The following is a 72,089-nucleotide window of genomic DNA, read 5'->3' as shown; positions in this document are numbered from 1 at the left end:
GTTTAAGAAGGATCAATTAGTCTTGTCTTGGTTAATCTCATCAATTACTGAGCCTATACTTCCAATGCTCGTTAGGCTCGACATCTCTCGTTAGGTTTAGGAAGCTCTTGATTATTCTTTTGCATCCCACTCTCAAGCACGGGCTCTTCAACTTCATCTACAATTACAGTCTGTGCAACGAGGAGATGCCTCTATCAGTGACTGTATGCAATTAGTTAAGACCATTGCCAACAACCTAGCTACAATTGGACATTCGATCTCTGATATAGAACTATTAATGCATGTTCTTGCAGTTTTGGGTCCTCAATATGATAGCTTTGTTCCTAGTGTGACAACTCACATGGATCAAGTATCACTCGAAACTCTTCATGGTATACTATCCTCTCATGAAAGGCTTCTACAAATATAATCTCAAAGGATGTCAGATTCTCTATCTTTATCAGCACATATGATTAGCAAAGCGCCACAACTTGATCAACATAATCAGTCTCCTCCTCAACATGGTCATCAAAATCAGATTAAAGGTTTCAGAGGCCAAGGTAGAGGCCGAGGTCGAGGTCAAGGTCGAGGTTGAGGTCAAGAACGCTATCAGATTTACTTCAACTATGGTCATTATGTTCAAAATTGTTATAAAAGATATGATTCAAATTTTTGAGGACCTATATCATCAAATCGACCTCCTCCCTCATCTTGACAATTTAGTACTCAAACATCTCATTCAGGAGTATTCTCACTCTCCATCCCTCCTAATGCAACGTCATTCATTTATGAAACCCGAGGATGGTATCCAGATTCTAGAGCAACTCATCATGTTACACTGGAGTACGATATCCTTACAAAAGCTTCACTTTATCATGGACCTGACGTGGTACAAATAGGCAATGGCTCAGGTTTGCAAATTGCTCACATTAGAAACACATCCTTTCATTCATGTGGTCGTACTTTTCACATGTGCAATACTCTTTATGTTCCTTCTATCACTAAAAGTTTACTTTCCATATGTCAATTTACTCTTGATAATAATGTATTTTTTGAATTTCATCCTCATCATTATCTTATGAAGGATCCCATTGTTGGTGCGGGAAGCATCCGACGATCGAACCCAAATTTTGATAATGGTAAATGATTCAAAGGTAAGGTTATTTGTTATCTAACATGTGTGAACAAGTTTGTAGGTAACCTTAGGTCCTAGGGGGTGGTAACCCTAGGTGGAAGAAAAATATTAAGGGGCGGCAACCTTAGGTCCTAGGGGGTGGTAACCCTAGGTGGTGGAAATCCCAAGGAGCGGTAACCTTAGGTCCTAGGGGGTGGTAACCCTAGGTGGAAGAAAACCCTAAGGGTCAGCAACCTTAGGTCCTAAGGGGTGGTAACCATAGGTGGTGGAAATCCTAAGGGGGGGATAACCTTAGGTCCTAGGGGGAGGTAACCCTAGGTGGCGGAAAACCCTAGGGGTGGTAACCCTAGGTCCTAGGGGTGGTAACCCTAGGTAGAAAGTCTAGTCGGTCTGGAGGACCGGACTGGCAACATGTATGCTCTTCTGAGAGGAGTAGGTGGGGACGCGTTCCCCGCGGAGGGAACAGTAGGCGTCGATTCGACCTAGGGCTTTCGGTCGAAAATCTGAAGTCAGAACCGGATAGCCCAAAAGCTGTCAACTTATTTGTTTTATTTGCTATTTGTCTAACTCTATTTTGCAAGAAACTAACATTTCTGCAGGGTCAGACTTAGCCATGATCGGTCGACCAAACGACCTGATTGATCGACCGAATCGCAGCACAAAAGGACCATATTTCCATATTATAGATTGGATTCAATCGAGGGATCGGTCGATCGAAACTGGAGATCAGTCGATCGAACCAAGGATGGGAGTTGACCAGATCGAAGCCGGGGGGATCGGATTGGATGAGGAGGTCATCTGATTGATCGACCGAACCAAGGATAGGGCTTGACCAGATCGAAGCGGAGCGAGCGAATCGGATAAGGAGGAGATCATCTGATCAGTCGATCGAACGTGGGTATCAGTCAACCGATCCACTTTGGGTTTAACCTGATTCCGAGCTTTGAGAATCTGGATCAGTCCTGCAGAGGCTATAAAAGGAGCCTCGGGGAGCAACTTCGAGATCAACGAAAACTAAACAACTTGTGCTCTTGTACGCTGCTCTGAACGCTCCAACTACGCTCCACGACTCTGACAACTGATGACGACTTTCTTCATCGATTTGTACTATTGGTATAATTCTTTATTCAGTACTTGTACTTTAAAATTGTAAAAGATTTACGGATTGATAGTGATTGCCCATCGAAAGTGATCAACGATCATGGGCTTTGGAGTATCAGTCGCCCAAGGCTCCGAACCAAGTAAAAATACTTGGGGCATTCTTGTGTGTGTTTTATTTTCCGATGCTTTACTCGAACATTTTCGAAAACTATAAGTGAAAGCCACGAGCGCTATTCACCCCCCCCCCCCCTCTAGCGCGTCTCGATCCAACAATTGGTATCAGACCGGGGTTGCTTTGATTTGGTGCAACCACCAGTCAAGCACATCTTCATGGTGCGTTTCAGTTTTTCGAAGTCGATCGGAACCAGTATTCTTGCCGTCTTCCGATCTAATTTTTTTTGTAATCGAATTTGTCTCAAAGTTGGTGCAACACCACTCGAGATCGCGTAGTATTTTCTTTTTAAACCGCACTACTAATCCAGGATCTAGTCCTGGGACACGCTTCTTTCTTGTTTTTCATGCTAGATAACTCTCAAAGAAGGTTTTAGCATCACTCGCCCACAGCTCTTCACCGGAGATGACTTCAATTACTAGAAGGGTCGGATGGAGGCATACCTTTAGACTCACTTTAAAGTCTGGGTAATCGTCAAAGTCGGTCTGGAACTACCAACTTATGACACCGACAAACCAATACCATACGAGAACTGGGATGCAAACCTTATAAAGAAGGTTGAGGTCAATGCCAAAGCGACATATACTCTTCAATGTGGCCTAACCAAGGCGGAGCTGAACCGAGCCATCCCATTTACAAGCGTGAAAGAGTTATGGGAGAAGCTAATTGAGCTACACGAAAGTACTTCTGATACGAAAGTAAGTACGCGTGATTTAATAGACGAAATATTTGAGTTAAATGAGTAGACTAATACTACTACGACCGAGAAGGGTACAACCTTGATTGTAGGTACAAGCAGAGCGCGCGAACAAAAAGCAAGACACAGAACCGAACCAGAGTCAGAAGAAGAACTGGACTCCGACGAAGAAGAACAAGCAAGTTTCCTCGCTCTACTGGTATAAGAAAATATTGTTGAAACTGAGTCCGAGTTCGAGTCTATAATTGAGAGCGAATCAGAAACTGAGTCCAAGTGAAGTTACGGATCTGTATCTGAAGGACCTAACCCCACTGTAAGCTCTCTTATTTTTGGTACTAATTTAGAAATTTTAGTTTCTTATTTGTTAAAGAAATTAGCTAAATCCAACGTCAGGGTCAAGTCACTCTAAAAGAAGGTAATAGCCCTTAAGGAAGCGACTAACTCAAGTCCTTTGACTGAGTCTGTTCAAATTGGAAGTTCAACTCAAGTCCAACAACTTGAGGAAGAAAATTCCAATATAAAAACTCAAGTTAAAAAATTTAAGGACACGTTGGAACGGTTCATGTTGGGTTCCAAGAATCTTAATCTGATTCTTGGAAAACAAAGAGTCGTTTACAATAGATCTGGACTTGGATTTAAGCGTAAACATAAATTTAAATCATATCTGTCAATTGTAAATAGATCAAATAGAAATACAGTCCAAGCATGGATACCTAAGTTTAACTTGGTAATCAGGTTGGACTAGTTTATTATTGGGTCCCCAAGGATCAGATACATTACCTTGATAGACCATATCGAGGCTATGATCCAGGGGGAGCCAATAGAAAAACTATCTTTATAAATAAATAAAATTATTTGATGATTGTTTTTTCTTATTTTTATATAAATTCTTAGATTAGGCTAGATTAAGGACTTAGACATAATTTACACTTGACTGGTTAATTCTAGGAGTTTTCAGAAGGAAAATTAAATATATAATTTCTTTGAAAGACTCTATCTAGAAGTGGTGGATGATCTCATACCCAAGAAGGCATAGTTCCTCGCCACAGCCTGGGAGCCTTTGAAATGAGTATTTAATTGACCAAGTGAAAAATCTAAGTCTAACTCAAATGTAAATTAATCCTTAGACATAATCTAAATTAAAGTTAACCATCTCACAACAACATACAAGGTTTCCTGATTGATAACTTAGAAAAAGGATGAGATGGACCTAGGGTTAAAATAGTTATTTAATTCTATAATTAATTTAAAATCATAATTAATTTTAAAAATTCTATTTAATTCTATAATTAATTTCATAATTATTTTATAAATTATAATTAATTTCATAATTAATTTTTAAAATCCCGATTAATTTTAAATTATAATTAAATTATTCTTAAATTATGATTAATTTCAAAATCATTATTGTCAAAATCTTAAGTTCCAAATCATAATTAATTTTGAAATCTTACTTAATTTTTATAATTAATTTTCAAAATCTTAATCCTAAGTTTCAATTCATAATTAAAATTTTAAATTATTAATTATTAAATTTTCATTTTCAAGATCTTAATATTAAGTTTCAAATAATAATTAATTTTCAAATCATATTCAATTTTCAAAATCTAAATCCTAATTAATTTCAAAATCATATTGGAATTCAAAAATCCTAATCATTTAATTATTAGATTTTCAAAATTTTAATTATTTCTAAATCATGATTTATTCTCAAATCATAATCAAATCTCAAATTATTAATTCTTAGATATTCAAAATCTTAATTATATCAAATTAATTTAATATGGAAGATTATTAATTTTTAATATATCTTTGAAGCTTCAAAATATGAAATGTTTACTTATATTTTAAAATTTGAAATTCAAACTCATATCTTAATTTCAATATTGACAACTCCATCTCACACTCACTCATAAGCTGAACATACTTGATAATCTAGAATGGGCGAGATGGAAAATTAGGAAAATATAAAATAACTATTTTTTTCTCATGCTTGGGCTATAGGACTTTTTGGAAAGAGAACTAACTTTTCTTACTCTTTATGGTTCTAAGTGAAAATGACCTTAGTTAAAATTTTACAAGTTGATATTATTTTCAAGTTAAGTATTTTTCAAATTTAACTAAATTTTGAATCTCTAAAAATTTCTTTTTCGCTCTTTAAACTAAAGTTTTTTAACTCAAAATTAGTAAGTGATCTTTTCAAAGATAAATCATTTTCTTAGCTAAATTTTCTCTCCAAACCTTTTTGAGCAATTTGTTAAGGAAAAGTTTCTTTTCAAAATCTGATTATTTTAATTACTTATCTCAAAAGCTAAGTATTTTTTTCTATTATACTCCCTTCTTTTAAAATTAAGAATTTAACAGAGTATTCTTTTTGAAAAGTTTCTTTAACTCAAAGTTAGCTAAGTCACTTTTCAAGTTAAAAAGTTGAAATTTATTTTTCTTTAAAAAGCTCCATACTTGACTTTTTGATAAAAGTTTTACTTAGCTAAAAAGTCTTCAAGAAAATTCATTTCCAAAAGCTAAGTGTTTTAGTTGGTTTTAGCTAAGAGGATGTTGTGAAAAGCTAAAGTTTCCTAAGGCTAAATCTTTAAAACTATGTTTTTTTGAAAGCTAAGTTTTTTCAAAACCTTCTAAAAAGCTAATATCTTTTTCGAATTTAATATTAGCTAAATTTTTAGCTAAAGCCCTATGATTACTTTCTCAATTTTTCGTTACCATCTTTTTGTTGTTGATGATTTTGATATATGCAATTATGCAAAGGGGGAGAGTATAAGAAAATTCAAAGAAATTCAAAGAAGTTTTAAATTTTAAATTTTTGTGGAAGCTTTTATTAAGGAAGAGTCTTTATACTTAAGTTTTTACTAAGGGGGAGCTCTGCACTTAATCTTATGTTTGTACTATCATGCTTATGCTTATACTATCATGCTTATGCAAAATCTTTTTATAGCATTATTTTTCTTAACTTTGAATTTTTTTTTTGCCATAATAAAAAAGGAGGAGATTGTTGGTGCGGGAAGCATCCAACGATCGAACCCAAGTTTTGATAATGACAAAGGATTCAAAGTTAAGGTTATTTATTATCTAACATGTATGAACGAGTTTGCAAGAAAGTCCTAATTGCGGTTAAGTAGGTGGAAAACCCTAAGGGGTGGTAACCTTAGGTCCTAGGGGGTGGTAATCTTAGGTGGAAGAAAAACCCTAAGGGGCGGCAACCTTAGGTCCTAGGGGATGGTAACCCTAGGTGGTGGAAATCCCAAGGGGCGGTAACCTTAGGTCATAGGGGGTGATAACCCTAGATGGAGGAAAAATCCTAAGGGGTGGCAACCTTAGGTCCTAGGGGGTGGTAACCCTAGGTGGTGGAAATCCTAAGGAGGGATAACCTTAGGTCCTAGAGGGAGGTAACCCTAGGTGGCAGAAAACCCTAGGGGTGGTAACCCTAGGTCCTAGGGGGTAGTAACCCTAGGCAGAAAGTCTAGTCGATATGGAGGACCAGACTGGCAACAGGTATGCTCTCCTAAGTGGAGTAGGTGAGGACGCGTTCCCCCCGGAGGGAATAGTAGGCGTCAGTTCAACCTAGGATTTCTGATCAAAAATTCGAAGTTAGAACTAGACATCCCAAAAGTTGTTAACTTATTTATTTTATTTTCTATTTATCTAACTCTGTTTTACAGGAAACTAACATTTCTACAGGGTCAGACTTAGCCATGATCGGTCGACCGAACGACCCGATTGGTCGATCGAACCGCATCACAAAAGGACCAGATTTACAGATTGCATACCAGGTTTAGTCGAGGGATCGATCGACCGAACTTGGGGATCAGTCGACCGAACCATGGATGGGAGTTGACCAGATCGAAGCCGGGGGGATCGGATCGAATGAGGAGGTCATCTGATCGGTCGATCGAACCTTGGGATCGGTCGATCGAACCTTGGGATCGGTCGACCAAACCAAGGATAGGACTTGACCAAATCGAAGTGGAGCGAGTGGATCGAATGAGGAGGAGATCATCTGATCGGTCGACCGAACGTGGGTATCGATCGACCGATCCGCTTCGGGTCAAACCTGATCCCGAGCTTTGAGGATCTAGATCAGTCCTGTAGAGGCTATTAAAGGATCCTCGGGGAGCAGCTTCGAGATCAACAAAAACTGAACAACCTGTGCTCTTGTACGCCGCTCTGAACGCTCCAACTATGCTCCATGACTCCGAAACTGACGACGACTTTCTTCATCTGTTTGTACTGTCAGTATAATTCTTTATTCAATACTTGTACTTTAAAATTGTAAAAGATTTACGGATTGATAGTGATTGCCCATCGAAAGCGATCAACGATCGTGGGCTTTGGAGTAGGAATCGCCCAAGGCTCCGAACCAAGTAAAAATACTTGGGCATTCTTGTGTGTGTTTTATTTTCCGCTGCTTTACTCGAACGTTTTCGAAAACAATAAGTGAAAGCCACAAGCATTATTCACCCCCCCCTCTAGCGCGTCTCAATCCAACACCCACAACAGGAACTATTCTACTCCAAGGGAACACTGAAAATGGTCTTTATCATCTTCAATCCACCTCTCTCAAAACCTTTGTTGGAGAATGCACGGATATATTCTCTTGGTATACACATCTTGGTCATCCATCTCTACGCCTTGTTTCGGACATTATTAATCGTTTTGGTTTACCAACTTCTTTAGCATCATCATCTCATTTATGTGAAACTTGTATGAAAGTAAAATCTCATAAACTACCTTTTGTATCCTCTACTCGCAACTCTAGCTTTCCTTTGGAAATTATTCACTGTGATGTATGGGGTCCTGCTCCTATTCTTTCTAATCTGGGTTTTCTTTACTATGTTATTTTTATTGATAACTTTAGCAAGTTCACTTGGATTTTTCCTATAGAAATCTGATCTCTTCAATATTTTTTGTCATTTTCAAAAGCATGTTAAGCATTATTTTGATCGTAAAATGCTCTCCCTTCATTCTGATTGGGTGGAGAGTATCAAACACTTCACTGTCATCTTACTTCCTCTGACATCCTCCATCAGGTCTTTTGTCCCCATACTCTTGAACAAAATGGATCCGCCAAGAGAAAACATCGTCATGTGGTTGAAACTGTCTTAACTTTTCTTAATCATGCCTCAATTCCACTTGAATTTTGGGATGATGTTGTCCATACCGCAGTTTACCTTATCAATCGTTTACCCACTCCACTACTTCAAAATACGTGTCCATTGAAAGACTTTATAATTATCTTCTAGATTACTCTTTCTTTCATATCTTTGGTTGTGCATGTTATCCTTGGCTACGACCTTACTCTAAACACAAGTTAAACTCTCGCTCTCTACAATGTGTTTTCCTTGGTTATAATAATTTGCATCATGGGTACCGTTGCCTCCATATTTTGACCGGACGGATATATATTTCTCGACATGTTACTTTTGATGAATATCTTTTTCCATTGGCAGTTGCTACCTCGGATCCTCCTTCAGATAATCAAGGCACTTATCTAATATCACTTAGTAATATACTAGAATCTCCACATATTGATTCATCAGGACATATTGAAATTACAAGGGGGGATGGCATGTTGGGTCCAGCTCCATCTCCACATATTCCTGTAGACTCAGCGGCTAGTGGTGATCCACCTTCTAGTTCTGATTCTTATCCATTTGAACACTCATCTCTGAGTAGCTCTGATGATGATACTCCTCGGTGAATGCTTCCTCTAAGCGATATTTATGCACGATATTAACCAGTTTCCACTTGTTATCTTCTTTCATGTGCTCTTATTGTTTCTTCAAATTTTGTTGAACCTTCTAGTTTTAAACAAGCAGTCAAAGATCCAAATTGGTGTGCTGTGATGACTACAGAATTTGATGTTCTTCTTCGCAATGCAACATGGAGCTTAGTTCCTCGTACTCCATCTATGAATATTGTGGACTCTAAATGGGTTTACCAAATTATGTATCGTGTAGATGGATCTATTTAACGTTACAAAGCTCACCTTGTTGCTAAAGGCTTTAATCAACAACTAGATATTGACTTCAATAATACTTTTAGTCCAGTCGTCAAAATTACAACTATCAGATTGCTACTATCTATAGTTGTTAGCTCTAATTGGTCGATATGATAATTAGATGTTTCTAATGTTTTCCTTCATGGACACCTTGAAGAAACTGTTTATATGGAGCAACCGCCTAGATTCATCCACCCACAACTTCCAACACATGTGTCAACTTCAGAAATCTATATATGGTTTTCGGCAAACACCTCGTGCATGGTCTCATCGTCTATCTACCTGGCTTCATACTCAGGGATTTTCTAACTCAAAAACTGAATTTTCCTTATTCTACAAATGTAATGAGGAATTTTTAATATTTGTTCTGATTTATGCAGATGATATACTAATAACTGGTAGTGATCAAAATGGCATTACTACTTTACTCCATCTTCTTCATCAAGAGTTTCCTATTCGAGATCTTGATAATGCTCATTTTTCCCCTGGAATAGAGTATCTTTCACACTCAAAAGGTTGTCTTCTCTCTCAAAGTAAATATATTACTGGACTTCTACAACTAGCTAAAATGGATGGTGCGCATCCTATCTCCACAACAATCATTGAAGGTGGTTTCACTGCACCTTCATCCTCCTCTTCAATGTTTGACACTCAGATCGATCGAAACATTGTTGGTGTCCTACAATATGTCACCATTACACGACCTAATATTGCTTTCGTTGTGAATCATGCCTGTCAATTTATTCATGCTCCTACTGAACACCATTGGGAAAGTGTTAAGAGAATTCTTTGATATCTCAAAGGCACTATTCTACATGGTCTTCTTTTATATCGTCAGTCCTCATGAAAGTTGATTGCCTACAGTGATACAGATTAGGCTAGATCTCCCAAAGATAGACATTCTACTAGTGGATATGTCATATTTCTTGGGTGAAATCTTATTTCCTGACTTTCAAAGAAGCAACCTATAGTCTCTCACTCAAGTACTCAAGCTGAATATAAAGTCATAGCTAACACGCCATTAGAAATTATTTGGCTACAATATCTTCTTTCTGAATTACACTTTTCCCCAACTGCTATGATTAAAATCTGGTGTGATAATATTGGAGTAACTTATCTTGCGGCAAATCCTATTTTTCATGCTTATACCAGATATATAGAGATTGATTTTCACTTTGTTCGTGAGTGTGTGGTGACTCGACAACTTTCAGTTTCTTATATCTCTACTAAATATCAAACTGTGAATATATTTATCAAGCTATTATCCAGACAACGTTTCAGCAAGTTAACACTCAAACTCAATGTTCAGACACTCCCGTTGAGTTTATCGGGGGTAATGATGATAATGGAAAATAATCTCGAATTGATTTTAATCAATTGAGATTTATTATATTTGGTATCACAATCAAGATCGACATGAATCAAATATCAAAAATAATACTTCCAAATCTATTATATGTATTGCTATGCTTATAAATTGTATGACATATTTAATCTTTCCATTATTATTTGGATAACTTGTATAAATAAGTCTATTGGATTTAGTAAACATCAAATCAAAAAATTATTCTCTATTCTATTTTCTTTCTTCATCTATTCGTTTTAATAGAAGAAGCCCAAGCAGAGAGAAGGAGGGAGGTGCCTGCTGAACCCACTGTAGTGCCTGAGCGGTGGCCACCGAGTAGCCAGCAACCACACAAGGGGCCCTGATCGGGAGGAGCAAAACAACACCAAGAGCCCAGAACACATGCCATGCAACATGTGGTAGTCAGTCGCCCGAGGGCTACGAAAGGTAAGTTATGGACGCTACTAGTTTGCTCATTCCATCAGTCGGCAATGCACAACATGTGCCACTGCTACGATCTGACGCCAGTTACAAGCCAACCGACTCCTCGAGGGTATCGCTGCCGGTCACTATCACCTGATTAGCATCAGAGGCGTCGATCAGCCGGGCAAAGAGAAGAAGATGGGTAGGTGAATGAGCAGCGCCATTGCCAATCTAAAAAGAGAAATAACACAAGTACCGCCCGAGTTTCTGCTGAGCGGAACAAACCCTTGGCTCAGGAGAAGGAGAATCGAAACAATGCCACTTAGGGAGAGATTGGAATGATCGTCGATGGGCCGACTGGTGGTGATTCCAACCGAGCGAGGAGGTCGCATGCCCTGTGACTAGAAATACATGCTGTTGGATGCAACAAGGAGAAGGTCGAGGGGCCTGAGATCAACTTCGGCCCTCAAGACCTGGAGGGAGTAGAAATCTCACACGATGATGTCTTGATCATTCGAGCAGTGATAGCTAATTATACTATTCATCGAACTTTTGTTAATACAGGTAGCTCGGTGAATATTATATGCAAGGAGGCATTCGACCAGTTGCAAGTTGACCGAAGCGAGTTGCAGCCAATAACGTCCCCGCTCTACGGGTTCACTGGTAATGAAGTGTTGCAGATCTTCCAAACTCGGTTAGCCATATCGCTCCGAGAAGAGCTGCTCAAAAGGACAAAGTCTACAAACTTCATTGTGGTGGACGCGTCGTCTGCCTATAATGTCATATTGGGTTGAACGTCCCTTAATGAATTCTGAGCGGTGGTGTCCACCTTCTGCCAGAAGATCAAGTTTCCAGTGGACAATGATATGGGCGAGGTTAAAGGCGACCAACTGACCGCACGGTGGTGCTACGTCGAGATGGTCAAATTAGAAGAGCTGGCTGCTTGGAAGATCCCGCGCTTGGAGGTGAACACCATCATGAAAGAACCTCCCACGTTGGTCTATGAGGAAAAGGAAGAAGTCCAGATCCATCCCAGTAAGTCGGAGGCCACCACCTTTATCGTTGTTGACCTAACAGAAGAGATGAAGGTAGAGCTGGTCACCTGCCTCAGGCGAAATCATGATGTGTTCGCTTCGTCGACCCACGAGCTCCCGAGCATCTCGCCAAGTGTAGCTCAGCACGAGCTTCACGTCAGACCAGACGCTTGGACGGTGAAGCAACGAAAGAGGGACTTCAGCTCGGAGCTGAATTAAATCATTCGAGCGGAGATAAAAAAAAATTGCTGGAAGCCGGTCACATCTACGAGGTTCAGTTTCTAGGCTGGCTCACTAACATCGTGCTTATCTCCAAACCAGACAACAAGTGACGAATCTGCATCGACTTCTGTGACATGAACAAGGCCTGCCCAAAGGACTTCTATCCACTACTCCGGATAGACCAAATGGTGGACTTCACACTGGGCTGCAAGCTAATCTGCATGCTTGATGCATACCAAGGTTACCATCAAGTGCCACTCGTTAGAGAAGATCAAGAGAATGTCAGCTTCATTACGGTCAATGGGTCTTACTGCTACAACGTGATGTCGTTTGAACTAAAGAATGCTAGCGTTACTTATCAGAGACTGATGAACAAAGTGTTCTGACTACAGATCGGCTGTAACATGGAGGTATATGTCGATGATATATTAGTAAAATCTCTCCGAGTCATTGATCTTTGTGCAAATATCAAAAAACTTGCTGAACGCTGAGGGTATATGGAATAAAGCTAAACCCAGACAAGTGTCTGTTTGGAACAAAGAGTGGTTGCTTCCTTGGATACATCGTCACCGAACGGAGGATTGAGGTGAATCCGAGCAAGGTGAAGGCGTTGTAGGATATGCCCCCACCAAACAACTTGAAGGAGGCCCAAAGGCTGACCGGACATATCACTACATTATCAAGGTTTATCTCCAAATCGTCCGATCGGAGTCACCCGTTCTTCAGGATTCTGCGCCATGCAGCGAAATTCCAATGGGACACAGAGTGCGATAAGGCATTGGAGGAGCTCAAAGAGTACATTACCTCCTTACCTATATTGGCCAAGCTAAGCGCTGGCGAGCCAGTCTAGATCTACTTGTCGTCCACTGACTACGTGGTTGACTTAGCGTTGGTGTGCCGAAATGGCTCGGAGCAACAACCGTGTACTTTCTAAGTCATATATAAAAGATGCAGAATCTCGGTACACCGGTCTCAAAAATTGACGTACGCCCTCGTACTTGCCGCTCGTAGGCTTCGGTCGTACTTCCTCTTATATCCAATTATGGTAATGACCAACAGTGTGCTAGGAAGAGTGCTCCTTAACCCAGAAGCATCCGAACGGCTGATCAAATGGGCCACCGAGCTTAGCAAATTCGACATATAGTATCAAGTGCAAATGACAATCAAGGCTTAGGCCATAGCTGATTTCATGACTGAGGTCTAGAACACCGAGCTGGATGCTACTTGGAAGATCAACGTAGATGGTTCATCCACGCGACAAGGAAGCGAGATCGACATCCTCTTGATTTCTCCTCGAGAGGACAGGATGCGGTTGTCCGTACGGCTAGATTATCGGGCTACAAACAACTAAGCTGAGTATGGGGCCATGATAGCTAGCTTACATGTAGCTCGGCATGTAGGAGCCACAAGAGTTCTCATCCACTCAGATTCTCAGTTGGCGGCTCAACAGCTATTAGGGGTGTTCGAGATAAGGAGCTCCCAGCTCAAGATGTATGTAGAAGCTTTCGAGAAGTTGAAGGAAAACTTATAAGAAGTGGTTTTACAGAAGATCCCCCGTCGGACAACCATGTCACGGATGAGCTGGCTAAGTTAGCTAGTTTATTATCGTCGATCGTGATAGATCAGTCGATTGAACATGTCTCACTAGTGGCACACATTAATAGGATGGATGGTATAACCTTCCTGAGTGACTGGAGGTTAGCACTGATAGAATTCCTCTGATTAGGCATCACACCAGTCAATCAGGATGAAGCTCGCCTGTTGAAAAGGAGGGTCGGGAGGTTCACCCTGATCGAGGACCAGCTATACAAAAGAGATTTCTCAAGGCCACTACTCAAGTGCATTGGATTGGATGACATCGAATATATCTTAAAGGAGGTTCATCAAGGTTTTTGCGGAAGTTAACTTGGTGACAAATCGCTGGCTTGGAAGATCCTGCTAGTGGGATACTTTTGGCCCACCTTACAGGATGACGCCACTTGGACAATAGCTACCTGCTTATCATGTCAAAGGTATCACAACATCCTGCACCAACCCACCGAGGAGATGAAAGCATCCACGGTATCTTGTCTGTTCGACCAATGGGGCATGGACATCGTTGAGCCATTTCCAATGGCAACCAGTCAGCGAAGATTCCTACTTGTCACAGTAGATTATTTCTCAAAGTGAGTGGAGGCTGAGCCACTAGCCAAGATAACTAAGCATATGGTCATCGAATTCATATGACAAAATATTTTATGTCAGTTTGGGATCCCTCGCCGTCTAGCCTCGGACAACGGACGATAGTTCGCAGGACGGAGGCTCAAGGGTGGTGCGAAGGTTATGGCATTTTGCAAGCTTTCACCTCGGTGGCCTACCCCCAGAGCAATGGCAAAGAGGAAGTCACCAACCGGGAAATCCTCAGAGGGTTACGAGCTCGGCTCAACCACGCTAGAGGCAGTTGGGTCGATGAGCTCCCTAGCTTATTATGGGCCCATCGCACTACACCAAGAGAGGCGACTGACATCACACTATTCTATTTAGTGTACGAAGATGAAGCAATGGTTTTAGTGGAAGTTGGAGTGGAGTCCAATCGGGTGCAACTCTATGACGAGGGAAATGCCAAGCAGAGACTCATTGAGCTCAACTTGGTGGACGAAGCACGGGATAGGGCCACCATCCCGCTAATGGCGTACAGACAACGCATGAAGCATAACTACAACCGAAGGGTGATCCCAAGGTTATTTCAGGTCGAGGACTTGGTGTGGAAAAGGGTGAAGCCAGTCTGCGACGTCACCAAACTGGAAACCCCGTGGGGAGGACCCTATAAAGTTATTCAGAAGCTCCGTTCGGGAGCCTACTACCTATAGGACGAAGAAGGGAGAAAACTCGAATGACCTTGAAACACGAACCATCTCCAGCCCTATAGGGCTGGGTGAGAGGTGCGTGGTTAAATCTATATAAAATTGTATCAATGTATATCCTGTAAATGCAGGTTAGCCTTGAATAAAATTAACAAGTATCTCAGACTCTTGCGCTGATCGGCCAAGTTAAAAGTCAAGCGGTGACTATAAACCCTAGTCTTCATCAACAGTCGAGCGATGACTATAAATCATAGTCTTCTTCAATAGTCAAGCGATGACTATAAACCCAGTCTTTGTCAACAGTCGAGCGACGACTATAAACCTAGTCTTTGTCAATAGTCGAGTGACGACTATAAACCCTAGTCTTCGTCAATAGTCGAGCGGTGACTATAAACCCTAGTCTTCGTCAACAGTCGAGCGGTGACTATAAACCCTCATCTATGCCTTTGATAGTTGAGCGATAACTATAAACCCTCGTCTACGCCTTCAACAGTCGAGCGGTGACTATAAACTCTCATCTACGCCTTCAGCAGCCGAGTGGCAGCTATAAACCTGAGTCTATGAATAATGCTAAGCAGCTTCCATAGAACCTGAAAGTAGAGACACTTCACTGAAATAAAGTTGTACGGCTCATGTCGGAATGGACACTCTAACATCTCAGCGGCTGGTCACATAGACGATCGGGAAAGCGAGGAATCATACTTAGGAAATTTTTGCAAAACGCTAAAGTGGTATACAACCCTAGGGGATCGAAATAAAAGGAAGAAAAGCCAAATGGGCATGAATTCATTGACATTTAGAAAATTTCCTACAATACTTTAGGAAGAAGTACAAAAGGTGGCCTGTAAAACAAAGAAGGCCAAAACTACTTGAGATAATCCTGCACGTCATCGAGCAGTGACTCAATCAACTTCTCCTGATTGATAATCTTGTTGGTCAGTGTGTTAGGTAGATAGTCGCCATCCTTTAATTGGTCAAGGGTCCCATCAATGTCTAGGTTGAAGAGGTGGAGCGCTCAGTCCGTGAGCGGATCATTGAAGGAGTCCGAGCGAAGATAATCATGCTTGAAAACCTAGAACTGGTCGGCCTCCCCCTCTTGGTAAATCTTGAAGGCCGATCGAGATTGTGTCTCCAGCATGACGGATCACCAGAGTTAGCTTGTTGCGATGGAGAGTCCAGGTGGACACAACCATGGTACTGGAACATTCATTAGTGACAGTGATGCATGATTTTTGGTTGTGTGCTTGTGCTTGTGCTTGTACCCGAGATCATGGTTGATTGTGATGACAGTTGGTGTCTATGCACAACAACGTATTGTTACGATACCAATGCCTTGTTGGTTAGTCCTAGGAAAATCGTACCGGTTCCACTGTACAAAAATTTTGTACAAGTGTCAAACCTTTCCTTAAATAACCTATTGTGTTCTTTAGAAGTTAAATTAGGAATCGCAGATGGAACTTAACATCATTGATTCCAAATTTAACTTATCTGTTCTTAGTGGTTTAGATTTGGATCGCAAGCGGAACTTAACACTATTGATCCAAATCCACCTATGTTATTAATTCCATTAAATATTAATTTCTAAAATTGGCTTCCAGGACTGCATGGCGAGGCACATGGCCTTCTTGGATATGGGAGCAACCACCACTGCCTAGACAAAGCATTTTAAGGAAAGCTAATATTTAATTTCCTTAAATAACTATAGGTTTAACCAAAAAGAACAATCGAATCATAAATTCGAAAAATAAAACAAAAGAAACACAAATTCGAAACAAATCCGAAAACTCTAGAATCATATGCCTCTTGTTTTTGGTATTTCCAAAAATAACTATACAAAGAAAACTAGTATGATGCGGAAAACAATTACTAGTTATACCTTTCTTTGTAAGCAAATAACCTCTTGATCTTCTACCGTATTCCTCTTCTTATCCTGGACGTTGTGTGGGCAACGATCTACCGAGATGAGAACCACCCAAGCCTTCACCTTTCTTCCAAGTTTCGGCCACCTTCTTTTCTTCAAAGGATGAAGAACTTAGACCACCAACCAATCTCCAAGGGATGCTAGGAAACAAAGCCTCCTTCTTCTTCTTCTTCCTCAAGTAAAATCCGGCCACCAACCAAGCTCCTAGAGAAGTTGCCGCTGGCCACAAGAAGAAGAGAAGAGGGAGAAGCTAGGGCCGGCCACCAAGGAGGAAAAGAGAGGAAGAATAGAATAGAGTCGTTAGCCATGAAGGCACCTCTACCCTCTCTTTTATAATCCTTGGTCTTGGCAAATAAGGAAATTTAAATAAAAACTTCCTTAATTCTTTTTCCATGAAAAAGAAAATTTAATTGATTTAAAATCAATTTCCCTTTTCTTAAACAACATGGCCGGCCACTTTTATTCTCCATCTAGGAAGTTTTTTTTTATTCACAAGAATAAAAACTTCGTAATTTGTTTCCGAAAATTTATAAAAAATTTCTCCAATAATTTTTCCCTTCATGGTGGTTTGTAAAAAAGAAACTTTATAAATTAAAATCTTTCTTTTAAACATGTGGATTATTTCCAAAAAGGAAAGTTATCTCTAAAAATTAAAATCTCCTTTCAATCTACAAATAAGGAAAGATATCAAATCTTTTCTTAATCTTTTGTAGAAACTTATAAAATAAATATTTAATTTTTTAAACTCTCTTTTAAATCATGAACATGGTTAAAAAAGAAAATTTTTCTTAAAATTAAAATCCACCTTTCAATCTACAAATAAGGAAAGATTTTAAATCTTTTCTTAATCTTTTGTAGAAATCTATAAAAGGAATGATTTAAATTTCAAACTCTCTTTTAAAACCATGATATCCACATAAGAAATAATTTTAATAAAAATTCTTTTTAATTATCTAGTGGCCGACCACCTAAGCTTGGGACCTATAATTGGCTCCACTATTAGCTTTGGTCGGCCCTAGCTTGGGCTCCAAGCTAGCTTGAACGGCCACCTTAAGGTGGGTAGAAAAGTGGGTATAGGTGGGTATAATTTTCTATATACAAGAGGCTACGATAGGGACCGAGAGGAGGAATTGGTTTTGGTCTCCCGATGAAATTAAGCTTCCCGTGTTCGCCCCGAACACACAACTTAACTTCATCAATAATAATTCATACCACTAAAGAATTATTATTGAACTACCGCACCAATCTCAAATTATATTTTGGGCTCCTACTTATTATGAGTGTGTTAGTCTCCCTGTGTTTAAGATGTCGGATGTCCACTAATTAATTGAGTTACTGACAACTCATTTTAATTAATATCTCAGTCCAAGAGTAGTACCACTCAACCTTATCGTCATATCGGACTAAGTCCACCTGCAGGGTTTAACATGACAAACCTTATAAGCTCCTCTTGGGGGCATTATCAACCTAAATTACTATGACACAGTTTCCTTCTATAATCAATAACACACACTATAAGTAATATCATTTCCCAACTTATCGGGCTTATTAATTTATCAAGCTAAATCTCACCCTTTGATAAGTTAAAGAAATAAGTATTAAATATATGTGCTTGTTATTATATTAGGATTAAGAGCACACACTTCCATAATAACTAAGGACTTGTTCTTTTATTAAGTCAGTATAAAAAGAACTTTCCTTAAATGGTCCTGCTCAATACACTTAGAGTGTACTAGTATAATTTATTAGTTAAGATAAACTAATACCTAATTACACTATGACTATTCCAATGGTTTGTTCCTTTCCATCTTAGTCGTGAGCTACTGTCTATAATTTATAAAGAACTGATAACACGATCTCCTGTGTGTGACACCACACACCGTGTTATCTACAATATAAATTAATAGAACGTCTACACTTAGTATATATAAATATAGATACTTGACCAATATGATTCTTATTTCTAAATAAATGTTTATACAAAAAGCTAGGCTTTTAGTATATACTCTAACATGCCTAACCTTGTGCGACATTGTATCATTAGGCGGCCTTATGGATTTCTCGTTCTGATCTGGCATTGGTCCGGATATGACGACCGGGGACCTATGAACCATAGGTTGTTGTATGTTCCTTTCGCTTCATATACATAATTTACCTTATCAAAAAAAATGAAGGTTGATTGGGATGCCTCCAACTCTATCCTTAACGTGCCCAACTCGACATCCTTGGTGGCGAGCTGAGCCTTCTCTGAGGCTTGTTCAGTTGATCAGCTCTCCCGCTCGATGATCAGAGCGGCCTCAGTCTCCTTCAAGTTATGGGTCAAGATCCGAACCTCCTTATTCTTGATCTCCAAGTCTTTGATGGCTCAGAGCTTTCTAGTGTTGGCGGAGTGGATCTTGGATTTGAAGCTGCTTGCCTACTTGTTGAACCATGACAACTGTGAGGCCTGCTCGGTACTCTTGCTACTCTCTGACTGCAGCAGCTCAGAGCTCTCTATAGATCGGCCTTTAGCTGAGCTGCCTCGATGGTCAGCTAGTTAAATTAAGCACGGGAGGCCTCAGAGACATCGCTCGGGGCTTAAAGCTGCTGAACTTCGTTCTCCAAAAATGCTAGCCTTTGGCATATGGTCAAGCTCTTGACCCAGTACTACAACGGCAGTAAGATTGTAAGTGTCGAGCGGGGTATAAACAAGTAAATCTAGAGGCAATATCCATACTCCAGTGGCCTTCCGGGTGTGGCTATCCGCGAGCTCCCTCGAGGAGATGATAGCCGCACGGGCCCTAGCATCAACCCACACACGTGCTAGCGGCCCTTGTATCCAAATTCGGTGCTCAAGGGAAAGGGACTCACTAATATCCAATTGACGCCACTCAGCAGTGGGCAAGTGGATGATGGTCGTTATGTGCCTCTGGATGCTCAAACCAGAGGGCTCAGAAGTTGCTTTGCCCGTGAACTTGGGCATCGGGGATGGCCGAATGATGGATACTTGTGCCACCGGCAAGGAGTGAGGTGGCATGTAGGGGATCGGTGGCGCACAGATAGTCCTCAGGGATAGCCCAGATAGCGAAGGCGTTTGGTTGGATGATAGCGAAGTATGGGGTGAAGCGACTCCTTGCTTGGGAAGGGTAGGCGATGATGTCTCATCCCGCTCGGATGAAGGGCGTGGATTGGTACGGACAGGGGTGTGCAAGGCGAAGGTGGCCGAGCGAGAGGAAGCTTCCCCGCGGTGACTCTTGCATTCTCTCAGATGTTCGCCGGAGGTAGCTGACTCTAAGGGCACCTCGATCGGCAACATGGATGACTGTTCGGGAGGCAGGTCAGTTGTAGCAGCCGCAGCTCCGCTAGCCACTGTCTAACTCACGCTACCCTCGCTGGGCGACGCGTGTGCCCCTTCAGCCTCACCGAGCGGATCGTCGAAGTGGGTGATCGGCTGTAGGCCATGACTCTCCAACTCGACAACGACCACGACATTGATTTTCGCATCCACAAGCTTGCTCTTGTGGTTAGACGTGCCCTCAGCATGATTTGGGCTGCAAAAAAAAAAGAAAAATCAATTATATTCAAAGATGAGAGGAAGCAAGATCATACCTATGCTGGACGACAGCTGCGTACGGATCGGGCTCAATCCGAACATGTTTAAGACGCTCTCCAATAATAGCTTATGGATATGATACTTTTGACTAGCCAAACTAGCAACGGCTTGGAGATAGTCTGATCGGCTTCGATATCTGTTCAGCGACAGAGGCTTCATCACTTCTATTTGCCAGATGGTCGGGAAGTTAGGCTGATCAGGAAAGTGAACAAAAAAATAGTACTCTCTCCAATGTTTGTTGGAGGTCGGCATCTTATCAAAAAAGATGGAGCCAACTCGGTCTTGGAACAAAAAGGTCCCCAGCTTGGACAATTTAGGATAATAAAAATAATGGAGGATCCGAGGCGTTAACAGGATGTCATCCAGACGGAACAACACGACCACCTCGTACAACAACCTTAAGGAGTTCGGGACCAGTTGATGTAGGGAAATATGAAAGTATTTACAAACAATTGAGAAAAAAAGATGAATGGAGGATCGAAGGCCGACACAAAATTGGTGCTTAAAGAAAGGAAGGTAGCCAGCGGGAGGTTTATAGGGCCAGTCATAAGTAGAGGGAATGCCAATTTGATAGTCAGAGAGGAAATGATAGGTGGACCTCATTTGGTCTATCTCATCTCCGTTGAACCTCGACTCAGTAGAAGCATCCTAGAGCCCGGCGATGGACGGAGGAGGTTGATGAGAGACAACCATAAGAAATCAAGAAGGAGAGAAAGTGTGAATTCGACGAAGAGAAGAACGGAGAAGCTTACTGAGAGATCGTCGGCGAAGGTCAGGAGGAGAAGAAGCTTCACAGAAGGTGCTCGAGACAGTAAACCTGAGGAGAGACGAAGGTGACTGCGAATAAAGCACGACTTATAAAGCCCAACGGGCGATTGCCCCGAGCCGTCCGATCAAGGGTTACAAAAATGAGGATGAGATATGGCTGTGGAATTTAAAAAGTCACCTATTACATCGACAGCAGATATCCGCCTGTCACGTCAAATGTGTGGTGGCAGATTGTGGGACACGTAATGGCCGGCTACTAGAGGACATTAATATGGCTTAATTAAAAGGCATGAGTGGTATGCTTGGCTATAATGATCAAACATTTGATGTTAATTGCTAACAAAGGGCGCTCAGCTGAGAAAGCGCAGAAGAAATGGAAAAATTCACCAAGTGTTGTCATCAACCATCTCGATCGGCACAGATATCAGACTGTGATACAAGCGAGCGGGGGATCACCCCTAGGCTTATGAAGTAGGATCCGACCGGCAGCTAGACACTCAGGTCAACACAATGATGCAGAACGACGAAGATATCCGATCAAGGCTCAAGAATAAAGAAGGTCCGAATGGATGTAGGGGTCACCAAAGACGCTATTCGTCCAGTCAGTTGGACTTGCAGCCTTTTTTGACTAGACTTGAGGGGAAGGTTTGTGATGCAGTGGTAAATGGGGGCCCACCAAGTGCGAGTCAGAGGACTGAGATAGCAGCCAGCGTCGAGGTCAAAGTCAAGGATGTACACATCAGAGAACCAAAGGGCTCACCATAGGGTGGCCGAGCGGAGCTCCACTGCAGTGGCCGATCGAGCGTGACTCAACCGACCGACAAATGGCTTGTCTGAGCAGAACGCTCGACTGGTAGGAGCACTATAGCAAGATCGTCAGGCGCTCAATGCGAATCGACGGAATGTTAAACCATATGGCTTGTCCGGTCAGGAGGAGACAAGCCACTGTACCAAATTACTGCAAGGAAGAGTAGCCAAGGCCGACCAAGCGGAGGAGTCCCCAACTGAGCGGCTATCCTGCTCGGCTAAGCAGCGGGATCATCAGTGTATCCTTCAAATATCCTTTTGGGAGATAGTACCGCCGACATACCGCCGACACAAAGCATTGTCAATAGGCGGATCGTACGGCGGAAGATTCCACTGTCTCATCAGATATTTGCATGCCTTATTAAGGTATAATGTCAGAGACACTTTTCTGACATGTCCTTTCATAGGATGGTTGGGGAAGCGTGCTTATGCCTTGGGAAACATGCACGTCGCCTACCAGGGCGCTATATAAAGGGGAATCCAAGCACCGACGAAGGTACGTGTTATTCACTATTCACACCTGTGTTTGTTGTTGCTCCGTTTCTTTCCAACTTTCCGATGATTGACTTGAGCGTCGGAGGGCCAACGCCGGGGATCCCTTCCATAGCTCAGCACTGATATTTCTTGTGTTGTAGAGTGGAGCGGAGTCTATATTCAGCCAACATAAAGGTCTCATCCCCAGCTAGCCGTCTCCATGATTTTCAGACAGGATCATATTGGCGTCGTCTGTGGGAATGTAACCTATATCCGAGACGTGAAGATGAAGGATGTTGAATGACTCACCACGGTGACTTTAACAAAGGAAGAGCTGGATATGCTAATACATGCCCAAGCAGCAAAAATGGTTGAGCAACAACAGCAATAAGCGCTGGCCGATCACTAGGCACAAGAGCTCGTGACCTCAGCAGTGGGTCATCGGGCTGATGCAGAGATCGAGTGGATCACATATTCGTTCATGCATAGAACAAGAAGTCGATTGGCACATACGGGGAGGTGCCTAATGCGTCGATCCCCATTCATCGCGCATTGTTCCAAACTCCATCAGAGGAACAGTGCCGAGCAGACAAGGAACGAGGATTCTCCTCGGACGACGTGCCCGTTCTAGACGCATGGAAAGGGAAGGTACCAAGGAATGATGATTTGCCCGAGCAAATCAACCAATAGTTCTCTCGGGAAATCTTGGGCGACCCTCTGCCAAGACACTATACCCCACTAGCGATTGGGGAGTACAATAGAACGACCGATCCGAACAACCACTTAGCCAAGTTTGATAAAGCTGTCATGCTCCACCAGTACATCGATTGAGTGAAATACTGGATCTTCCTCGCCATCCTTTCTGGATCAGCGTAGCGCTGATTTAGACGATTGCTGATCGACTTAATTCATACCTTCAAAAACTTTTGAGCGATATTCTTATACCACTATGCTAATAATCACTGCTATTAAAAGACAAGCGTTAATATATGTACACAGCTGCACTACGCCTGAGGTACTTGATTGGCATTAAAATTATTGACAGTAAACTAAAAGTTATTTTTCACCCACAAAAATTTTTATTTGAGTTATAATCGACTATACGATAAGTTGATTCAATTATAATATTAATTTAACATAATTATTTGAAGGACTGACTAAGAAAGATTGACTAGTTGCTATAAAATATAAATCATTTAACCATATAAATAAAATTTAATTAATAAATCAGTTTCGTTCTAGACTAAAGAATGATTGATTATATATATATATAAAAGATCACGGATTCGAACAATGATATGATAGGAGTTTCGTGCGTTGGACTTTTTTTTTATATATACTTTATATATAGAAGATTTTGGAGTAAAAACAGTTGATGTTTTAATGGTATTATATATGAACATTAAATTTAACAAATTTATATACATATTTTAATTATATATAACAAATTAAATAATACACATTATCAAAACTTTTATTTTCATCATTAGAGTAAATAAAAAGTTGATTTTAAAATGATATGCTTAATAAGGATGTAGACCCAGTCGCTAAGAAGGATGTAGACCCAATTTATATCGAAGGAATTTGGCAACATTGTGAATACTATTTTTAAAATATCGAATTTAAGGAATTTGGCAACATTGTGAATACTATTTTTAAAATTTTTAATTAATGAAAAAAAATTATCAAAAAAATGCCCCGTCATCCAAAAAATATCAAAATAATACTCCAAATTTAATACATATTTTTTTGTTCCATCTTTAAACAATAACTTTCACTAAAGTTGTATTATCTTCAATAAGTTTACGCAAAAGTTAAAGGGCAGACTTTTCATCATTAGAGTGAATAAAAAGTTGATGTTAAAATGATTATATATTCTTAATTTAATTTGAATATAAATTACCCTCTAATATTTTGTTAGAAGGAGATAGACAATTTCTTATTTTCCATACTTTTTAATTTACTAATCAATACAACTTTTATGGGATCAAATTAATTCATCTAAGATTAAAAGATATATTTCCTTTAATAAGGCGTTAATCTAATAAATAGGTCATCCTGTGTATCTTATCATATACCTAATGATCACTTAAAATAAATAAATAAAAATCTTCGTGGATGACACTAGAGTGGTCCACACTAGCCGTCCAAAATATATATATCCATGTCTGGACCATGTCACCAACGAGCATTTGAATCAATTCTAGACATCCATATATATATATATATATATATATATATATATATATATATATATATATATGAAAATAGAAGGAAATTAAATTAAGAATGATTACTTTTAATGAGTTTATATTTGATAAGTAAGCATTATCCACACAAAAAAATCATATCTTACATTGGTACTTGAAAAATGAAAACGACCATGAAATATGAACTCCCAATAATATATTTTACTATTAGATGAATATAAATAAGTTTCGTCAAATTGAATACGAAGTTTTTTTTGTCAATTAATGCAATCATTAAAGAGTTTAAAAGATAGAGCAGATGTGTCGGCGCCCAAGAGTTATTCGAACGCCCATTGACTTTCCCTACGAACTTTTTCCTCTTCTTCAGGGGTGAAGTCGTTTTTGATGCTGAACGTCTTACGAATCTCTTTAGGAGTCTTTCCCGTAATCATATCAGCTACACTTTGGCATAACAAATCCAGCAACCCCTTAATGTCCATGTAATTTGCAGCCTGAATACACCAGAATATGCTATCAATACAAAATAAATCTTTAGAAATCATAAGAAACAAAATTACAATAAGAGCGTTGGATGAACTAATAATAAAAATAATTTCATGCATCTGTTGATAACAACTTTAATTCACGCTCGTAAAACAACACCGATAATTATTTTTTAAATTAATGAGCCTTCAATGGCCCCTTCTCCTCTGTCTCCCCCTTTCTCAAATCCGTCATATATAATTTCACAATAATCCAAAAATTCCACTACTTCCAACACTAAATTGAACAAGCTTAACTTTCCAACTCCAAAGAGTTAAATTGTTTTCCAGAATTATCAAACAAAAACAATGAGAAAAAAGTTAGCCAACAACAAAATTCTTAACCGAATAAAAAGATAATTAGGGAACGAACAAATTTGAAGGGGAAAAAGGATACGAAAAATATCGAATCTCACCAACATAAGTTCGAATAGGGTGGCTTGGTCGACTTTAACGAAATTGTCATCCCAAGACTTGAGTTCTGCCTTGTCGTCGGAAGACTTGGCAGGATCATCGAGAACGTGCTTCTGGCAGTACTCAATGACCTTGACAAGGATCCTGGAGGTGACGTTGGGGAGGGGGATCGTGTCCTCTACACAGTCGAACTCGACCATGTGCTCGATGGTCTTGGACACCATGGCCACCGCAGCGTCCACCTCAAACGCCTCGCCATCGGAGCTCAACAGGGTGATCTTCTTCTTGTCCATGGCAATCGGCGAACGAAGGAAGCGATCGTTCGAGGAGACGGAAACTCTAAACGAGGGAGAGAGAGGATTCGAACCAACCGACGAAGAAGATTAAAGAGTCGATTGAACCATAATGACAGGCGGGGCGTAGCTTTATATAATGATCGAGGGGGGCAGTTATTGCCGTGAAAAAGTCTCTGACAATTGAATTAGTATTTTGAAATAGTACAACTTTATCATTATAATTCATAAATTTAGAAGAAGGAAAAAAAATATTTTGTTAAATACGGATGGTGAAATAAATACCATATAAACTTAAAATTTACTTTAATCATACAAATTTTCTTAACAACTCATTTAAAATTTTTTACCTAAATTTGTAATTTATTAAAATCTTGTAATTAAAGAACAATCAATTGTAATCAATCTAATTAATAAATCAATAATAATTTTTAGACAAAAAGACATCTTTTAATTTTAATATCTTTATATTAAAAAAATATTAAAATAACGTCTCATCTTAATTTTTCATCTAAAAAATATTTTTCATTGTATTATAATATATTATCATAGTCAAAATTGTTGTAATAAATAAAATTACTATGACATTAGTTAAAATTACTCAGATGTTAATCAAAATTATTCTAGGGCTTGTTGACATTGCCCCAATATTATCGTAATATCAAAATTATTACAACGTAAACGATTATAATCAAAATTGACACTATTAGCAAGAACATCGTTAAGAAATACTTATTGAGAGAATGAAAAGATTTACTTTGTGTATGAAAAAGAGATTTAGTTTATTAACAAGAACCTTAAGCATACTTCAAAAAAAAATTATGGAGGCTACCTTCAATCGTGAGATCTGACATTCTTTCTTCATGCGTAAGTAATGCGTCCTCAAAAAAGGACTTTCAAGTTGGATGACTTCACTGACTCCTGGATGAGTCCCACTAACCCCTTTGAATAATGTCAGTGTCTATTTACTTTTGGTCATGCTACATTTGCTAATGGGCACTTGTTCAAGATGTTTTAGCTGGAATCTTACGTGAAATTTAGAGTATTAAAAAAAAAAACAGGACAATCAATTACAAAGAGACAAGTAGTTTGATACTCTGGTAATTTTTAACTTTTTTTAATTGACATAGGATTAAAGTAATTAAAAAATCTTGATTTATCATATTTTTTTTTCTTTCTCTTTTCTACTTGCATATACAAAGATAGGAAAGACTAAGGAGAAGTTGTCAGGAGAGCTACAACACTTCATGTGTATAGGTTAAGCATTCAATTAGAATCTAAGTGAATCAAATAATTCGAAATCAAATAAATGTTGAATAAGTGTAAATGGAGAAGAGGAGGAAGAGAAGAAGCTCTATTATATATGGGACTTTAGTCCCATATTGGGAGTTTCTTGGCATCTTTGTTGGTTTATATTGACTCACATACATTGAGGATGTGAACAAATGCATAAGGAGAGACTCTCTCTCACACGTAGGTGCGCAGGGGTGTGCAAATCTAGGACTCGGATTGCATCGAACCAAGTTGACTCGAGGGCGACTTGCGCACACGAATCTCGGACTGGCCGGGGCAAAATTTGCCTAAGCAAAACAACCAACATTTTGCCACTTTGGTCTTGAGCTCCTATATAAGGAGGCTGCGACCATAGGCAAAAGGTTACGCAGATAATACAGCGAAGAAGGCAGAAGCTCTCCTCCTCATTCCCCTCCTCTGTCGTGCAACTCTTGCTCATCAGAGTGCTCGTGGTAGCATTCGGGTGCCACTCAGTTCGCCGTGACCACCAGTGCTTGGTGGAGTTCACGGTCGATCGTTGTATCCTGAGAAACAGACAACCTGAGTAAACCTCGAAGTACAGCCGGAGGTGGGCGAATCTGTTTCAAGGAAACTGCTACTCGCAGGCCTCGATCAGCTTGCTCGGTCGGAATTTTCGCCCGACCTTTCTACAGACCTGGTCTTCCACACTGCAGCGCTGGTCTACTGCTCTGCCCTGCAGACCTGCTCTGCCACTCTTATCTTCCACACTGCAGCGTTGGTCTGCTGCTCTGCCCTGCCGCTCTGCAGACCTGCTCTGCCACTCTGGTCTTCCGCACTGTAGCGTTGATCTGCTGCTCTGCCCTGCCGCTCTGCAGACCTGCTCTGCCACTCTGGCCTTCCGCACTGCAGCGCTGGTCTGCTGCTCTGCCCTGCCGCTCTGCATACCTCCTCTGCCACTCTAGTCTTCCGCACTGCAGCGCTGGTCTGTTGCTCTGCCATGCTGCTCTGGTCTGCTGCTCTGCAGACCTGCCTTGGTCTTCCGCTCTACAAACTTAGTCTTCCACTCTGGTCTGTTGCTCTACAGACCTGCTCTACCGCTCTGCAGACCTGTCCTGTCGCTCAGCTCTACTGCGTTACGGAAACCATCCCCTGCTGGCAGCCTGAGATTATCTGCTCAGGTCATTTCGATTGTAAGTTGAATTTAAATTCTGTGTAAATTTTAAATTCAACTAAGTACCCATAAATCTCCGACATTAGATTGTTTGTGTCTAACAATAAATTAAATTATTTTTAAACTAATTGAACTAATCAAATTTTGTTATTAAAATTAAGCAAATCAAATTATATTGAAAATTGGATTAATCAAATTTTAAAATATTTAAAAATTTTAATAAAAAATTATTTGGTCTAATATCAAAAATTTAATTTAATTATTATTTTTAAAAAAAACTAATCTATTTAACTTAATTGATTTTTAAAACTTTAAAATTAAATCAATTTAATAACCTATGTTTAAGGGCATCTCCAATGGGGATATTTGCAGGAGATAATCCACAAGTGTCGCACTTCCCTTGCTAGCGGTACAACCCATAGTATTATGGGGTTCCACTGGTGAAGATGGAGAATACCGCCCCTTGTTCCGTGTAAAAATTAGCTGCGCTCAGCTCAGATTGTGATCGCCCCTCCATACTTAAATTCCTGGATCCGCCACTGGATATTTGGAGGAGATATTTCTCCAAATATCCCCTCTCTCAAATATCCCCCATTGTGGGGGATTTTGAGAGGTGAATAGAAATCACCGGGCATAAAGTTTTGCCCGGTGAGGCAATCGACCGATCGGGCGTGATGCAATCGACCGACAAACGGCTTATCCAAGTAGAACACTCGGCTGGTGGGAGCACTATAGCAAGATCGTCAGGCGCTCAGTGCGGATCGACAGAATGTTAAGCAGACCAGTTCGCTTGTCCGGTCAGGAGGAGACAAGCCATTATACCCAATTACCGTAAGGAAGAGCAACCGAGGCCGACCGAGCGGAGGAGTCTCCAGCCGAGCGGCTATCCTGCTGGCTAAGCAGCGGGATCATCAGTGTATCCCTCAAAGATCCTTTTGGGAGATAGTATCGCCGACATAAAGCATGATCAACAGGCGGATCGTACGGCGGAAGGTTCCACTATCTCATTAGGTATTTGCATGTCTTATTAAGGTATAATGTCAGAGATACTTTTCTGACATGTCCTTTCATAGGATGGTTGGGGAAGCGTGCCCATGCCCTGGGAAGAATGCACGTCACCCACCAGGGCGCTATATAAAGGGGGATCCAAGCACTGATGGAGGTACGCGTTATTTAGTATTCACGTCTGTGTTTGCTGTTGCTCCGTTTCTTTCCAACTTTTCGGTGATTGACTTGAGCATCAGAGGATCAACACTGGGGATCCCTTCCCTAGCTCAGTACTGACGTTTCTTATGTTGCAGAGCGGAGCAGAGTCTACATTCAGTTAACATAGAGGCCTCATCCCCAGCTAGCTGTCTCCATGATTTTCAGACAGGATTATATTGGCACCGTTTGTGGGAATGTAACCTGTATCCGAGACGTGAAGATGAAGGATGTTGAATGACTCACCACGATGACTTTAACAAAGGAAGAGCTGGATATGCTAATACAAGCCCGAGCAGCAAAAATTGTTGAGCAACAACAGCAACAGGGGCTGGCCGACCACTAGGCACAAGAGCCCACGTCCTCAGCAGCGGGTCATCGGGCTGATGCGGAGACCGAGTGGATCACATATCCGTTCGTGCACAGAACAGGAAGCCGACTAGCACATACGGGGAGGCACCCAATGCGTCGATTCCCTTTCATTGCACATTGTTCCAAACTCCATCAAAGGAACAATGTCGAGCAGACAAGGAACGAGGATCCTCCTCAGACGATGTACTCGTTCAGGACACGTGGAAAGAGAAGGCACCAAGGAATGATGATTTGCCCGAGCGGATCAATCAACAGTTCTCTCGAGAGATCTTAGGCAACCCTTTGCCAAGACACTATACCCCACTAGCGATCGGGGAGTACAATGGAATGACCGATCCAGATAACCACCTGGCCGAGTTTGATAAAGCTGTCATGCTCCACCAGTACACCGATAAAGTGAAATGTCGGGTCTTCCTCGCTACCCTCTCCAGATCAACGCAGCGCTAGTTCAAACGATTACCGATCAATTTAATTTATAGCTTCAAAAACTTCTGAGCGACATTCTTATACCACTATGCTAATAGCAACTGTTATTAAAAGACAAGCGTTAATACGTGTACACAACTGCACTATGCCTTATTGTCATTAAAATTATTGACAGTAAACTAAAAGTTATTTTTCACCCACAAAAAATTTTATTTGAGTTATAATTGACTATAGGATTAGTTGATTCAACTCTAACATTAATTTAACATAATTATTTGGAAGATTGTCTAAGAAAGATTGACTACTTGCTCTAAAATATAAATCATTCAACCCTATGAATAAAATTTAATTAATAAATCAGTTACGTTTTAGACTAAAGAATGATTGATTATATATTTTATATAATGTTAACTTTTTATATTTAATTTTGACCAGGCGATAAAATTATTATCATGTAATAAAAAGATTATGAATTTGAATCCTAAAATCAATCTTTGATCAAAAATAGAATAAGACTGCGTATAATGGATGTTTCCCCCGACTATTTTTTTTAATAGTATTATATACGAACATTAAATTTAACAAATTTATATACATATTTTAATTATATATAACAAATTAAATAATGTACATTATCAAAACTTTTATTTTCATCATTAGAGTAAATAAAAAGTTGATTTTAAAACGGTTATATGCTTAATTTAATTTAAATATAAATTACCCTATGATATATATATATATATATATATATATATATATATATATATATATATATATATATATATATATATATATATATATATATATATATATATATATATATATATATATATATATATATTGCTAAGAAGGACGAAGACAATTCCTTAGTTGCTCTATCTTTTAATTCACTAATTATCAATGCAATTTTTATGGGATCAAATTAATCCATTAAGAATTAATGGATAAATATTTATTAATAATTTTTATCTGAGCTGGCACTTCCCATTAACAGTAATTAAAATAAGTTGGACACCTGATATATATAATCTTATTGGCGGAAACTTAAAATAAATAAATAAAAATCAGAAACATTGTGAATACTATTTTTAAAATTTTTAATTAATGAAAAAAATTATCAAAAAATGCCCCGTCATCCAAAAAATATCAAAATAATACTCCAAATTTAATACATATTTTTTTGTTCCATCTTTAAACAATAACTTTTAGTAAGTTGTATTATCTTCAATAAGTTTAGGCAAAAGTTAAAGGGCAGACTTTTCATTATTAGAGTAAATAAAAAGTTGATGTTAAAATGATTATATGCTTAATTTAATTTGAATATACATTACCCTCTAATATTTTTTTTACCAAGGAGATAGACAATTTCTTATTTTCCATACCTTTTAATTTACTAATCCATTCAACTTTTATGGGATCTGTTGGTGCAGCGGAGGCTGACAAGAGGGGGATGAATTGCCTGCACAAATTAAAACTACCCTCCTCGGATTTTTCAACTCAAAAGTACAATAACAATAATAATAAAATAACTAAAGCAATAAAACAAAACAGAAAGACAGAGAAGACCGGGAGTTAACCTGGTTGCAACCAAGAAAGTTGTTAATTCAGGGCGATGAAAAGCGCGCATTAGAAAAATCTTCTTCTCTGAATGCGGAGAAGCCTTTTACACTCTAACAGCTCAGAACTATTACTAGGAATTGATTACAGAGTTGATGGAACAATTGATATCTAATTCCTAGTTCCAGAGGCCTTTATATAGCCTCTGGAAATCCTATCTCGGATGTCCGAGACGCCTCCAATAGGGGTCCAAGGCGCCTCCATCGAGAGAGTGGATAAAACTTTATCCAAAAGCTCAACGTTCAATTCTGCCAGGTCCGAGGCGCCTCTAATAGGCATTGATAGCGCCCTCAAGCTGGAGGCGCCTCCAAGCCTGATGGAGGCGCCTCCAAGCTGGCTGACAGCTTTTTCCAACTTGCTTGCTTCTTTGCTTCGTCTTCCGAAGTCTCGTTCTTTTAGGTGATTCTGGCCAACCGAAATAGGGCTCACCCGAATCCAATTTCTGGCTTTCTCCTCAAGCAATCTTCCTCCCGGCTTAACGTCCCTCAAACGCCGCGCACGTTCGTCTTGCCCACCGGTATACTCTTCCGCAGCTCTCTCGTCCTTCGGACGCACCGAGCCCGTCGGCTCCCATCCCGTGCCGTCCTTCTCGATAGTTGCGTCTTCCGCTCGACTTCCTGTGCTCCTAAGCTCCTGCACACTCAGACACAGGGGGAAAACACAAAGCAGGACCTAACCAACTTGGTTGATCACATAAACACCCGCGGGGTCCAACAATCTCCTCATTTTTGATGTGCATCAACCCAAGTTCAAGTTAGAGTAAAAAAAATAGACAAATAGTAATTTTAAAGAGAATTATTAAACTAACATTTTAAGCATAAATTTGTAATAAGTAAAATTGCAACTAAATAAAAGTTTAAGAAAAAATTTTGAAAAAATTATCTCCCCCTAGACTTGTACTAATCTCTCCCCCTTTGATCACAGCAAAACGGGGTAAGAGTATGATATTTAAAAATATTTATCAGATTTTTAAGTTAGAATAATTTTGAGTAAGATGAATTTTCCAAAATTTTTTAAACAGAATGGAATTTTTCAAAATAATTTCTAAGTCAAAATTAATTCTTAGAATTTTCAAAAAAACTTCTAAGTAAACTGAATTTTTAGAATTTTTCAAAAATGTTAAAAACTTTCAAAGCATTATTTAATTCTAGTTTAAAGCTTTTTCAAAAAGTTAATTAAATATTTTATTTCAATATTTCAGCTTCCAGGTCGTGGCGAGGCACTAGGCCTTCTTGGTTATTGGAGCAACAACCACTTCCTTAGACAAAGCTTCATAAAGAAATTCTTTGTTTAATTTTCTCTCTTGAAAGCCTTAATTAAACAAATTAATTTAGCACAGATTTCAAAACCCAATAGAGGTTCCTTCCTACAAGATTATTCAAAAATTTAGGGGGTACATATTTCTTGGGCACTCTTCTAAGTTGACCCTGATGGTTTCTAATGTACCAATTCAATTTTTCATAAATTCTAATTTTTGATTTTGGAAATTTATTTAAACATGCATTATTTTTAAATTTTTAAACTTCAATTTTTAATTTTTCATTTTCTGATTTTAGATTATGGTACATCTCAAGTGGATATGTTTTTGCTAATTTCATTTTCAATTCAGTATTTTCTTTTTCTAATTTAAACAAATCTTTAGAAAGAGATTTGATAAATTGAAACGACTGAGTAGGGGATAGGACGCGCACCTTACTTACCTGACTTGGTGATACTCCCCCTTCACTGCAGCTTTCCTCTTCTGATGTTCCTCCCCCTTCATCTATGCTCATTTCTGAGGTTGACTCTTCTTCCAGCTGATAGCTTGCCATTAGTGCTAACCCCGAGAATTCTTCGAGGTCTGATTCAGAGGATGACGAGTCTGACCAAGTGGCCTTCAGGTTCTTGTGCTTGGAGGATTCTAGTTTCTTGTACTTTGTCTTTACCTTCTCTTTCTCATTTTTCTTTAACTTTGGGCAGTCATCCTTGATGTGCCCTTCTTCGTTACAATTGTAGCAACGGACTATCCTTGTCTTTTGATGACGTTTACTTGACTGCGATCTAAATTTGTTAGATTTAAAAAACTTATTAAAACATCTTACCATTAATGTAGCTTCGTTTTCGTCAATTGTTGCATCAGAGTCAGAAGCATTTGTTTTTGCCTTTAAGGCAATGTTCTGACTAGTTTTCTCTACTCCATTGGGCTCTGCAACTCGAGATTCGTGAAGTTCAAAAGTAGAAAACAAATTTTCTAAAGTAATTACCTCGAAATCCTTAGAGATGTAATATGCATCTACTAAGGACGCCCATTCTGGAGTTCTGGGGAAGGCATTGAGCGCGTACCGGATTGAGTCCCGGTTCGTTACTTCTTCTCCAAGGTTGGTTAGTTGAGTTATTAACTCCTTGATTCTTGCTTGGAATTGCGCTACCTTCTCATCGTTGTTCATCCGAAGGTTCGTTAACTGGGTCCGGAGGATGTCACGCCTTGCTAGCTTAGCTTCCGAGGTACCTTCGTGAAGCTCCAGGAATTTTTCCCAGAGGTCTTTCGCGGAGTCGTAGCTTCCGATTCGACTTACCTCTTGTGGTGGCAACACGCTCAGCAGGTGGAATTCTGCCTTTTCGTTGGCGACAAACTCGGCCTGCTCCTTCTTGCTCCACTGATGCTCTTCTTTGTCTTTCGGAACTTCAAAACCATATTTCATAGTTAGTAAAATATCGAAGTCGGTTTTAAAGAATACCTCCATCCGGCGTTTCCACATCGCGAAGTCTCCGTCGAACTTCGGGGGATGAATACTCGCTCCGGCCATCGTCTTGATCGTTGTGCTTCAGTCGACGGTTAGTCTTTCTGAGGTGGTCTAGCTCTGATACCACTTGTTGGTGCAGCGGAGGCCGGCAAGAGGGGGGTGAATTGCCTGCACAAATTAAAACTATCCTCCTCGGATTTTTCAACTCAAAAGTACAATAGCAATAATAATAAAATAACTAAAGCAATAAAATAAAACAGAAAGACAGAGAAGACCGGGAGTTAACCTGGTTACAACCAAGAAGGTTGTTAATCCAGGGTGATGAAAAACGTGCACTAGAAAAATCTCCTTCTCTGTAGGCGGAGAAGCCTATTACACTCTAACAGCTCAGAACTATTGCTAGGAATTGATTACAGAGTTGATGGAACAATTGATATCTAATTCCTAATTCCAGAGGCCTTTATATAGCCTCTGGAAATCCTATCTCGGATGTCCGAGGCGCCTCCAATAGGGGTCCAAGGCGCCTCCATCGAGAGAGTGGATAAAACTTTTTCCAAAAGCTCAACGTTCAATTCTGCCAGGTCCGAGGCGCCTCCAACAGGCATTGAAGGCGCCCTCAAGATGGAGGCGCCTCCAAGCCTGATGGAGGCGCCTCCAAGCTGGCTGGTAGCTTTTCCAGCTTGCTTGCTTCTTTGCTTCGTCTTCCGAAGTCTCGTTCTTTTGGGTGATTCCGACCAACCGAAATAGGGCTCACCCGAACCCAATTTCCGATCTTCTCCTCGAGCAGTCTTCCTCCCGGCTTAACGTCCCTCGAACATCGCGAACGTTCTTCTCGCCCACCGGTGTACTCTTCCGCAGCTCTCTCGTCCTTCGGACGCACCGAGCCCGTCGGCTCCCATCCCGTGCCGTCCTTCTCGCGAGCTGCATCTTCCGCTCGACTTCCTGCGCTCCTAAGCTCCTGCACACTCAGACACAGGGGTCAAACACAAAGAAGGATCTAACCAACTTGGTTGATCACATCAAAACATCCATGGGGTCCAACAGGATCAAATTAATTTATTTAAGATTAAAAGATATATTTCCATTAATAAGCTGTTAATCTAATAACACACAGCTACACTACAACAAAATCGCTTATAGACATCGGTTTTCCACCGGTGTCTATTTGATTTTCGACCGATGTCTATGAAGCCGATGTTAAAAGTCTGCCATTTTAGACATCGGGTTAAAACCGGTGTAGTATCACTTAACGACACCGGTTTTCGAATCGGTTATTAACCGGTGTACTATCACTTAACGACACCGTTTCATACACGGTGTAAAACCGATGTAATATTGTATATTAATAACACCAGTTTTGGCAGCGGTAAATGACCGATGTAATATTACTTTATAACACCGGTTTTACATCGGTGGAAAACCGATGTAATATGTATTTTTTCTAACAGCACAGATTTGATTTTAAAATCGACAATAAGAAAAAAAAATACACAAATATTCACAAATTGTACAAATATTCTTCATTCAATAATATCCATAAAATACACAAATATTCACAAATTATATAAATAATTTTCTTACAACAATATCCATAAAATACCCAAATATTCTTTTTACATCAAAAGCTAGCTAATAAATATCAAAATCAAGGTAGAACATTCTTTTAACACATCAAGGTAGAACCGCACTTCAAATGTAATCTAGCATGCATTCAGCCCACTCGAACCGCACTTCATCAATTTCAACTCTGGAGTACTTTAGATTTGTAAACTGTAAAAACACATAAATTCATCATATGTCAAATAACTAAAACAAATGTGTACATGTATCAAATAAAATAGAATACTGAGTTTTTAAAGGTTGCTGTGCAAGATAACGAATATAACATAGAATCTAAAACTTTCATATATGACACTTAGTATATGCTGCTTAGAATATAACATAGATAATTTGCTCCTTCTAATTCAAGTGTACAGATTGATAAGAACCGACAGCATCATACACCAACTTACTAGGCATGATAATGGTTGAACAAAGAAATATGACTACACAACAAATCTAGTGAAGCATAGAAGAACAAAGCTACCTCTGATGAAGAGATATACTATTTATTGTACTACCTCTGATGCCATCTTGGTATCCTGAATATCCTGCACTAAGCCCCCTATTTTCTGTGATTTCTGCTACCAACCACAGCAGCAAGGAATGCGGCAAGAAGGCAGCTGCCTCCTTAGTTCAGCACCCAAAACAGCAAGTTAGAGCTTCCTTTTGGGTCCATTCAATCCTCTAGTAAGTAGAAACTATTTTCCCTTTGGTTTATGATGGATTTGGAGTGTCTTGACCTAAGATATAATCCTCTTGTAGCCCTCTATATTAAAGGCCAGCATACATGGAAAATTCAGCATATTCTTCTGAAGTCATAACAGGGTAGGTAAACTTTACTTGTATTTTTTATTCATTTGCTTCATGTAGGAGTAAATTCCCACACATTTAATGTTTAATGATCTGCTAGGGATAAGATTAGGGATCAACATGATCATTTCCTCCCTATAGCCATGTGGTAGAGGTTGAGCTTGTAGCCTAAATAATGTAGTTAGGGGTCTCTATCTGATTAATGAAAAACATGAATATAGGTAAAAATAAAAGAGGTGAGTAAAATAATGAAGAGGGGTTAAATCATAAAAACAAAGAGTTCCCTATTCTTGAGGTACCCACAGGCATATTGACACTCACTCTTACTTCTAGTTGAACTTAAAATTCATTGGTATAGCTAAATATGGTAATGGGTACCCTTTAAGTTTGATTACCCATTTATCTTAATAGGTTAGGTTAAATTCGAGTATCAATGTGTTAGATATTTAGAGGAAGTTGAGCAGGTTAAAAATGTAATCAATACTTTAATCCTAAGGTTACCATTTACGATAGCTTATCCAGCCACTCTACTCACTGCAGCTCCTAATCTCTAATTCCTTTCTTCTTAGGCAATCATTTAGTCTCCAACTAGTATCTGATTTGTAACAAAAGCATAGCATCCGGTTTGTAACTTATTTTAGGCAAATAAAGCAACCATATAAGCTTATGAAATGAGAGAATGCTACACTCATTAATGGTTGCATAAGGATTGCTTAAGTCAACATATAAATTTTCTTTAATGGGATGTAGGTCAATTAATATGGGTTGTTTAATTCATGTGTTTTATGTTGTGTGAATTGCTTAAGGTCATCCCTAAGCTACTGTACATGCTATGTCAGAGCTAAATTCGTCCCAATTTGTAATAAACGTTTACATGCTATCAAATTAAGAGTGTCAAGTTTTGATTGGAAGTGTGGATGTTTCCAGCGGTATACAGCTTTCTGAAGAATCAAACATAATCAGATACACCGCTACAATGTGATAGTGTACATAAGCATATCACGCATAACAAGCCACAAGTCCTATCAATCTACCATTAATTATGTACTTACATTCATAGTATTGGTTCAAGTCATATCTAAGTTCATGTCGATCTCTTCACATTTATAAATTTTTCAAATAATTAATATTAGCTTCTGCAAATGATGTTGCCCCTACAGATAAAAACATTCATTGGACAATAAAGGTTGAGAAAAATAACCACCTCAAAGTTTCCTTTCAGTTCTGATTCGAGCTTTTTGGTGAGACTCTCGTTGTACAATTCCTCGTAAGCCAACTGAATCTGCTGTCTTCTCTGGCCTCCCAGTATCCTCCTATGTACCGGTATGTCTCGCTCCCTTTATCTTTCACAAACCACTGCGGTTTCCAACCACTTTCCTGCATCTTTCTCGCCTGCAACACATGGTGACCAAAACATCAAAGGAAATACTCAGGGAATAGCATTTACAAAAAACAGCAAACAATAAATTAGACATTTAGAAATCTAACTGTGAAGACAACTCAATTTTTTTAGCAATGTCACTGAACAAATTTACAACACTAAATTCTCACTATTCACCATGCATTTATATGTGTTAACCTCTTATTTTTGATGTCCCTAATTCAATTTTTCTTATGGACATGTTAGGATCCTAGGGATATCCTTGTGCAATGGATTCATGAAACTTCATATTTCAGTTAGTTTTGGATGACTGAAAAAGTTTATAATAGGCAGTTTAATGAATGATCATAAGATTTAAAAAAATGTCCCTATCGATTGCCCAAATATATAAAAAGCAACATGGAAGCAAGGCTACATAGGAGCAATGACTTCCGCACCAATTACCAATCGTAAAACAATATTCAAAACCTAACCTGGCGTTGTCTCTGTTCCAGTCTCAACTTCTCAGCATTTGCCATCTCATACTCCCCATTCTCCAAGCACCTCTGATCAGGCCTCAACCTTGAATCTGTCGGTGGCAATTTTTCCTGCTCAAGGTTGAGGATAAGAAGTAAAGAAATAAATTGAAACTTAAAACAAAGGATGCATGGATAATAATAGAACACAAATTGTAACCTTTAATCCCAGGGTCAGCTCATTTACTGTTATTGCAAAACGTGTGAGATTATATGAGGCCTTGATGAACCCATTGCTAGACATTAGGCTTCAAAGGGACAAGGCTTCAGGGATGGACAAACAGAACACTTTTGCAAACTCTTACAAGGAGATTTCCAAAGAACATAACAATACTAGGAAACATAAATAACACATGGAAATGAAGACTATAATCTCTGTGCTCCTCTTTTATGAGTTTCATTATGGAATATCACATTATCAAAGGTTTGAAAAATCAATCTTCTATCAATTATTAAAAGAAGAAAAAATCTATGTAAATCAATTGGACAAGAAGAAAACAATTTCAGATATCAAAACAATTATTTGCCTGATCCATTAAATAAAAAAAAAACTCATTTCTTGAAGATTTCTTCCTTGATCTATGTTATGATCACAAAAACTATCAGAGATAACAAGTTCATATCACTTAGAAAGATGAAACCTCTCTATTTTCTGGGAAATATGTAGATTTATTTCTGATCGGTGTTAATAAAAAGTAATCTTGAACTCATAGAGGAATGATCTAAGCATTAGATCTGCATACAACTATGTGCTATTGCTATAGATTGCTGATCGGCATAAAAAAAAAGTCATCTTGAACTCACAGACAAATGATCAAGCATTAGATCTGCAGATACCTCATTAGATCTAATGATCAAGCATTAGATCTACACTCATTAAGATAAGATCCATATAGTTAAGCCCAAATAATTAAGACAAACACATCACGATTAACATGATAAAGGTTAATTATATTAAAATTAACAACCCCGACAATAGAGGCGATGGAATATTGCAGTGATGCTTATTTCACAAAAAAAAAATGCCTTTAGTGTTGGGCATGAATGGCATCATCACATGGACAGAAGACGAGTGTGGTCCTCTATTGTCTTTAAAGACTCGCTTCAAAAAAATATATGGGAAAATGACTTTCCATAACCTTCATTATAGATAAACAAATACCTTCATAATCCCATATATTGAGGAAGCCATCCTCAGCAGCTCTTCTAAAAATTGATGCTTTGTCAAGAAACCACTGGAATAAAGTTAAAAGGACAGTAAGTTATAGCAGCACTTAACAGAAGTATTCCAATGCTAAGAATATAGTAATATAGCATGCCTGAACATAGAGAACAGCAACCTTGTGACCATCAAGTTTGTGTACTGGTGCACCAACACCACCAGAAGTTAGGTTACGTTGATCAAACATATGCACAGACTTATCAAAAAACCTGAGAAAAAAATATGATCATAGATAAAGAAATGCTAAGGCTGCATATAATCACTGACTCACAAACTCAAGACATCATGTTTATAGGAGAAAGTAACAAAATACTGCCTAAGAACCAGCAGAGGTTATAGAATGGGAACAAATAAACATCAAGAATATACGTAGTCACCAGCTCTCCTCATTGCAGCGATAACTCGTTGATAAAGATCAATTTTTAGCACAGAAATGTCTTCCACCCACCAGTCCTGACAATGCATCATTAATTTTCCTGATCTGCTATCACATTCTAAGTGAGCTAAACCAGAAACCAAATCAAAAGAAATTCGTAAACGATGCTGCAGGGGAAAATTCATTGAGTGAAAATTACCCAAAGATTTCAAATCAACTTCTCACGAAGACACAAATTCGACTCTAAATCATTCTGAAACCCTCCAATTAGGAACCAAAACTTCAAGGAAAGCTCGAATCACTTCTGACCTCTCTGTGACCCATTCTAACAAACAGGTAACGTGCAACTCTTTACAACTTGTTCATCATGGAAAACACAACACAACTCAACCTCAAATCATCGAACACCAGCCAAAATCTCTAGGAAAACCTACTGTGAACACATCAGAAATCACTGTCAAACAATTTTGGGTAACATACGCAAACCAAACAGTAACCTTCAACCGAAACCTCCAACAAGAACACATCCCACCGAGAAGAATCCAACCCGAATCGTATACAAAGAAAAACCAATCAAACACATCCACAGAAGAGGAAAACATATCGAAAGCGTCTACAAAAGAAGTAAATCAAAACATCTCCAGGAAGAACAATCAAAGCCTTTACCAGAAGAAAACCAGTCGAAATCCATACCAAATCCTCACTTTCTATGGGTTTTCCACCCCACTATACCTCATGGATTTCGAGTTATCACAGGTAGATACACTTGCCTCTTTCTTCTTCGTCTCGCCTCCACTCGTCCTCGCGTTGTGCCCCGTCAGCGGTGGCGCCGCCTGCGAAGCTCAGCTAGGCAGCGAAATTGCGCGACGAGTGGCTCTGTCGACTCGAGAAAAATGGAAAGAAGAGAAGGGTCGGCGGAATCGGGCAGGGAGATGTGACGAGGAAATGAACCCACTGTTCAAAGGGGACGGCGACGGCGAGAAATCGAGGGAGCGGAAGTTGAGGCGGCGCCAGCAGCTAGGGTCGAGGGAGGCGCGGTACCAGGACTTGCAGACGAAGGGGACGGCGACGGCGAGATCTCCGAGGGCGAGACGGCGGAAGGGGAAGAGGGAGATGAGGCTGAGGTTTAAGTTTAGGTTTAGGTTTATGTTGAGAGAAGGGGCACGATGTTGGTTTAGGTTTGGAGGGAATTTTGTGAAGTCTTTAAATTTTGGCCGGTGAAAAAATTAAATTATTTAAGAAGGGGTTTATTAACATCGGATTTTAAAAACCGATGTTAAAATCGGTGTCTATTAACCAAAAAAAGGGCGCTCATAGACATCGCCTAAAAAACCGATGTCTATGAGCTAAAATCTGCGCTCATAGACACCGGTTTTTAGAAAAACCGGTGTAAAATACTCAAAGACTTCGGTTTTAGCCTAAAACCGATGTTGTTCCACTGATGTCTATGAACGATTTTGTTGTAGTGTAGCTAGTTGGTTATCTTGCATACCTTATCACATTAAAATTATATATGCAGTTAGTATGTCAATTATATATATATAAGAAATATTTATTTAATACTATAAAATAATTCTTAAATTTTACAAATAAAATTTTATTAGTACAACCGAGAGTTTAAAATAAATAAATAAAAATTATCGTGGACGACACTCTAAGCGTCGTCCATGCTATACGTCCAAAATATATATATCCAGGTGCAAAATATATATATCCAGGTGATTGGATTCATTTCAGATGTCTGGACCATGTCACCAAAAAGCGTCTGGATTAATTCCAGACACCCCTATATATATAATAATGATATCCTGTGCGACGCGTACAGTCGTGCACTGTGCGCATCGCACAGGATATCATCGTTTTTTTTTCTTTTTAATTATTTTTTAAATTTTGAATTAAAAAAATAATTAAAATATTTTTTAAATATTTTATTTCTAGGGTTCATACTTCCCAATTATAATTTGTAAGCTATTTTTTTTAAAGATATTATTTGTAAGGTTCAGATTTTCCAATTGAATTATAGTATTTAGTAAAAAGGAAAATTAAAAATGAAATAAATTTAAATATTTATGGAGTATTGTAATATGTTTAGGAGATATATTAATGGATTAGGGATTTATATATAAAGAAATATTGATTTACTAAAATTCAAAATCAAAATAATAGATATCGTATGTTATTATTTATTTATTATTATTATTATTATTATTTTATAAAATTTTGAATTAAAAAATTAATTAAAATATTTTTTTAAAATTTTATTTTAGTGTTCATGTTTCCCAATTGGATTATAATTTTTAAGTTATTTTTTTTAAAAAAAAAAATTATCTCTAGGGTTCAGGCATCCCAACTGGATTATAGTATTTAGCAAAAAGAAAAATTAAAAATGAAATAAATTTAAATATTTATGGAGTATTATAATATGTTTAGGGAATATATTTATATAATAGAGATTTATATATAGAAATATTGATTCTTTTAATTCAAATTTTAAAAAATAAAATAATTAGAAAAGTCTCATATGTTGTACGTGCACAGTCACACACTGCTACAGCATTTCATCACTCTATATATATATATATATATATATATATATATATATATATATATATATATATATATAAAAGAAAATAGAAGTAAATTAAATTAAGAATGATTAATGTTAATGAGTTTATATTTGATAAGTAAGCATTACAAACAATAAAATAAAATAAAATTCATAACTTACATTGGTACTTGAAAAATGAAAATCACCATGAAATATGAACTCCCAATAATATATTTTACTATTAGACGAATATAAATAAGTTTCATCAAACTAATACGAAGTTTTTTTTTTTACCAACTAATGCAATCATTAATTAGAGAGTTTAAAAGATAGAGCAGATGTGTCGAAGTCCAAGAGTTATTCGAAGGCCCATTGATTTTCCCTACGAACTTTTTCCTCTTCTTCAGGGGTGAAGTCGTTCTTGATGTTGAACATCTTACGAATCTCTTCAGGAGTCTTTCCTATAATCATATCAGCTACACTTTGGCATAACAAATCCAGCAGCCCCTTAATGTCCATGTAATTTGCAGCCTGAATACACCAGAATATGCTATCAATACAAAATAAATCTTTAGAAATCATAAGAAACAAAATTACAATAAGAGCGTTGGATGAACTAATAATAAAAATAATTTCATGCATCTGTTGTCTGTTGATAACAACTTTCACGCTCGTAAAACAACACCATTAATTATTTTTTAAATTAATGAGCCTTCAATGGCCCCTTCTCCTCTGTCTCCCCCTTTCTCAAATCCGTCATATATAATTTCACAATAATCCAAAAATTCCACTACTTCCAACACTAAATTGAACAACCTTAACTTTTGACGACAGTAAACCAACTCCAAAGAGTTAAATTGTTTTCCAGAATTATCAAACAAAAACAATGAGAAAAAAAGTTAGCCAACAACAAATTCTTAACCGAATAATAAGATAATTAGGGAACGAATAAATTCGAAAGGGGAAAAAGGATACGAAAAATATCGAATCTTACCAACATAAGTTCGAATAGGGTGGATTGGTCGACTTTAACGAATTTGTCATCCCAAGACTTGAGTTCTGCCTTGTCGTCGGAAGACTTGGCAGGATCATCGAGAACGTGCTTCTGGCAGTACTCAATGACCTTGACAAGGATCCTGGAGGTGACGTTGGGGAGGGGGATCGAGTCCTCTGCACAGTCGAACTCGACCATGTGCTCGATGGTCTTGGACACCATGGCCACCGCAGCGTCCAACTCAAACGCCTCGCCGTCGGAGCTCAACAGGGTGATCTTCTTCTTGTCCATGGCAATCGGCGAACGGAGGAAACGAGGGAGTGAGAGGATTCGAACCAACCGACGAAGAAGATTAAAGAGTCGATTGAACCACAATGGCAGGCGGGGCGTAGCTTTATATAATGATCGAGGGGGGCAGTTATTGCAGTGAAAAAGTCTCTGGCAATTGAATTAGTATTTTGAAATAATAAAACTTTATCATTACAATTCATAATTTTAGAAGAAGAAGAAAAATATTTTGTTAAATACGGATGATGATATAAATACCATATAAACTTAAAATTTACTTTAATCATACAAATTTTCTTAACAAATCATTTAAAATTTTTTACCTAAATTCATAATTTATTAAAATCTTGTAATTAAAGAACAATCAATTGTAATCAATCTAATAAATCAATAATAATTTTTAGCCAAAAAATATCTTTTAATTTTAATATCTTTATATTAAAAAAATATTAAAATAACCTCTCATCTTAATTTTCGATCTCAAAAATATTTTTCATTGTATTATAATATATTATCATAGTCAAAGTTGCTCTAATAAATAAAATTACTATGACATTAATTAAAATTACTCAGATGTTAATCAAAATTATTCTACCACTTTTTGACATTGCCCTAATATTATCGTAATATCAAAATTATTACAACGTAAATGATTATAGTCAAAATTGGCACCATTAGCAATTTTATTAAAATTCAGCAAGAAAATTGATCTATATGAATTAAACCATAGCTAAGAAATACATATTGAGAGAATGAAAAGATTCACTTTGTGTATGAAAAAAAATAAAATTTATTAACAAGAATCTTAAGCATACTTCAATAAAAAATTATGGAGGCTGTCTTCAACCGTGAGATCTGACATTATTTCTTCATGCGTAGGTAATGCGACCTCAAAAGAGGACTTTCAAGTTGGATGACTCCATTGTCTCCCGGATGGGTCTCGCTAACCCCCTTGAATAATGTTGGTGTCTATTTACTTTTGGTCATGCTACATTTGTTAATGGGCTCTTGTTCAAGATGTTTTAGTTGGAATCTCACGTGAAATTTAGAGTATTAAATAAAAAAAAATAGGAGATTCAATTACAAAGAGACAAGTAGTTTGATACTCTGGTATTTTTTTAACCTTTTTTAATTGACATAGGATTAAAGTAATTAAAAAATCTTGATTTATCATATTTTTAGTTTCCTTTTCTCTTTTCTACTTGCATATACAAAGATAGGAAGGACTAAGGAGAAGTTGTTAGGAGAGCTACAACACTTCATGTGTATAAGTTAAGCATTCAATTAGAATCTAAGTGAATCAAATAAACTAAATTATTTTTAAACCAATTGTACTAATCAAATTTTGTTATCAAAATTAAACAAATCAAATTATATTGAAAATTGAATTAATAAAATTTTAAAATATTTAAAAAGTTTAATAAAAAAATTATTTGGTCTAATATAAAAAATTTAATTTTATTATTATTTTAAAAAAAATTAATCTATTTAACTTAATTGATTTTTAAAACTTTAAAATTAAATCAATTTAATAACCTATGTTTAAGGACATCTCCAATGGGGATATTTGGAGGAGATATTTCTCCAAATATCCCCCCTCTCAAATATCCCCCATTGTGGGGGATTTTGAGAGGTGAATAGAAATCACCGGGCATAAAGTTTTGCCCGGTGAGGCAATCGACCGATCGGGCGTGATGCAATCGACCGACAAACGGCTTATCCAAGTAGAACACTCGGCTGGTGGGAGCACTATAGCAAGATCGTCAGGCGCTCAGTGCGGATCGACAGAATGTTAAGCAGACCAGTTGGCTTGTCCGGTCAGAAGGAGACAAGCCATTGTACCCAATTACCGCAAGGAAGAGCAACCGAGGCCGATCGAGCGGAGGAGTCCCCAACCGAGCGACTATCCTGCTTGGCTAAGCAGCGGGATCATCAGTGTATCCCTTAAAGATCCTTTTGGGAGATAGTATCGCCGACATAAAGCATGGTCAACAGGCGGATCGTACGACGGAAGGTTCCACTATCTCATCAGATATTTGCATGTCTTATTAAGGTATAATGTCATAGACACTTGTCTGACATGTCCTTTCATAGGATGATTGGGGAAGCGTGCCCATGCCTTGGGAAGCATGCACGTCACCCACCATGGCGCTATATAACGAGGGATCCAAACACTAACGGAGGTACGCGTTATTCACTATTCACTCCTGTGTTTACTGTTGCTCCATTTCTTTCCAACTTTCCGGTGACTGACTTGAGCGTTAGAGGACAAACGCCAGGGATCCCTTCCCTAGCTCAGCACTGACGTTTCTTATGTTGCAGAGCGGAGCAGAGTCTACATTTAGTCAACACAGAGGCCTCATCCCTAGCTAGCCGTCTCCATGATTTTCAGACAGGATCATATTGGCACCGTCTGTGGGAATGTAACCTATATCCGAGACGTGAAGATGAAGGATGTTGAATGACTCACCACGGTGACTTTAACAAAGGAAGAGCTGGATATGCTAATACAAGCCCGAGCAGCAAAAATTGTTGAGCAACAACAACAACAAGGGTTGGCCGACCGCTAGGTACAAGAACCCGCGACCTCAACAGCGGGTCATCAGGCTGATGCGGAGACCGAGTGGATCACATATCTGTTCATGCACAGAACATGAAGCCGACTGCACATACGGGGAGGCACCCAATGCGTTGATCCCCTTTTATCACGCATTGTTCCAAACTCCATCAGAGGAACAGTGTCGAGCATGTTGGATCCCGTGGTAGTTTTGATGTAATCAACCAAGTTTAGGTTAGGTCCTGTTTGTCTGATCCCTGTGTCTAAGTGTGCAGAAACTTAGGAGCGCAGGAAGTCGAGCAGAAGATGCATCTAGCGAGAAGGATGGCACGGGAAGGGAGCCGACGGGATCGGTGTGTCCGAAGGACGAGAGAGCTACGGAAGAGTACTCCGGTGGGCGAGAAGAACGTGCACGGCGTTCGAGGGACATAAAATCTGTTAGTTAGAGTCCTAGAGCCAATCATTTAATGATTGTTGTATGGACTCGTTGTATCATATTCTTATATATATAAAGGCATTTGTTTATGGTTATTATGCTTACTTGTATTGGTGCCAAATAACTAAGTATAATAGCGCCCTTGAGTAGAACGTTCTTACTTATATCAATCGGTTAGTTGAATTGATAGTGAGATGATATAGGGAACACTACTCTTAATCATTCCTAGTCAAGTATTAGTATTCAGGGACAATGTTAATGCGATGAGACTAGCATGTAGGTTAACTCGATGACTTGATCTCACAAGTCATGGATATGGAGATATCAAGTTGACACATGGGTATGCATTGGAGAATGTATACTGAATGACCCGCCATGAGAAAGTATCATGGATGGTTATATGAGTGTCATATACTTTTTCATGTGGCTATTAGTATGACTATTAGTCCTTGGACCTGAAGTCACCATGATTCCCTACATAAGGAGTTACATACTTTGGCTTCGTCAAACGTCATCCGTAACTGGGTGGACTATAAAGGCGATTACTGGGTATGTAACAAATTATGCGGAGGGATATGAGTGATGTAGATGTGATCTATCCCTCCTATATGACGGGAGAGACATCGATATTCTTGATAGAGTGAGACCATTAAGTGCATGGTCATGCTCAAATGAGTCAATATGAGATGTTGAGCTCATTTGATTAAGTGAGTCTACTTGATATTCAAGATTTTGATTGATTAGAGGATGACATGGTCTATGTCTCACATTGATCAATCTAGATGTCAAGGATAGAAGGACACTTGTCATATATTGTGAAGAGTCACAATTAGTAGTCACAAGGTGATATTTGATCACAACATTCTTATAACTTGGGTAGTAATGATGTGTTGCTAGATATCGCTCATTACTTACGCTTCTAAATGGGTTTAGGAGCATTGCCAATGTTATAAGAACCTATAGGGTCACACACAAAGGGCAATTAGATGGAGATTAGGTTCATTTGATGAACCTAAAGGATTAGGTCCATGTGATAAACCAAATTGGATTAAGAGTAATCTAAATTAGGCTAATTGATTAGGACTCAATTTGGTTCATGTGTCAGATGAGTCTAATTTGAACTTAAACTCATTGAGTCAATTTAATTCAATGAATAGAGATTAATTAAATTAAAATTGACTTGAACCAATGGTTAGATTTGATCAACCATGGGAGAGAAGTGGTCAAGTTTGACTTGACTTGAGAGGAAGATGAAGGGTCAAGTTTGACTTGACCATTTGCCACCTCAATTGTGTGTTGGCATTAAGTGGGCTAATAATGATGTGCCATATCATCAAGGCTAGCACATGTGTGTGCCACCTCATGAGGGAGACCAAGAGTTGTGACTCTTGGTATCCCATGGAGGTTTAAAAGGCTTTGAAGTGGTCGGCCACTTAATGGTTGTGTGTGAGTTTCATTTTGATTTTGTAACTCTCATCTTCTTCCTCAAGCTCTCTCTTCTCTCCCTCTCCTCCACCTTGGCCGAACCATTCAAAGGTGCTAGCACACCTTTTTGTTTGGTTTCTCCAGAATATATACATTCTCCCAAGTCCTTTATATCGAATTGTTTGGACAACCATACCCTTACTTCTGACAACATTTTGATATTGTTTCCAACTACCAAAAATGTTATCTAAGTATAGTACAAGAAATATCACCACGTTTCCATCACAACTTTTGTATACACAAGACTTATCCGGTTACTAAATCCATAGATCTGGATTACTTTGATAAACCGGATGTTCCAAGACATTGAAGCTTTGCCTCAGTCCATAGACTGATTAAGCTTACACACAAGATGCTCTTAGCCCTTTGCAATGAACCCTTCTGGTTGCTTTATATGGATGTTTTCTTCAAGACTTCCATTAAGGAATGCTGTCTTGACATCCACTTGCCAAATAGATAAAAGAATCCGGATAGACTTAAGCATGACTACCAGTGAAAAAGTTTCCTTTTTCATCTAGCCTTGCTTTGAGAGTTTCTACCTTCCTGTCTATCCCTCTTTTCCTAATATAGACCTTTTTACACCCAAAGGCTTTTATACCATTTGGTGGTTCTATAAGCTTCCAGATTTTATTAGAATACATATATTCTAATTCTTTTATTCATTACTCTTTGCCAAGATGCTGCATCTTTATCTTGGAGTGCTTCGTCATATGTCCGGAGATCAGGTTCATGTCCTCCAGGGATCGAGTCCATAAACTCTCCCAAAACATGAATCTTTTAAGGTTGCCTAACAACCCTCCCACTACGACGAGACACTATCTGCAATTGTGTATCATTTGTGATACGTGATGCAGTTTTCTTGTGGTATCTCATCTTATACAGTTGGTACTAGATTAGACATGTCTTTTATTATTTCCTTAAGAACAAATTTTCTTATGAGCACGTGGTTCATTATATAGTCCTTTTCTAAAAATCAGTCATTGATGCTATCAATGACCTTTTGATTTTTAAGACTATAAACCTACTTTTGTTTATCTAGGATAACTTACAAACAAGTGAACTCCTATCCAACTTATCATTATCTCTCTTTAACATATGTGCTGGATTCCCGAATCCGAATATGCTTCAAAATAGGTTTATGCCTATTCAGCAATTCTATATGAGTAGAGAGTTATGACTTGGAAGGCACTATGTTCACTTTCGTTTTTTAGAGTTTATCATTAAAACAAATTTGGTAATTTTCTGAATAATTCATCATCTATCTAATTATTCCATAAGAGTCCTTTACCTTCTTTCTACTACACCATTCTATTGGGGTGTACCAGATGCAGTTAGTTGGGATTGAAATCCAACTTCTGATAAGTGACTCCTAAAATCTCTCAAGAGGTACTTGCCACTACGATCTTCCATAGTGACTTTTTACTTTATTCCTCCGCATCAACCTTGTACTCTTTGAACTAATCAAAGTACTTAGTCTTGCGGTACATTAAGTAAATTTATTTGTATCTTGAATAGTTGTCTATAAATTAGACAAAATATTCAATACTACCTCTTGTCTGGATAGTCATAGGATCACACAAATCAGAATGAACCGATTTCAACATATCTTTGACTCCATACCCCTTGGACTTAAAAACTTCTTGGTTATTTTTCTTCCAAGTAAGACTCGCAGGTTGGAAAGATTTCCACTACCAATGAACCCAAAAGTTCATCAGCTACCAATGAATCCTACTCAAGTATAACCTAGCTTTAGATGCCAAAGATATAATTGATTCATTTCCGAAGGTTGCTTTCTCTTAAAATTAGAAAATGTGTTACTAATTTCCATTTGTTGCATTGTGGGAGTTTTTGGATTATAAATTGTCAACCATCATACGAATAGATAACTTTCCTATTTTTCTTGATAACAACTTTGTTATCAAAATAGACACAATATCTATAATAGTTTAGAAACTGAAATCAGGTTCTTTCTAAACTTGGTACGTAAAGACAATTACTTAAAATCCATATTTTATTCTTATCAAAAGATAAACATCTCCCACTGCAACAGCTACCACTTTTACAGTAGTGCCCATGTGGACGGTGATTTACCTTTCATTTAGTTGTCGGGTTTCCTGGAACCCTGCAATGAATTGCAGACATGATTAATGGCATCTTGTATCTACACTCCAGGTTCTGGTAGATAACACCACTAGACATGTTTCAACTAATGAATTAAATACACCTAAATTGTTCTTAGTTCTAAGAAGACAGTCTACCTTAATGTCCAAGTCCTATTTCCAATCAATTATAATTGGGACCAATAAGTCTATCCTAAAGTATATCAGCTAGGGATTGACCATCATCCTAAGAATCACAAAAATATTTGGTTAAGACCAACTCCTTAAAAATCCCCATGAATTTTGTATGCCACGTTAGTGTGGACGTATACAAATTCAAAGAGGAAATTTTAATTTTATTATCTCGTCAACCTTACTTTATGAAGAATAAAATTAATAGTTGGTCTATCTTTAATCAAATATTTGGTCAAGACTTCTAAATTTAAAATAATATTGATTCCTCTAACAATACTATTTAAATTTACCAACACCTCAAAACACCGTAAATTTTGCATGCCACGTTAGTGTGGATGTATACAAAATCAACATTTGTAAGAGGAGGGTCTTACCCATTAACTATCTTGTCAACGTAACTTTATGACAAATAAAATTATCTCAAACACCGTTAATTTTGTATGCCACGTTAGTGTGGACGTATACAAAATCAATCATTTGTAAGAGGGGTTTTAACCCTTTAATTTTATTATCTTGTCAACCTAGTTTTATGACAAATTAATAGTTGGTTTCATTTGGTCACACAAATAATAACAGTGACTCCGATGGGAGGATACTATTAGATGTGTCTAAGTGTATACCATTACTTGACACTAAGTCTATTAATAAGATTATGCCCCTTCCGTTGGGGAAGATCACACGCTCTTAATTAACTTCCTATAGTCATCCAAAAATGGAAGTATGTTCTAGTGATCCGCAAACAAGCTCATCCGTTATGGAGGAAGGCACTCAGAGCCAACGCGCAAGCTTGTTTGCATCACTTACAAACCAGTAATGGAGACCATGGGATTTACTTAAAAATCCCTCTCCCACTTAGTTATTTATTAATGAGGAATTTTAACTATGCTAGCCTACTAAACTTGTAAACTAACATGCACACACAACACAATATAAAAGCAATAAATAGAAAATCTAATTTTCAACTATTATGGCTTTTATCTCTAGTTGTCCTCCGTGTGTTGTCATCCCAAGCTGCTGCCATATTTGGCCACCGCCACAGGTAGTATTGTCATCCATCTTGCTCCTTGTTGCGCCTCTGGTCCTTAGAAGGTTCCACGCTTTGCAAGATTCGATCCGCGACATAAATATAATTTTACAATTTTGATCCTATATTCCATAAAAGGAATGTACATGTATCTAGATCAAAATAAAATCCTAATAAAACTAAATACAGCTCTGTATTTTATAATACAATCATGCACACATATAAATGCCCTTGACATGTCCAAGGGTCCAATCACACATAAAACTATAAGCCATAATAGTTGGATCTTGCATCCACAAAGTTAGCACATCCTACTATTATCCTGCCTAAATTATGTATGACATGTGCATAATTAAACTAATACCAAATACACAGAGGCAAAACCCTAGCTCTGATACCAATTGTTGGTTGCTACTCGGAAAGCCTAGAGGTTCCACTGTACAAAAATTTTGTACAAAGGTCTGAACCTTTTCCTAGCTACCATGTGTTCTTTTAAATTAAATTTTGGATCGCCTGCGGAACTTAACACGTTTGATCCAAAACTTAATCTATTTGTTCTTTTAGGTTTTGACTTGGATCTCCTGCGGAACTTAACACGTTCGACCCAAGTCACCTTAAGTTATTAATTCCATTAAATATTAATTTCCATAATCGGTTCCCAGTACTGACGTGGCGAGGCACATGGCCTTCTTGGATATGGGAGCAACCACCACCGACTAGACAAAACCTTTTATAGAAAGCTAATATTTAATTTCCTAAAATAACTTTAGGTTAACCGAAAAGAACAATCAAATCACAAGGAAAAGAAAAACAAAAGAACACTATATCGAAAACAAATTCGAAACTCTAGAATCATATGCCTCTTGTATTTAGTATTATTTCCAAAAATAACTAGTATGATGCGGAAAGAAAATTTACTAGTTATACCTTTAAGAAAAACCTCTTGATCTTCTACCGTATTCCTCTTCTAACCTCGGACGTTGTGTGGGCAACGATCTTCCAAGATGAGAAACCACCAACCACATTCTTCTCCTCCTAGCTAGGTTCGGCCACAAAAGAAAAAGCTTCACCAAGGAAGAAAATCAAAACACTAACCAAGCTCCAAGAGATGCTCGCTTCCTCTCCTTCTTCTTCTTCTTCTCCAAGTAGTATACGACCACCACAAGAGCTCCAAGTAAAGAGAAGGGTTCAGCCACCACAAGAAGAAGAGAGGGAAAGGATGGCCGGCCACACCAAGGAACCAAAAGAGGGAGAGAAAATAATAGAGGTTGTATATGTTGGGGTTGCAAGGTTGCAAACATAGTCCCATATTGAAAACACATGGAAAAGATCATGGGTTTATAAGAGAAAGATATCTCCATTGGTATGAGGCCTTTTGGGGAGAGCTCAAGAGCAAAGCCATGAGGGTCTAGGCCCAAAGTGGACAATATCATGCTATTGTGGAGATATCTAAATTCTTTTCGATCCTTCAATTGGTATCAGAGCCCGGACTGCCAGAAGGTTTAACCGCCAATTGTGCACAAGAGCTATGGTCTGATTGAACCATGTGAGTACAATATTGACCTTGAACAAAGAAAGTGGGGGCTCCTATGTTCGGATCAAGAGGACCAGACACCAGGCAGGAAGTCCTAATAGGTCGGGTGGACCGAGGGGCAGGAAGTCCTAGTAGGTCGGGTAGACCGAGGGGCAAGAAGTCCTAGTAGGTCGGGTAGACCGAGGGGCAGGAAGACCTGGTGGGTCAAGGATCGGACGTGGGAAGCCCATGGTCCTTTGTTTGAGGGGGGGATTGTTGGGGTTGCAAGGTTGCAAACATAGTCCCATATTGAAAACACATGGAAAAGATCATGGGTTTATAAGAGAAAGATATCTCCATTGGTATGAGGCCTTTTGGGGAGAGCTCAAGAGCAAAGTCATGAGGGTCTAGGCCCAAAGTGGACAATATCATGCTATTGTGGAGATATCTAAATTCTTTTCGATCCTACAGTATCTTGTGAAGGCACCCTCACCCCTTCTTTTATATTCCTTGGCCTAGGCAAATTAGGAAATTTAATTACAATAAAATTTCCTTAATTCCCTTAACATGATTTAATTGAGAAAAATAAAATAATATTTCCCCAATTAATCTCTAATGGCCGGCCACATCAAGAGGAAATAAATTAGACAAGTTTTAATCAACAAATTAAAACTTCCTAATTTGTTTCCGGAAATTTTAAAAATAAAATTTCTCTTTAAAAATCTCTTCATGGTTGATAAAAGGAAATTTCTATAATTTTAATTTTATCAACATGTGGATAATTTTAAAGAGAAAATAAAATATCTCACCAATTTACAAATAAGGAAAGAGATTTAATCTCTTTCTTTAATCTTTTGTAGATCTTTTACAAGAGAGATATTTTAATTTTAATTCTCTTTAATAAATTATTTCTTCCACATAATAAAAATTAAAATTAAAATCCCTTTTTAATTTAATTTGGCCGGCCCCCACTAGCTTGGGTTCAAGCTAGGGCCGGCCACCCAATTTTATACCTAGGTCGGCCCTATCTTGGTTCCCAAGCTAGCTTGGTCGGCCCATTATTGGTGGGTATAGAAGGTGGGTATAGGTGGGTATAGAACTCTATAAATAAGAGGCTACGATAGGGACCGAGAGGAGGAATTGGTTTTGGTCTCCCGATAAAATTAAGCATCCCGTGTTCGCCCCGAACACACAACTTAATTTTATCAATAATAATTCATTCCACTAGAGAATTATTATTGAACTACCGCACCAATCCCAAATTATATTTTTGGGCTCCTTCTTATTATGATTGTGTTAGTCTCCCTGTGTTTAAGATAACAAATGTCCACTAATTAAGTAAGTTACTGACAACTCACTTAATTAATATCTAGCTCCAAGAGTAGTACCACTCAACTTCATCGTCATGTCGGACTAAGTCCACCTGCAGGGTTTAACATGACAATCCTTTTGAGCTCCTCTTGGGGACATTCTCAACCTAGTATCTCTAGGACACAGTTTCCTTCTATAATCAACAACACACACTATAAGTGATATCATTTCCCAACTTATCGGGCTTATTGATTCATCGAACTAAATCTCACCCATTGACAAATTAAAGAAATAAATATCAAATATATGTGCTTGTTATTATATTAGGATTAAGAGCACACACTTCCATAATAACTGAGGTCTTTGTTTCTTTATAAAGTCAGTATAAAAGAAACGACCTCTAATGGTCCTACTCAATACACTCTAAGTGTACTAGTGTAATTATATAGTTAAGATAAACTAATACCTAATTACACTACGACCTTCAAATGGTTTGTTCCTTTCCATCTTGGTCGTGAGCTACTGTTTATAATTTATAAGGTACTGATAACATGATCCTCTGTGTGTGACACCACACACCATGTTATCTACAATATAAATTAATTGAACAACTACATTTATCACAAATGTAGACATTTGACCAATGTGATTCTTATTTCTAGATAAATATTTATACCAAAAGCTAGGCTTTTAGTAAACACTCTAACAGATGACGCATTAGATGTGTCATGTCTTATGCTCGCGACCATGAATTCTGAGCTTCAGAAGCAACACGAGTTGATGGGCGCTTATGATATGGTTGAACATCTTCGTCAACTATATCAAGGACAAGCAAGGCACGAGAGATTCGAGATCTCTAAGGCACTGTTTCAGTGCAAGATCCAAGATGGGACTCTTGTAGGCTCATATGTACTCAAAATGATTGGGTACATAGAAAACCTATGGAGGTTGAGATTCCCACTTGGCCAAGAGCTGGCTACTGATCTGATCTTGCAATCCTTGCCAGATAGCTATAGTCAATTCGTTTTAAATTATAATATGAACGAAATTGAAGAGCCACTGCCTGAGCTGCTTAACATATTAAGAACTGCTGAGCTCAACCTTAAGAAGGTTAAGCCCAACTCCAGTTTGATGGTGCAAAAGGGCAAAGGCAAGGGCAAGCCTAAAGGTATGGGAAAGTCCCAAGCCAAGGGAAAAGGCAATACACTGAAACCCAAAGGAGGGGTCGCCAAGGATGCTACCTGCTTCCACTGCGGTCAGACCGGGCACTGGAAGAGGAACTGCAAAATCTACTTGGAATATCTTAAGTAGAAGAGAAGTGAGACTTCCACTTCAGGTATATATGTTAAGAAGTCAATCTATCTATCTCTTCATCATGGGTATTAGATACCGGATGTGCTTCTCACATTTGTACTAATGTACAGGCGCTGAGAAATAGCAAGGCATTGACGAAGGACGAGGTGGACCTACGCGTAGGCAATGGAGCACGGGTTGCTGTTGTTGTTGTAGGAACTTATCATTTATCTCTACCTTCTGGGCTTGTATTAGAATTAGATGAATGTTATTATGTGTCTGCTTTAACTAAGAACATAATTTCAGTTTCTTGTTTAGACAAGAAAGGTTTTTCATTTAAAATAAAGAACAAATGTTGTTCAGTTTATTAAAAAGATATGTTCTATTGTAGTGCACCTCTGATCAACGGACTCTATATTCTAGACCTTGAGAACCCTATCTATAACATAAGTACCAAGAGGTTCAAGTCAAATGACATGAACAAAACCTATCTCTCGCACTGTCGCTTAGGTCATATAAATGACAAACGCTTATCCCAGCTCCATAAAGATTGTTTGCTGGACTCATTTGATTTTGAATCATATGAGACATGCGAGTCATGCCTTCTTGGCAAGATGACCAAGACTCCCTTTAGTGGACACAATGAGAGAGCGGCTGACTTGTTAGGTCTTACACATAGTGATGTATGTGGCCCTTTCAATGTCACTGCTAGAGATGGTTATAGGTACTTCGTTACATTTACTGATGACTTCAGTAGATATGGTTATGTGTACCTGATGACACATAAGTCAGAATCCTTTGAAAAGTTCAAAGAATTCAACAATGAAGTACAAAACCAGCTTGGCAAGAGTATTAAGATACTTCGATCAGATCGAGGTGGTGAATACCTTAGCCATGAGTTTCGTGACTATCTAGCTGTGTGTGAGATTCTATCTCAACTCACTCCTCCTGAAACACCACAGTGGAATGGTGTATCCGAAAGAAGGAATCGTACCTTATTAGATATGGTACGGTCTATGATGAGTCATACAGATCTTCCTTTGTATCTTTGGGGCTATGCTCTAGACAAAGCAACCTTATTCTCAACCGAGTTCCATCTAAGGCTGTAATAAAGACACCATATAGGATATGGACTGGGAGAGATGTCCAGGTATCTTTTATGAGGATTTGGGGTTGTGAGGCTTACGTTCGACGTCAAGTCTCGGACAAATTGAGACCCAAATCTTATAAGTGCTATTTTATTGGATATCCCAAGGAAAAAAAGGGATATTACTTCTACATTCCCAGTCAACACAAGATAGTTGTGGCTAAGACTAGGGTATTTCTAGAAAGGGATTTTGTTTCTAGAAAGACTAGTGGGAGTACGTTCGATCTTGAAGAAGTTCAAGATGTGAACCATAACACTAAAGCCTCGATGGAAGTTGAACTAAAACCACAAAGTGTTGTGGATGATGTTATTTCACAAGAAGTTGAGGAACAACAACCAGTTCAAGTAGACCTACCTCTTCGCATGTTTGATAGGGTACGTCGTCAGTCTGAGAGATATTCATTTCTCTTGTCTGACCATGATGACGTTGTGCTCATTGAGGATGAGCCTACCTCCTATCAGGAAGTTGTGATGAGACCAGATTCCAAGAAATGGCTAGAGGCCATGAGATCCGAGATGGAATCCATGTACACTAACCAAGTATGGACTTTGGTTGATCCACCTGAAAGGGTCAAACCCATTGGGTGTAAGTGGGTCTTTAAGAGAAAGACTGACATGCATGGACTTATTTATAAGGGTCACTTGGTAGCTAAAGGTTTCAAGCAAATTCATGGTATTGACTATGATGAAACTTTTTCTCTAGTAGCAATGTTTAAGTCCATTCGGATCATGATTGTTATTGCAGTGTACGACGATTATGAGATCTGGCATATGGATGTCAAAACCGCGTTTCTGAATGGAAACTTGCTTGAGGATGTGAACATGACACAATCTGAGGATTTTGTAGATCCATAGCATACTAGCAGAGTATGTAAGCTGTATAGGTCCATTTATGGACTAAAGCAAGCTTCTCGGAGCTGGAATCTTCGATTCGATGATGCAATCAAACAGTTTGGTTTCATCAAGAATGAAGATGAACCTTGTGTCTACAAGAAGGTTGTAGGGAACACAGTTGTCTTCCTTATATTGTATATGGATGACATACTACTCATTGGAAAAGACATCCCTTTGCTGCAGTCTGTCAAGACTTGGCTAGGGACTTGTTTCTCAATTAAAGACTTAGGTGAAGTATCCCGCATTCTAGGCATACAGATCTATAGAGATAGATCTACGAGATTGCTTGGCCTAAGTTAGAGTACATACATTGATAAGGTATTACTTTGGTTTGCCATGCAGAACTCCAAGAAGGGATTTCTGCCGATGTCACATGGTGTAAGTCTTTCGAAGACTCAAGGTCCCTCTTCTAGAGAGGAGAGAGACCGCATGGATCAAATCCCTTATGCTTCAGCCATAGGATTTATCATGTACGCCATGCTATGTACTCGTCCTGATGTCTCTTATGCTTTGAGCATGACGAGCAGATACCAGTCAGATCTAGGTGAAAGTCACTGGATAGCAGTCAAGAATATTCTTAAGTACTTGAGAAGGACTAAAGAATATTTCTTGATATATAGAGGCGATGACGAGCTAGCTGTAAAGGGTTTCAGTGATGCTAGCTTCCAAACTAATCAGGATGATTATCGATCGCAGTCAGGGTTCGTGTTTTGCATAAATGGTGGTGCTATAAGCTGGAAGAGTTCGAAGCAGGACACAGTAGCTGATTCTACAACAGAGGCCAAGTATATTGCTGCATCAGAAGCAGCAAAGGAGGCAGTTTGGATCCGCAAGTTCATTACTGAGCTTGGGGTGGTTCCTAGCATAGCTGATCCCATAGAGCTCTATTGTGACAACAATTGAGCAATACCACAAGCCAAGGAACCTCGCTCACACGAGCAGACCAAACACATACTACGGTGCTTCCATCTCATTCGAGAGATCATCGATAGAGGAGATGTGAATATTTGCAGACTACCCACTGAGGCTAACATCGCATATCCCTTGACCAAGGATTTGGCACAGAGAAATCATGATGGTCACACTAGGTCTTTAGGCCTAAGAGCATATACTAATTGGCACTAGTGCTAGTGGGAGATTGTTATTTAGAGCCCTAGAGTCAATCATTTGATGATTGTTGTATGGACTCGTTATATCATATTCTTATATATATAAAGGCATTTGTTTATGGTTATTATTCTTACTTGTATTGGTGTCAAATAACTAAGTAAATAGTGTCCTTGAGTAGAAGGCTCTTACCTATATCAATTGGTTAGTTGAATCGATAGTGAGATGATATAGGGAACACTACTCTTAATCATTCCTAGTCAAGTATTTGCATTCAGAGACAATGTTAATGCGATGAGATTAGCATGTAGGTCAACTCGATGACTTGATCTCACAAGTCATGGATATGGAGATATCAAGTTGACACATGGGTATGCATTGGAGAATGTATACTGAATGACCCGCCATGAGAAAGTATCATGGATCGTTATGTGATTGTCATATACTTTCTCATGTGACTATTAGTATGACTATTAGTCCTTGGACCTGAAGTCATCATGTTTCCCTACATAAGGATTTACATACTTTGGCTTCGTCAAACGTCACCCGTAACTGAGTGGACTATAAAGGCGATTACTAGGTATGTAACAAATTATGCTGAGGGATGTGAGTGATGTAGATGTGATCTATCCCTCCTATATGACGGGAGAGACATCGATATTCTTGATAGAGTGAGACCACTAAGTGCATGGTCATGCTCAAATGAGTCAATATAAGATGTTGAGCTCATTTGATTAAGTGAGTCTACTTTGGATTCATGATTTAGATTGATTAGAGGATGACACGGTCTATGCCTCACATTGATCAATCTTGATGTCAAGGATAGAGGGACACTTGTCATATATTGTGAAGAGTCACAATTAGTAGTCACAAGGTGATGTTGGATCTCAACATTCTTATAACTTGGGTAGTAATGATGTGTTGCTAGATATCACTCATTACTTACGCTTCTAAATGGGTTTAGGAGCATTGCCAATGTTATAAGAACCTATAGGGTCACACACAAAGGGCAATTAGATGGAGATTATGTTCATTTGATGAACCTAAAGGAATAGGTCCATGTGATGAACCTAAAGGATTAGGTCCATGTGATGAACCAAATTAGATTAAGAGTAATCTAAATTAGGCTAATTGAGTAGGACTCAATTTGGTTCATGTGTTAGATGAGTCTAATTTGGACTTAGACTCATTGAGTCAATTTAATTCAATGAATAGAGATTCATTAAATTAAAATTGACTTGAACCAATGGTTAGATTTGATCAACCATGGGAGAGAAGTGGTCAAGTTTGACTTGACTTGAGAGGAAGATGAAGGGTCAAGTTTGACTTGACCATTTGCCACCTCAATTGTGAGTTGGCATTAAGTGGGCTAATAATGATGTGCCACATCATCAAGGCTAGTATATGTGTGTGCCACCTCATGAGGGAGACCAAGAGTTGTGACTCTTGGTATCCCATGGAGGTTTAAAAGGCTTTGAAGTGGCCGACCACTTAATGGTTGTGTGTGAGTTTCATTTTGATTTTGTAACTCTCATCTTCTTCCTCAAGCTCTCTCTTCTCTCCCTCTCCTCCACCTTGGCCGAAACATTCAAAGGTGCTAGCACACCTTTTTGTTTGGTTTCTCCATCTCTCGATACACATAGAGGAGTATCTACTTTGATACTCTCAAGATCCGGCGAACCTTGGACGAGCGGGATTAGCGAAGGGCTTCGCATCAAGGATAAAGCTCTTCTCCTTTCTAGATCTAGTTTAGATCTAGGCTAGAAACTCATACTCGAAGTTTTACATAAATTTATTTCTTCGCACAGATCCGGTGGCAGGGTTTCGGGGATTTCGCAACGTAAAAAGCGGTTTTTGCGGTCCGAAAAATCCAACAGTGGTATCAGAGCCACGTGCAAAGTGCGTAAGAGTTTTTGTTTATATTTTTATGAAAAATATCAGTCCTATAATATTCTGTAAATTTACTATTTTTATAGATTTTATGGGTATTTTTCTCGTAGAAGCGAAGCACAAGAGTTTAGACACTTATAGGCTTCGACTACCGAGAAATGTTTTTATAAACGGCAAAGTTTCGCCCCAAATCATTTTGGGACAATGGGCTAAGGCTCTGTAGGTTCGCTTAGGAACACTCGCGATGGTTATATCGCGGGTAGGGGTGCTGCCCCTAACCCCGCAAGGGGTTTCGTTCCGCGATTGCGCCCGAAAATCGCTAAACGGGACCGCCGGGAATTTTTACTCATAAAATCGTAAAAATATTAGACAAAATTATAGAAATTTATGGAAATTACATAATTTATAATTGTGTATTATTTTGTGATGGTCATGGCGCAAAAGACACCAATTTGATTGGAAATTGTGTTGTAATTCATAATACGGCCTGCGTGTCATCATGTGATTGTGCGTGTTGTATATTTGATACGCGACTTGCGCGTCGTGCCTTTCTATTTATTTATTCCTATTGTAAATAGTTTAGACTCGAATGTAACTCTAGTTTCACTCTTTGTAATGTACAAAATGAAGTGGTGGAAGGTCTACGCGAGACGGAGTTACGAGGAGGGTGAGCAACACAAGGCGGTCACCAGAAGGAGCTTGAGAAGCTGTTGACCTTAGGTTGACCATCCGATATTCTCATTGGCTTGAGAAGATCGTAGTAGGGTCATGACTAATCATAAAAATTAATTAATTGTTTGGGTGTGTATATTTGATGCATGCTAGATTAGTAATTAATTAGTGTCTTAACGATTAGATTAGATCTAAGTCGCGCACATGATGCACCTCCACGATTAGATTAGATCTAAATCGAGTATATGATACATATCGTCGATAAGATTAGATCTCAATCGCATCAACTCAAAAATGCTTACCATGCTGTGATACCTATCACTACCTCGATCACATGTTGTTATTGAATCTGCCAAATGAGAGCAACACATATTATCTTGGTAGGGTACGGAGGGACAATCTTGGTCCCACCTATCAACGCATGGGTGAGTACAACTCAATTAGATTGAGTAACTAGTTAAATCAATTGGATCGAGTTTAACTATAGACATTTTCCAATGGTTGGTAGATAGATCAAAATCACGTTTATATTAACTCTTGGGTGTATTAGCCAAATCTAAATCGAGTTTTAATATAAATGCGGATCTTGATCCTATAAACAAGAGTTGCATAGAGATGTAATTGGTAATTAGTTACCTACCGATCAAACTAAGTCTTGGGCGATTTAGCCAAAGCTAACTCAGGGCATAGTATGATTTGGATCTTGTCCCACATGAATTCTATAATTCAGTGGAAGCATCATTTAATTAAAGGTCTAATTAGATGATTAATAGAATATGATATTTATTTTCTATATTTTTCTGTTGTAGATAACCATGACGTCAAATACGAACTCTTTCTCCCTGCTTTCCATCCTTGAGAAGGACAAGCTCAACGGAGCTAATTTCCTGGACTGGTACAGGAATCTGAGAATCGTTCTCACACAAGAACGTAAACTGTACGTTCTGGAGCAGCCCACTCCGGAGGCACCTCCTGCCACTGCCACGCGAGCTGACCGTGTTGCTTACAAGAAGCATCAAGATGACGCATTAGATGTGGCATGTTTTGCTCGCGACCATAAACTCTGAGCTTCAGAAGCAACACGAGTTGATGGGCGCTTATGATATGGTTGAACATCTTCGTCAACTATATCAAGGACAAGCGAGGCACGAGAGATTCGAGATCTCTAAGGCACTGTTTCAGTGCAAGATGCAAGATGGGACTCCCGTAGGCCCATATGTACTCAAAATGATTGGGTACATAGAAAACCTACAGAGGTAGGGAATCCCACTTGGCCAAGAGCTGGCTACTGATCTGATCTTGCAATCCTTGCCAGATAGCTATAGTCAATTCGTTCTAAATTATAATATGAACGAAATTGACAAGTCACTGCCTGAGCTGCTTAGCATGTTAAGAACTGCTGAACTCAACCTTAATAAGGTTAAGCCCAACTCCATTTTGATGGTGCAAAAGGGCAAAGGCAATGGCAAGCCTAAAGGTAAGGGAAAGTCCCAAGCCAAAGGCAAAGGCAAGGCACTGAAACCCAAAGGAGGGGTCGCCAAGGATGCTACCTGCTTCCACTGCGGTCAGACCGGGCACTAGAAGAGGAACTGCAAAATCTACCTAGAAGATCTTAAGAAGAAGAGAAGTGAGACTTTCACTTCAGGTATATATGTTATAAAAGTCAATCTATCTATTTCTTCATCATGGGTATTAGATACAGGATGTGCTTCTCACATTTGTACTAATGTGCAGGCGCTGAGAAATAGCAGGGCATTGACGAAGGGCGAGGTGGGCCTACGTGTAGGCAATGGAGCACGGATTGCTGCTGTTGCTATAGGAACTTTTCATCTATCTCTACCTTCTGGGCTTGTATTAGAATTAGATGAATGTTGTTATGTGCATGCTTTAACTAAGAACATAATTTCAGTTTCTTGTTTGGACAAGAAAGGTTTTTCATTTATAATAAAAACAAATGTTGTTCAGTTTATTAAAAAGATATGTTCTATTGTAGTGCACCTCTGATGAGCGGACTCTATATTCTAGACCTTGAGAACCCTATCTATAACATAAGTACTGAGAGGTTCAAGTCAAATAACATGAACAAAACCTATCTCTGGCACTGTCGCTTAGGTCATATAAATGACAAACGCTTATCCCAGCTCCATAAAGATGGTTTGCTGGACTCATTTGATTTTGAATCATATGAGATATGAGAGTCATGCCTTCTTGGCAAGATGACCAAGACTCCCTTTAGTGGACACAATGAGAGAGCGACTGACTTGTTAGGTCTTACACATAGTGATGTATGTGGCCCTTTCAATGTCACTGCTAGAGTTGGTTATAGGTACTTCGTTACATTTACTGATGACTTCAGTAGATATGGTTATGTGTACCTGATGACACATAAGTCAGAATCCTTTGAAAAGTTCAAAGAATTCAACAATGAAGTACAAAACCAGCTTGGCAAGAGTATTAAGATACTTCGATCAGATCGAGGTGGTGAATACCTTAGCCATGAGTTTCGTGACTATCTAGCAGTGTGTGAGATTCTATCTCAACTCACTCCTCCTGAAACACCACAGTGGAATGGTGTATCCAAAAGGAGGAATCGTACCTTATTAGATATGGTACGGTCTATGATGAGTCATACAGATCTTCCTATGTATCTTTGGGGCTATGCTCTAGACAAAGCAACCTTCATTCTCAACCGAGTTCCATCTAAGGCTATAATAAAGAAATCATATATGATATGGACTGGGAGAGATGTCCAGGTATCTTTTATGAGGATTTGGGATTGTGAGGCTTACGTTCGACGTCAAGTCTCGGACAAATTGAGACCCAAATCTTATAAGTGCTATTTTATTGGATATCCCAAGGAAAAAAAGGGATATTACTTCTACATTCCCAGTCAACACAAGATAGTTGTGGCTAAGACTAGGGTATTTCTAGAAAGGGATTTTGTTTCTAGAAAGACTAGTGGGAGTACGTTCGATCTTGAAGAAGTTCAAGATGTGAACCATAACACTGAAGCCTCGATGGAAGTTGAACTAGAACCACAAAGTGTTGTGGATGATGTTATTTCACAAGAAGTTGAGGAACAACAACCAGTTCAAGTAGACCTACCTCTTCGCATGTTTGATAGGGTACGTCGTCAGTCTGAGAGATATTCATTTCTCTTGTCTGACCATGATGACGTTGTGCTCATTGAGGATGAGCCTACCTCCTATCAGGAAGCTGTGATGAGACCAGATTCCAAGAATGGCTAGAGGCCATGAGATCCGAGATGGAATCCATGTACACCAACCAAGTATGGACTTTGGTTGATCCATCTGAAAGGGTCAAACCCATTGGGTGTAAGTGGGTCTTTAAGAGAAAGACTGACATGGATGGACTTATTTATAAGGGTCGCTTGGTAGCTAAAGGTTTCAAGCAAATTCATGGTATTGACTATGATGAAACTTTTTCTCTAGTAGCAATGTTTAAGTCCATTCGGATCATGATTGCTATTGCAGTGTACGACGATTATGAGATCTGGCAGATGGATGTCAAAACCGCGTTTCTGAATGGATACCTGCTTGAGGATGTGTACATGACACAACCTGAGGGTTTTGTAGATCCATAGCATACTGGCAGAGTATGCAAGCTGTATAGGTCCATTTATGAACTAAAGCAAGCTTCTCGGAGCTGGAATCTTCGATTCGATGATGCAATCAAACAGTTTGGTTTCATCAAGAATGAAGATGAACCTTGTGTCTATAAGAAGGTTGTAGGGAACACAGTTGTCTTCCTTATATTGTATGTGGATGACATACTACTCATTGGGAAAGACATCCATTTGCTGCAGTCTGTCAAGACTTGGCTAGGGACTTGTTTCCCAATGAAAGACTTAGGTGAAGCATCCCGCATTCTAGGCATACAGATCTATAGAGATAGATCTACGAGATTGCTTGGCTTAAGTCAGAGTACATACATTGACAAGTTATTACTTCGGTTTGCCATGCAGAACTCCAAGAAGGGATTTCTGCCGATGTCACATGATGTGAGTCTTTCGAAGACTCAAGGTCCCTCTTCTATAGAGGAGAGAGACCACATGGATCAAATCCCTTATGCTTCAGCCATATGATCTATTATGTATGTCATGCTATGTACTCGTCCTGATGTTTCGTATGCTTTGAGCATGACGAGCAGATACCAGTCAGATCTAGGTGAAAGTCACTAGATAGCAGTCAAGAATATTCTTAAGTACTTGAGAAAGACTAAAGAATATTTCTTGATATATAGAGGCGATGACGAACTAGCTGTAAAGGGTTACAGTGATGCTAGCTTCCAAACTGATCAGGATGATTATCGATCGCAGTCAGGGTTCGTGTTTTGCATAAATGGTGGTGTTGTGAGCTGGAAGAGTTCTAAGCAGGACACAGTAGCTAATTCTACAACAGAGGTCGAGTATATTGCTGCATCAGAAGCAGCAAAGGAGGCAGTTTGGATCCGCAAGTTCATTACTGAGCTTGGGGTGGTTCCTAGCATAGCTGATCCCATACAGCTCTATTGTGACAACAGTGGAGCAATAGCACAAGCCAAGGAACCTCGCTCACACTAGCGGACCAAACACATACTACGGCGCTTCCATCTCATTCGAGAGATCATCGATAGAGGAGATGTGAATATTTACAGAGTACCCACTGAGGCTAACATCGCAGATCCCTTGACTAAGGCTTTGGCACAGAGAAAGCATGATGGTCACACTAGGTCTTTGGGCCTTAGAGCATATACTGATTGACACTAGTGCTAGTGGGAGATTGTTAGTTAGAGCCCTAGAGCCAATCATTTGATGATTGTTGTATGGACTCGTTGTATCATATTCTTATATATATAAAGGCATTTGTTTATGGTTATTATGCTTACTTGTATTGGTGCCAAATAACTAAGTATAATAGCGTCCTTGAGTAGAAGGTTCTTACCTATATCAATCGGTTAGTTGAATCGATAGTGAGATGATATAGGGAACACTACTCTTAATCATTCCTAGTCAAGTATTAGCATTAAGAGACAATGTTAATGCGATTAGACTAGCATGTAGGTCTACTCGATGACTTGATCTCAAAAGTCATGGATATGGAGATATCAAGTTGACACATGGGTATGCATTGGAGAATGTATACTGAATGACCCGTCATGAGAAAGTATCATGGATCGTTATATGAGTGTCATATACTTTCTCATGTGGCTATTAGTATGACTATTAGTTCTTGGACCTGAAGTCACCATGTTTCCCTACATAAGGAGTTACATACTTTGGCTTCGTCAAACGTCACCCATAACTGGGTGGATTATAAAGGCGATTACTGGGTATGTAACAAATTATGCGGAGGGATGTGAGTGATGTAGATGAGATATATCCCTCCTATATGACGGGAGAGACATCGATATTCTTGATAGAGTGAGACCACTAAGTGCATGGTCATGCTCAAATGAGTCAATATAAGATGTTGAGCTCATTTGATTAAGTGAGTCTACTTGGGATTCAAGATTTAGATTGAGTAGAGGATGACACGGTCTATGCCTCACATTAATCAAACTAGATGTCAAGGATAGAAGGACACTTGTCATATGTTGTGAAGAGTCACAATTAGTAGTCACAAGATGATGTTGGATCTCAACATTCTTATAACTTGGGTTGTAATGATGTATTGCTAGATATCGCTCATTACTTATGCTTCTAAATGGGTTTAGGAGCATTACCAATGTTATAAAAACCTATAGGGTCACACACAACGGGCAATTAGATGGAGATTAGGTTCATTTGATGAATCTAAAGGATTAGGTCCATGTGATGAACCAAATTGGATTATGAATAATCTAAATTAGGCTAATTGAGTAGGACTCAATTTGGTTCATGTGTCAGATGAGTCTAATTTGAACTTAGACTCATTGAGTCAATTTAATTCAATGAATAGAGATTCATTAAATTAAAATTGACTTGAACCAATGGTTAGATTTGATCAACCATGGGAGAGAAGTGGTCAAGTTTGACTTGACTTGAGAGGAAGATGAAGGGTCAAGTTTGACTTGACCATTTGCCATCTCAATTGTGAGTTGACATTAAGTGGGCAAATAATGATGTGCCATATCACCAAGGCTAGCACATGTGTGTGCCACCTCATGAGAGAGACCAAGAGTTGTGACTCTTGGTATCCCATGGAGGTTTAAAAGGCTTTGAAGTGGTTGGCCACTTAATGGTTGTGTGTGAGTTTCATTTTGATTTTGTAACTCTCATCTTCTTCCTCAAGCTCTCTCTTCTCTCCCTCTCCTCCACCTTGGCCGAACCATTCAAAGGTGCTAGCACACCTTTTTGTTTGGTTTCTCCATCTCTTGCTTGTGTGGATACACATAGAGGAGTATCTACTTTGATACTCTCGAGATCCGGCGAACCTTGGACGAGCGAGATTAGCGAAGGGCATCGTATCAAGGGTAAAGCTCTTCTCCTTTGTAGATCTAGTTTAGATCTAGGCTAGAAACTCGTAGTCGAAGTTTTACATAAATATATTTCTTCGCACGGATCCGGTGGCGGGGTTTCGAGGTTTTCGCAACGCAAAAAGCGGTTTTTGCGGCCCGAAAAACCCAACAAAGCTGGGACGGAAGACTGCTCGAGGAGAAGGCCAGGAACTGGGTTCGGGTGAGCCCTATTCCGGATGGCCGAAATCACCCAAGGAAGCCGAACCAGAACAAGTCAACTGGAAGTTGACTTGTCAATGGTTCGGTCGACCGAACACCCTAATCGGTCAACCAAACCCCTTTACATCAGAGCACAACCGTTGGTGACACGTCAACATCACATCAGCCAGCGGAGAAGTGATCGGTCGACCGAACCTCATGATCGGTCAACCGAACCCAAGTTAACCTGACGTCAAGTTGAGCGAGATCATCGGGGCCAAGTCAAAGAAGTTGATCGGTCGACCAAACCGAAGTTTATCCAGAGACTCAGTCGAGCAATTTGATCGGGCCAACTCTGCTGGAGACCGGTGGCCGATCAGTCAACCAAATATAAGGATCGGTCGACCGAATCCAAGCTTGATCCACATAGACTACACTTGGATGGAAGAATGGGCAGGTACAGCAGGTTCGGTCGACCGAACCTGGGGATCGATCGACCGATCCCTCTCGAGTCAAAACCTGATTCCGAAGATCAGGTCATCCGATAAGCTTTAGAACCCCTATATAAAGGAGAGTCTCGGGCAGCTTTAGAGATAACGAAACAATGAAATCGAACTACAATTCCTGTACTTACATTCTAGCAATAGTTTTGTGCTTCCAAGTGTGTAAAAGGCTTCTCCGCCTTCAGAGAAGGAGATTGTTCATAGTGTTTTATTACTGCCTTGGATTAACAACCTTCTTGGTTGTAACCAAGTAAGTAGCTGAGTCTTCCTTTTTCTGTTCATTGTTTAGTTTTGCTTAAATTTATAACTATTGCATTTATTTGAGTTTAAATTGGTTGAGGAGGGTATAGTTTTTATTTGCAGGCAATTCACCCCCTCTTGCCGGTCCCCGCTGAACCAACAAGTGGTATCAGAGCCTAATAGCCTCAGAAGGACTAACCGCCGTCTAAAGCACAAAGATCAGAACAATGGCCGGCGTGAACATTCATCCCCCGAAGTTCGACGGAGATTTCGCTACATGGAAGCGAAAAATAGAAGTATTTTTTAAAACAGATTTTGGCATTCTTATTACAATGAAATATGGTTTTGCAGTTCCCAAAGACAAAGAAGAAAACCAATGGACGAAGAAGGAGCAGGCTGATTTCGTCGCTAACGGAAAGGCTGAGTTCCACTTGCTCAGCGTTCTTCCGCCCCAGGAAGTAAATCGGATCGGAAGCTACAACTCTGCAAAAGACCTCTGGTATAAATTCCTGGAGCTCCACGAGGGTACCTCGAAAGCAAAGCTAGCGAGGCGCGACATCCTTCGGACACAACTAACGAACCTCCGGATGAACAATGGCGAGAAGGTAGCGCAACTCCAAGCAAGGATTAAGGAGCTAATAACTCAACTAATCAATCTTGGAGAAGAAGTAATGAACTGGGATTCCATTCGATATGCGCTCAACGCCTTCCCCAGAACTCCAAACTGGGCGTCCTTAGTAGATGCATATTACATCTCTAAGGACTTTGAGGTAAGTAGTTTAGAAAACTTATTTTCTACTTTCAAACTTCACGAGTCTCGACTTTCAGAGAAACCAGTAGAGAAGTCGAACCTCAACATTGCCTTACAAGCCGAAAAGGACGATCTCGACTCCGAAGCATCGATCGACGAAACTGAAGCGACACTATTGGTAAGACGTTTTAGTAAATTTCTTAAAACTAATAAATTTAAATAGCAGTCGAAAAAGCATCAATACAAAAGAAGGACACTCCGATGCTATAATTACAATGCGGAAGGGCACATCAAGGATGACTGCCCCAAACTGAAGAAAAAGAATAAGGTGAAGTCTAAAAAATTGACGTCCTCTACACGCAAGAGCCTGAAGGCTACATGGGACGATTCTTCATCCTCCGAGTCAGAAGCTGAAGCTTTCTCTGGGCTAGCACTGGTGGCCAACCATCTCCTTGAAGACGACTTGAACTCAGAAATGAGCATAGATGAAGGGGGAGGATCATCAGAAGAGGAAAGCTACGATGAAGGGGGAGCCTCACCAAGTAAGGTAAGTGAGGTACGTGCACTAAAACCTAAACAGTCATTTCAATTTATTATAGCTCTTTCTAAAGACTTAGCTAAATTAGAAAAAAAAATACTGAATTGAAATTGAACTTAGCAAAAGCATGCCCACTAGAAATGTATGATAATTTAAAATTAGAAAATGAAAAATTAAAAGTTGAAATTGAAAAATTGAAAAATCATGATGCATGCTTAAATAAATTTTCAAAATCAAAATTAAGAATTTATGAAAAATTAAACTGGTATATTAGAAAATATCAGGGACAACTTAGGAAAGTTCCCAGAAACTATGTTCCCCCTAAATTTTTGAGTAACCCAGTAGGAAGGAATCTATACTGGATTCCAAAATCTTTACTAAATTAAAACTATATAAGTTAGAGCTTAACAGCTAGTAAATTAAACAATGAATTTCTTTATGAAGTTTTGTCTAAGGAAGTGGTTTGTGCTCCAATAACCAAGAAGGCCTAGTGCCTCGCCACGACCTGGAAGACGAAATATCAAAATAAAATATTTAATTAACTTTTTGATAAAAGTTTTAAAATTAGAATAAAACAATGCTTTAAAAGGTTACTTAAATATTTTTTTAATACTGCACATGAATTTTTGATAAATATTTCTGAACTTAGAAAAATTTCTTACCAAATTTTTGAATTTTTTTTTCTGTACCCCGTTTTTGCTGTGATCAAAGGGGGAGGATAAGTGTAAGTTCAGTTAAGGGGGAGGTTAAAATTTATTTTCAAACAATTAACTAACTAAATTTTGATGTTGTAATTACTTTAAATTGCAAATTTATTTCTAAAATGTTAGTTTAGTAATTTCTTTAAATTACTTTGTGTTTGGTTTTACCCTAACCTGAACTTGGGTTGATGCACATCAAAAAGGGGGAGATTGTTGGACCCCGTGGTAGTTTTGATGTAATCAACCAAGTTTAGGTTAGGTCCTGTTTGTCTGATCCCTGTGGCTAAGTGTGTAGGAACTTAGAAGCGCAGGAAGTCGAGCGGAAGACGCAGCTAGAGAGAAGGACGGCACAAGAAGGGAGCCGACGGGCTCGGTGCGTCTGAAGGACGAGAGAACTGCGGAAGAGTACTCCGGTGGGCGAGAAGAACGTGCGCAGCGTTCGAGGGACGTAAAGCCGGGACGGAAGACTGCTCGAGGAGAAGGCCGGAAACTAGGTTTGGGTGAGCCCTATTCCGGATGGCCGAAATCACCCAAGGAAGCCGAACCAGAACAAGTCAACTGGAAGTTGACTTGTCAATGGTTCGGTCGACCGAACTCCCTGATTGGTCGACCGAACCCCTTTGCATCAGAG

General features: G+C 38.9%; 3 protein-coding genes and 1 long non-coding RNA gene across 5 annotated transcripts; 1 reads left to right on the top strand and 3 right to left on the bottom strand.

The window, feature by feature from the left end:
• Window positions 1-11,731: 11,731 nt before the first annotated feature.
• Window positions 11,732-14,970, top strand: LOC121979816. The gene is made up of 2 exons (XM_042531807.1): window positions 11,732-11,900; window positions 14,366-14,970. The coding sequence occupies exons 1-2, from the start codon at window positions 11,732-11,734 to the stop codon at window positions 14,968-14,970; spliced, it is 774 nt and encodes a 257-aa protein (XP_042387741.1).
• Window positions 14,971-24,989: 10,019 nt separating this feature from the next.
• Window positions 24,990-26,048, bottom strand: LOC121983042 (SKP1-like protein 1). Its single transcript, XM_042536030.1, has 2 exons — window positions 25,674-26,048; window positions 24,990-25,227 (listed from the first exon to the last, which is right to left on the bottom strand). Exons 1-2 carry the CDS (start codon window positions 25,962-25,964, stop codon window positions 25,054-25,056), a joined length of 465 nt encoding a protein of 154 aa, XP_042391964.1. The 5' UTR covers window positions 25,965-26,048; the 3' UTR covers window positions 24,990-25,053.
• A 12,374-nt stretch (window positions 26,049-38,422) lies between these two features.
• On the bottom strand, window positions 38,423-39,253 carry LOC121981115. The gene is made up of 3 exons (XR_006111740.1): window positions 39,199-39,253; window positions 38,997-39,110; window positions 38,423-38,534 (listed from the first exon to the last, which is right to left on the bottom strand). It is a non-coding gene; the product is annotated as an uncharacterized LOC121981115 (long non-coding RNA).
• A 4,288-nt stretch (window positions 39,254-43,541) lies between these two features.
• LOC121981114 (SKP1-like protein 1) lies at window positions 43,542-51,143 on the bottom strand. 2 transcript variants are annotated; one of them, XM_042533473.1, is made up of 3 exons: window positions 51,132-51,143; window positions 44,179-44,460; window positions 43,542-43,715 (listed from the first exon to the last, which is right to left on the bottom strand). In XM_042533473.1, the coding sequence occupies exons 1-3, from the start codon at window positions 51,141-51,143 to the stop codon at window positions 43,542-43,544; spliced, it is 468 nt and encodes a 155-aa protein (XP_042389407.1). The 2 variants fall into 2 exon arrangements, with proteins under 2 accessions (XP_042389407.1, XP_042389406.1); XM_042533472.1 differs by lacking the exon at window positions 51,132-51,143 and having other exon boundaries at window positions 44,179-44,469.
• Window positions 51,144-72,089: the final 20,946 nt, after the last annotated feature.

The sequence above is a fragment of the Zingiber officinale genome, chromosome 5A (assembly GCF_018446385.1).
Source record: "Zingiber officinale cultivar Zhangliang chromosome 5A, Zo_v1.1, whole genome shotgun sequence".
Classification (NCBI taxonomy): domain Eukaryota; kingdom Viridiplantae; phylum Streptophyta; class Magnoliopsida; order Zingiberales; family Zingiberaceae; genus Zingiber; species Zingiber officinale.
This window is presented reverse-complemented; position numbering and strand designations above follow the sequence as displayed.

Excerpts from the sequence above, each read along its gene's own strand:
- LOC121981114 (XM_042533473.1), bottom strand. Across the intron at positions 43,716-44,178 it reads CCCTATTCGAACTTATGTTG|GCTGCAAATTACATGGACAT; the intron begins GTAAGATTCGAT and ends TGGTGTATTCAG.
- LOC121979816 (XM_042531807.1), top strand. The coding sequence starts at position 11,732 with ATGGGCGAGGTTAAAGGCGACCAACTGACCGCACGGTGGTGCTACGTC. Across the intron at positions 11,901-14,365 it reads AGAAGTCCAGATCCATCCCA|TTTGGGATCCCTCGCCGTCT; the intron begins GTAAGTCGGAGG and ends ATTTTATGTCAG.
- LOC121983042 (XM_042536030.1), bottom strand. The coding sequence starts at position 25,964 with ATGGACAAGAAGAAGATCACCCTGTTGAGCTCCGATGGCGAGGCGTTT. Across the intron at positions 25,228-25,673 it reads CCCTATTCGAACTTATGTTG|GCTGCAAATTACATGGACAT; the intron begins GTGAGATTCGAT and ends TGGTGTATTCAG.